Below are 72,089 nucleotides of genomic sequence, written 5' to 3'. Positions count from 1 at the left end.
AACGTTCAACCGTGAATGTAACTTGTTCTTTATGTATAAAATCTTTTAACAATGCTGTAAAAATTCTGTGATTTAACGATTTTGCTCGGATGAAATTTACTATGGGCACAATGACTTCTATTACATTTTTCAGCTGTGGTATTGCTCCTTAAGATTTTGCTACCAAGGTTTACTGATGTAAGATACAATGAAATGAAATAATTTCATAAGAAATATGACTGGAAAATAGTTTGATAAAGCCTTTGTTTTTTGCAATCATAGTAGGTGATCCATCAGTTGCAACGGATACTATACGCTCAATGTTTAGATTTTTTGTTTCCAAACATTTCAAAACTGATTCTACGATATCTTCCCCTCTCGTTTGTCCCTTCATAGACAACAATTCAAGAAGTTCCTCTCGTACACGGAAGCTGTTAAGTATATGACCATTACGCAACATTGAGATGTATCAGTGACATCTACAGATTCATCAATAGCCAGGGACAAAAATTCAGCCGTTTTTATATCTTCTATTTTCATGTTTGAAACTCTTCTGCAATATTCAAAATTCGTTCCTTCACGGTTCTAGCCGAGAGTGGTATATCCTTAATCTTTGATAGTATTAAATCTTTGTTTTTAAAATCATTATATAGAATTTCAGAAACAGTATACATGCAATCCTTCAAAAACTCGCCATCTGTAAATGGTTTATCAGCTTTTGCAATTTGGAATGATAATGCGAAGCTTGCTTCAGTTGTGGTCGATCCGGAATGAATATAATTTGAAAAGCAATTTTGTTGAATTAATTGTTTTCTTTGCAATTCATTAACAGCTTTTTTTCTGCAATCACCTTCAGGATATTTTTGGTCAAATTCTTTAAGTTTTCCTTCAAAATATTGTTTAACATTGCTTGATTTATTATTCTGATGTTTCACAGAACATATTAAACATAGACGACTTTGAAAATTGCAAGTTACATAAATCAGAAAAGCAAGATGAAGGGAGAGAATTCCAAAGAACTGACGTTCGAGGAAAAAAATTAGAAAAATTAGAGTTTTTGGAGCACTTAGAAACACTAACAGAAAAAGGATGAGACTTAATTGAATGACGAGTAACACGAAAATTAATTTTAGCAGATGGCACAAGAGACACTAGCTCTTTAGAGCAGTGCCCATTATAGTATTTGTAGAAAAGAGAAAGAGAGGCAACATTACGACGATGTGATAATGGTTGGAGGTTGGCTGCAAGAGCAGGTCCAACTATGTTTACAATGCGTTTTTGCACCTTGTCTAAAAGAGAAAGGGCATCATTGGAAGAACCGCCCCAGATATGGCAACAGTATTCCATACAAGGCTGGATTTGAGAATAGAATCCGAAGTAAGAAAGTGACGAGATCGATAAAGAGATGCAACCATAGCAGATGCTAATTTTGCAACTGATTTGATATATGGTTTCCAAAAAAGATCGGATGTAAGAGTTAATCCTAGAAGATGAAGAGTAGATGACTCATCCAGTACATCACCGTTCATAATTATAGGAAGATCTAAATTATTGTGATAACAATTGGCTGAAAAAAATTGAGTTTTATCTGAATTAAAGTTCACCAGCCACTGTGAGCCCCATGCTGTAGCAGAAGTGAGATTCTTTTCAAGCTCAAATGCCCCCACCAAGCAATCAGAGGGTTTTGGTTTCTTATCACGACAAGAATAAATGGTAGTATCATCAGCAAACAATGCCAGCTTAGATGTGAGAATATCTGGAAGATCATTAATATAAATTAAAAAGAGTATAGGACCAAGGATAGAACCTTGAGGAACTCCTGAAGTTACAGAATAAGAAGAAGAGTGCTGTCCATTAAGGACAACTTTTATACTACAATTGGAAAGGAAGGATTCAATGATCTTAAAGATGTTGCCAGATACATCATAAGAAGAAAGCTTATGGAGAAGTCCAGCATGCCAAACTTTATCAAAAGCTTTTGAAATGTCAAAAGCAATGGCCTTAACCTTTCCACCTTCATCTAATGCACAATATAATCTGTCAGTTATTACTGTTAGCAAGTCAGCTGTAGAACAAGAAGATCAAAATCCATATTGATGATCAGAAAGTAAGTTGTTAGATTCAAGATGAGAAATTAAGTGTTTGTTAATTAAAGATTCAAAAACCTTGCTTAAGATAGCAAGAAGACTTATGGGACGGTAGTTAAACAAATCAGATCGCTCTCCAGAATTTTTGAAGATAGGGATAACAGATGCCGCTTTCCAGCAGGCTGGAAAACAAGACTCTGATAAGCACTTGTTAAATAGTTTTGAAAGTATAGACGAGAGCTCCGGAGAACACTTCTGCAAGACAATAACAGATATGTTGTCTGGGCAACAAGCTGTAGAAGAGTTTAGGCAGGAAATCACTTTAGATACAGAAGCTGGAGTGATACGAATGTCAATAAATGGATCAATCTGTTTGTTTGCAATATCAAGTAGAACGCAACTTGTGGAATCAAGAGATGATATTGATGAAAAGTTTTTAGCAAACAATTCAGATTTGTCTTTAGGTGAGGTGACAAAGTCTGAACCATACGAAAGAGGTGGAATTAAGATTTGCCCTTAATATTGATACTATTAAAGATTCTCCAGAAGTCACGAAAGCCTAAGTTTTGAGATAAGATACGAGATTTTATGACCCGAGAATAGCGGGTTTTGGCGTTAGACAAAACCTTTTTACAATGGTTTTTAGCAGTAATAAACAGACGTCTGTTTTCTGGAGAATTGTTTTGCTGATAAATATGGAAGTAACGGTTTCGATTGGCAATCGTACAGTGTGGGGAAAACCATGGAGGAGAGTGAGGCTTGACCTGGAATTGTCGAGAGGGAACAAAAGGTTCCATTCTAGCCTGAATCCACGAAGTGATGTAAGAAGCACATTTGTCGACAGGAAGACTAAAGATTTCTACCCAAGGGCCATCACGAAGAATATTACGGAAAGAATCCCAGTCAGCTTTACTGTAGTTGTAAGAGGTTCGATAATAGGGGGATTCAGGTGATGAAGAAGAATGAGATATTAGTTTTAGAGAAATCAAACTGTGATCAGAAGAACCTAAGGGTGAATGTGGAGAAACTGAGCACTGGCTAGGATCAGAAACAAGACATAGGTCGAGTAGAGAAGGTAAATGATTCGGGTTGTCAGGAAAGCGAGTTGGAAAGTTGACTATTTGAGTTAGGAATTGAGAAAGACAAAAGTTGTGGGCTTTAATGTCTGCAGAATCACTGACACTAGAGCCAAGCCATTCAGAGTGGTGAGCATTAACCGACAACAACTATATTAGCTGATGGATAAAGATAGAGGGCTGGTTAATATGATCAGAAATAACATCAAAAAGAGTGCAGTCTTAAGATGAAGGAGAGCGATATAGTGCAAAGAGAAAGTCGATAGAGTGAAGTGGTGCTAAACGAAAGCACATGAAAGAATAGTATGTGGATTCAAACCTAGTTTCACGACAAATGGGTGAATTCTTGCGAATGTAAATGCCCAGGCCAAGCATTTGACTATTGGAGTCGTTACGAATTAAAGGAAGATAACCATCAACACTAAGATCGCAAGATGAGGCAGCTAAACTTAAATTAGTCTCACAAAGAGCAATTAGGTCTCGTGAACTTTGCAAGAGATAAGACTCAACAGAAAAAAAGTTACTTTGAAGACCACGAATATTAGTTAATGATAGGTTTAGGGAACTTGGTAATGATGATGGTTTTTTGTGTTTTATAGTTTTTTGTACTTTATTCATTTTTAAATTTGTTGAAGAGCTTAACTCAAAGCATAGATAGTACTCAGAACACCTTTTAATAGCCCAAGCAATTGCCTCACTACTAGTAATAAATCCTAATCCGTATCAAAGGGCTCCAAATGTGGCCTCCGCAATGCACACCAAAGGTACAAACAGGGACGCCATCCATGCGCAACATGGCACTGTTAATACTTTGATATTTTTCAGCTGTTGATGGAATCAGCCTCTCTGAGAGCTACCACAGAATTTGGGAGACCTGACTACCAGCCGGCCTAAGAACCATAAAACTGAGTTATAGAGCTGTACCCTCATTAGGAGATAATGGAATGAGTTGCCTAGTCATAAAAACAAGCAAAACCCATGCATTGAGTCAAGAAGATCCAGCATTCAACATCCTAAACTGGAATCAATGTATTAAATATACATCTGCGCCAGCCTAATTGATGAAGAAGGGGTGCGAAGCTGGTCAACAGATAGAATCTGTTTACCCCTTAAGTCTTTGCCTAGGAGGCCTTCTACAAGACAGTAGCCGGGTGCATTTAACATCTGCTCAAGATGAGTATTTTTATCGAGACACCATATCTAGCCTTTACTCAACCAAGAGCCCCAAGGCAGGGGGTGCTTTAAGTCGGAGTTGGGATCTCCTAGCCTTTGCCTAAAAAGACGTATCCTACAAGGCAGCAGGACATGAAGCAGATTGTACTGAGTTACATGTTGCCAGTAGCAGGATAACCTGATCTGATATTTAAATATATATATATATATATATATATATATATATTATATATATATATATATATATATATATATATATATATATATTCAAATAATATATGCATAAATATATATTTTTATATACATATATATGGAGTTAGTGGAGCAGAAACATCTACCACCGGAAATGTTTGCAGAAAAGCGTTTTCTGACCCAAAAGAACTAAGCGAAGTATTAGGTATTGATAAAACAATTATTAAAATGTTCAAAAATATCTTAATTGCAATAAGTTGTCAGCAAACATTGAATCTAGAGTTACTTGAGCTATACTGTAAAACAGTATACCGTCGATATTTAGATCTGTATGATTGGTATAAATACCGTCAACAGTTCACAAGTTTCTTGCACATGGAGCAGAAATAATGATAAACTCGCCAGCTCCCTTGGGAGTTTTAGCCGAGGAAGCATCTGAATGCCGAAACAAATATTACAGACGACATCGTGAACTACATGCTCGTAAATGTTCAAGACAAGCAAATTTTAAAGTTGTCTTTAACCGTGCAATGAGATCATCCGATTCTCTTATTAGTTCTATCTCCTTGGAATCTAGACTGACGAAGAAAGTTGGGCTTAAACTTCCAACAAAAGTAAAAAGTTTTTTAATTTTAGAAGTGGTCAATAAGTAATCAATAAAACTGACAGAACTAGAATCCTCAGACTTACAATTATTGGAGTCAACAGAAACTATTAACTTAGAAGATGAAATAATGAACTATTTAGAAGCTACTAATGAGGATTATTTGGAAGATGAAAACATTGACGAATGAAATAAATATACCAATATTAAAAGTAAAAATTATGAAAAATTATTACTTTAAAGAAAGTTTTTAAATATTCTCTTTTTAAAAATTAAAACAAGTTTTTACCCTTTCGTAGAAATACTAGTGTCCTCTTAGGTATTTATGGCCTACACAGTTTACTAATTAGGTATGTGTGGGTAATGTTTACAAGATGCCTGCTCCAACGAAACAATATAATTAATAATAAATAATATAATCAGTGGTGCGGCTAGTTGTTTGGAGTTGTCTCAAAAAAAACAGTCATTAGGGCCCAACAAATCTTAAAAATTTTTCCTTTATTAAATTTAACTAGAAAAAAAAAAAAAACTCTTAAAATTGGGTCAAAATGCAGCGCCGTCCAGGTGCTTGAACTAAATAAGTTAATAAATTAGTTTAAATGACATAAAGATAAAAAAAAAATTAAATAAAAGTTATTACGTTCTTCAAAACTATTTTTGGCCACCCATTTGTATAAAATTACGACATAGTGCAGTAGGTCCTACTGATGGTGAAACAAGTTGTTGAAGAAAATTGAATAAGCGTTTTTACTAATTTTTTATTGCTCTGTTTTTTAAGAACATTGAGGTCTCTATTTGTAGAATACACTAACATAGTTTATATATATATATATATATATATATATATATATATATATATATATATATATATATATATATATATATATATATATATATATATATATATATATATATATATATATATATATATATATATATATATATATATATATATATATATATATACAAAAGAAGAAATAGTTGAAGAAAAAAAAATTGACAAGTATTTTTAAAAATTTATCATTGCTCTGTTCTTAAAAAACAAGCATATATATATATATATATATATATATATATATATATATATATATATATATATATATATATATATATATATATATATATATATAAATGCTTAGATATATATATATTATATATATATATATATATATATGCTTGTTTTTTAAGAACAGAGCAATGATAAATTTTTAAAAATACTTGTCAATTTTTTTTTCTTCAACTATTTATTCTTTTGTATATATATATATATATATATATATATATATATATATATATACCCAGCCAGCCAACACATAAGGGTACCTTAAGGGACCCATACGGGCTTCGATACGGGACCCGTATGGGCAACCCGTTGCTACCCCAGCGGGAGATGCAAACGGGTTCCACACGGGTCCCATACGGGCTTCCCGCTGGGAAAACCATACGGTTCCCGTATCCAGCCCATTTAATTAGTCCATATGGTTACGACTAGGAAATTTTGTATACAGCCCAAAAGGAGCCTGCAAGTATCATAAGCGTGATACTTTTTCATTTAACCTCTGCCATAAAGTCAATCAGGAAGAAGTCATAAAAAACAAGAAACGTAGAAAAAAACTACAAAATATAACTTAAACCAATTATTTTTTTAAAAAAATCACTAATAATATTAAACAAATTTGTCCAAATTTTCTGAAGGTGTTACATAAACAGCATCGAGTTCAGTCGAGTTAACGTTAATAGCAAATTTAGTAGATCTACGACTGTTGCTTCCACGATCCCGTGAGTTGGCAAACCATGTTGAAAGTTCAGCTTCGATTTCCTTTTGAGTGCAACTTTTTGTGCTAGGATTTAATTTAACGGCACCTATTTATGAAACAGAAAAGTATTATTAAAATACACACACACAAATATATATATATATATATATATATATATATATATATATATATATATATATATATATATATATATATATATATCAGCTCTACAAATATTATTATATTAACTAAATTTATACTCACTACAAAGGACTAAATGAAGTGCATTTGTTTTAAAAGCTTGTTTTCCTTTTTGCCCTGTCAAATTGAAGCTGCGAGCAAGAAGGCTGTCTAGCAGCATGGGCATTGATCTCATTATAAAATTCCTTAGATTTTCTCCACCAATATCAGCAATATGTTTAGCCTAAAAAAAGTTTGATGCAAGTTATGGTGCAGAGATATAAAAAAATAAAATAAAAATATGAAAGTTTGTTCAGAACTGCAATTAATTATTAAAATAAACTGTATTTAAATAAAAAATTAAAAAAGAAATTTTAAAAGTAATAATTTTTACAACTATTTTCTTTACTCCTGGATTTTCCAGCTTCTGTGTTAAAATTTCTATTTCTTCCATTGACTTAGCTGGCAGTGGAATACCTTCTGGAAGATCTGAAGATATATGATCATTCAAATCAAGTTTGCGGCGGATAGATTGAATTTGTGCTGTATGCATTGCTTGAGTCTTTTTCATATCTTCCTGATTGCTAATTACAGTTGCTAATAAATTAGCAATCATCTGTAGACTTACAGACTCACCTAAATAGAAAAAGTCTGTATTAAACATAAAAACATTTAAAAAGAAAATTTCGGATTTAAAACACTGGTAATTTAATTTAAGACTATTATCGAATTGTTATTAAAAACTACATCATATACTTTTTATTTTTTTTTAATTTTACATAATCATTGTTTTACATATATATTTATATACACTTACTTCTGCCGATTATAGTAAGCAATATGCGATAAAAAATGTAACATTTCTTTAAGTGTGTTTTAATAGAAAAAGAAAAGGGAAAAGGAGAAAAAAAAATTAAAATAAATTGATTCCTGCCCTAACCCAATCCCTTCTCCCTAATCAGTCGATGTATGCAGTGAAGCCCACGCCTATTCCTAAATCAGTGTGACATCATAGCGCTAACCAAAGTACGCAGTACAACTTATATATATATATATATATATATATATATATAGTATATATATATATATATATATATATATATATATATATATATATACACAAATATATATTTGTATATATACATATATATATATATATACAATATATATATATATATAATATATATATATATATATATAATATATATATATATATATATATATATTCATATATATATATATATATTATATATATATATATATATATATATATATATATATATATATATATATATATATATATATATATATATATATATATATTATATATACATATAAATTTATTTTTAATTATATAACTTACATAATTTTGAATAATTATATATAATTATTATTTATAGCAAAATATGGAGTCATTTATTTAAGTTTACATTATATCATACGACTTGCCTAATACCTGCTAATAATTTATTATTATTTGTTGGACAGGTGGTGATTTGTTGAAAAGGTGATGATTTGTTTTGAACAGGGGCAGAGTCCATCAATATGCTTTTCAATTGGGAATATTTTGATGCTGAATTGTTAGATCTAAAAGAAAAAATTTTGAGCTCAATAACAAACCAATGGTATAAATTTAAACAAGTTAACAATAAATAAAAACATACATATTAATATGTACCAAATATATTATAAGTGGTATAACACTCACATATGTACTGGTAATAAACCGAAAATAACAGATTTTATAACTGGATATTTTTTATTTTTAAAAATTATTTTCTGCTCATTATCAGCAAATATTCCAGTGTTATAACAGCTTTTTGCAGATTTTTGAAAACCAGTTTTTGAATACTGTTTGTAGTAGACTTGCTTGTTTTTACTTTATAAACACTTATACTTAAAGAACTTGAGAAAAAAAAACTGATTATCTGGTATATCTGGCAAAAATATATGGTACACCTCATTACATTGAATACAGTCATTTATTAGATAATTGTATCACTACTTCTCTATTTCGAAGTCTAGTCTTGCTGCTGGTAAACCATCAGAATCACATTTGCTCAACTCAATATCACTTCCATAACTGTAAAAGAAGTATAATTACGTTGTAGTATAATGGGGTTAATATATATACATGATTTGGTATTGGTTAATAGTAAATAAATAGAAAATGAAAAAAAAAAAAAAGAATATAACGTATAGTACTAAGAATAAGTAAAACCTTTTACATAACCAGTAGACTAAAACAAAATCCCCAAAAAAGTTATTACTTAGTGATACAAACAGGATGTTACTTACAGATTCAGTAAATTCTGAGGCTTTTTGTGAATGAAAGGCGGAGCAGGTTTGTCTACTTGAGTAACACATATTGCATCGTTTTTTCTTTTTTTGTGCCAAGTTTTCTTTTTGCTTTATAAAATCAACAAACTATTAGAATAGTTAACACTATCATTTTTATTTTACACTGCCATTTTAATAGTTACACTGCCATTTTTATGCCTTGCCAAGAATACAGTAACAATAATAGATAAAAAATAAGTAAATAACCAATTCTTTATAAAACTAGATAACACCTTGGTAAAATCTGATCATAATCTTCTTCTTCATTCTCAGAGGAACTAATCATTTTACATCTAAACAGTTTTGTAAATTATAAATATATAAATGCATACGTGGATATTTCAAAATTTATTAAATTATTAAATTCCATAATTAAAGTTACCTTTTAACACGTTTCAATGCATTTTCTTCTGACGTATCAAGGTTGGAGGTGTCCTCAGCTCTTTTTGCTTTTGAACGTGCTTCAGTAAGACTGTCTATAAATAAATTAAAAAGGAATACATAAAAAATGTTATTGTATTAAACAGAGGTATTTTTTGCACTAAAACATAAATAGAATACGATTATAAAAGCATAACACTAATTTTACCAGCAATTCCAAGAATTCTAGCAGTAAATAAAGGCCAATGCACATCTGGATCCATTAAATTATTTTTAGCCTTCGCAATACCTGTCAAATTAAAATTTTTTCCATTTGGCCAATAGACTTCAACAGATATTTTATTTTTAATACTGGATGAAAGTGAACTGATTTCAACTCCACTTATCCAAGTTAGTGGCACATAATCTGTTGTATTAGTTTCATTGAATAAAACTATTGCATACATAATTACACTGTAATTGTAATACAAATACTGTATCACAAAAATAAAATTTTAAATATATATATATATATATATATATATATATATATATATATATATATATATATATATATATATATATATATATATATATATATGTATTTATGTATGTATGTATGTATGTGTATATATATATATATATATATATATATATATATATATATATATACATATATATATATATACATATATATATATATATATATATATATATATATATATATATATATATATATATATATATATATATATATATATATATATATATTCAGCCTTTGAAATTTAGGTCGGCGTTTGGAAGTGCTGACCCAAAAGTCAACCTATCTTTGTTTTATGACCACATACAACAGCGAACCTGAATCCTTTAAAGTGTCTGCATGCAAAAATAAATATACGTAAAAGATATATAATATTAGTTCAATAATATTATATTATAATGATGTAATAAAATATATATAATATTAGTTCCTAATTAATTTATTGTAATTCATAGATAATATGCATATTTATTAGTAAATTCACAAATTTGCTATATTCTTAAAATTCTTAGTTGCTACATTCTTAAAAATTTTATATTCATAATAAATATTGTCAATAAGTTTTTTTAATCAAATAACCATTACCCCTTTCGCAACAATAAGAAAAAAATCCAAATAAATTTTTTATTATAGATCCCTTCTTATATGCAGCTGTATGCTTTTGGGTAACCCTTCACCACTGTGAATAGCCTCTTATGTTTTATCTGATTTGAGTATTTTTTTCATTACACAAAATAAGTACTTATTAAATATGGATATTAGTATATTATGTTTCTCATTAACTATTTATAATAAATCATAATCAAAAAGTATCAATTAACATAATAATCATAAAATTAGTTAATTGCAAAACTAATAATGAAAAAGTTATAACTTCAAAAAGTAAATATTTTATAATGCATAATACAAAATAGTAAAGTAATTGTATTTTTTGCAGCAAGTTATTTGATAAACTAGAAAAAATGTATTTGTGGAATAACTATAAAGCCGTTTTTAAATGGTAGTTTAAAATACTTAATATTTAGTTCCTTTATAAAAAATGTTGTATTAAATGACACATTTTCCACATAATATATGGACAAGCTTGTTGAATCAAGAGGATCCGTAAAAAATGCTTGCTTATGCTGAAACTCTTGGCAGACAACAAAAGCATTAGCCTCTGAGCAGATTATATCAGTTAATATGTTTTTGACTAAAATAACTTTATCATTAACACCAAAGCAATTGTCAACAGTTGCAAGAGAAGCTAGAAACTGTGGTCCAAAATATTGCTTGTATTGAATGTAGTGACGAAATGGCAATGGTAGTGGACCTAGCAAGTGTTTTTGTCGAAATTTAGACGGTATACTGGTGCACAATTTTGATTGTTGCAAATGACCTTCCAAAATCCGTCGCACAATTTGCGAGCAAGGTGATTTAGGTCGACGGACTAACTTTTTTAGTCTTCCCAAATAGCTTTCAAAAGGAAAACAAGAAACATTATGTAACACGCCAAATTGCCTAGCATCATCTGGTAAGTGTATCAACGAATGAATATTGTAAACACACTGATCTTTTCCAAACAATAAGCAAAAATTATATACAAAATACTTTAATAAGTTTTCTACATAAACAAAGTAGTGGTTGTTACACAATGATGGAGTCATAAGAATGCGAATAGCTACAGAGAGACACAAAAAATTGGAATATACAGAATCAGAAAGAACACCTTTTAAAACAACAGGGCCAGTATATAACAAAAACTGTCTAAATTCTGTAGCTTTCCATTGCTTGAACTTTAAAAGAGATCGAGGTCTTCGTGAAAACTCTCTAGGAATGTAAGCTCCTAGAATAGCAAGTTTTTCAGATATAGCATCAATTGTTGATCTTGATAACTTATGTTCAGATCTTCCATAGACTAATTGATTAATATACCTACGAACTGTTCCTAAAAATACTGAGTGCATGCTATCAATTGGAAAGCCACTAACTAAACTAATATTTAATTCCTCAAGAGGTGATATATGTGTACCATCATGATGATTTTTATCTGTTTTGTTTTTAAAACTGATGTCTGATCTCAGAGGTGCAGCTAGATTGGGCATAATAACTTTGCTATACCATTCACCTGTTTGAAAGCAGCGTTCACAAGAATTATATGCATTATGTGGTTTAATGCACTTTACAAATGCTCTTGCAGGTGCATCACAAACAAAAGCCTCCAACTTTAATAAATAGTGCTTCCCAGTTGCCACACAAACAAAACCTGTTTGTTCTAACATTTTTATTTCAGCAACAAAGTCTTTTAAATAATCCTGTAATGAGTTAGGCTTGGTTTTACCAAAATATAGTGCAAGTGGGAAAGGATACCAATCTGCATCTCGAACAGAGCAAAGAATTGGCCACAAACTGGCAGTTGAGCTATTAAATATTGGCACTCCATCTATATTTATATGCAGATGTAATTTATTAATTTCAGATTTAATAGGATACCTTTCCATTAAAACAGAAAGCCAGTGTTTCACCCCAAAATAGAAATATTCTCCACCTGCAATATTTTTTATTCTGATGTTTCTTTCAGTTTGCAACAAACTTCTAGCATCCTTGGGCAAATTAGGATGTGATGGGCTTAATAATAAAAGCAAATCTGTACATACATTATGTGAAATGTTAACTTTTAAAGCCCATATTCGCAAGTGATCTTGAAGACAATCAGTATTGACATTGTAATCTACAATATCATCTTCATCATGACTTACTAAGCTAGGTGTTCTATCTTGGTAATCACTAAATTCACCATTATGACTAAAATCAATTAATTTACTATCTGCATCATATAAGCATATTTCAGTGTGTGCTGAAACTTCATTGCAGCTTATAAGCTTATTGTCAAGAGGCATAACTTTATTATTATTTAGATAACTGTGTTCATTTTTATCAATACCATTATCACTCCAGCTACAAATTTCAGAATAATCATCAACTTCGTCACCAATTTCATTAATACAGACAGAATTGTTCTTAGAACTAGCATTAAAAAATATTCTATTAACAACAGCATTTATTTTTCGCCTTTTTGTAGAATATGAATATAAATTATTACTCATTCTGAAAATAAAGAAAAGCAGAAATATAATAAACTAAAATAATTCAAATTAATAAACAGAATTTAAATTTAAAGTAAATTAGTAAAATAATACTGTAATAGTTATGTAGACTATATATAAGACTATAAATTGTAACGCAGTAGTGCTGTAGCGGTAGAGCGCTTGCCTTGTAAGTGTGAAGTTTGGAGTTTGACTCTCACAACATCCCTGGAAATACCGCACTCACTAAATTTCCATGCGCAGCTGCCTTGTTTGTCAAGGTTTTTGTTTCAGATTCAAGATGGGGTACACCACAATTATTAAAAAAAAAAGTAGCCTCCTCAATTGCAGTGGGCCTTGGGCAGGTGAGTAGTAGAAAAAATATACATAGTTAATAAAAATTTAATAAAAAAATAATAATAATTACCAATAATTACTAAGAGCCTATAGTTCTTATATTATATTAAGTTCTTATATATTTCAAGGGTTACGAAGCAACCTTTAATCTGCCAAAAATATAACTGTTTTAAACGGTTGTATTTTTAGCACTTTAAAAATTTGACTGTTTTAAACAGTTATATTTTTGACAGATTAAAGGTTGCTTCTTAACCCTCCTTAACCCCTTAAACTTTATAAAACCTTGTGTCTAATGTGTTTAAAGTGTTTAATATTTGAAACTAAAATTAAACAAGCAAATACAAATTTGTTGGGTGAAAAATGCAAATTGTTAGGTGAAATGCTAAAAATGTAATGCATCACTCAAGGTAACGAGGTGAGTTTTCAGCTTGGGGCATATCACAGCAGTCATCTTTGTCAGCAACTGTTTAAATAGGTAGTTAAAAGTGCTGTGATATATATTTATATATATATATATATTTATATATATATATATATATAAATATATATATATATATATATATATATATATATATATATATATATATATATATATATATATATATATATATATATATATATATATATATATATATATATATATATATATATATATATATATATATATATATATATATATAAGATTCTTTTAGAGCAAATGCAATCAACTTGCTTGATCTTTTTTTGGAATTTCAGGCCTATCACAACACTTATCTTTGACAGCGACAAAAATTAGAAAATAAATTTAAAACTAACATTTGGTTAAACCAATTGTTATTTATAATCTGTGAAAATCCTTAACAAACATCTAACATTAATTAAGACAATTATTATAAGCATGAATAATTTCACGAATAACTTATATCATATTAGTTAAAATCAATCATTTTAATTAAAACCATGATTAAATCATACATTATCCGATTTAACCATTTTTATTTAAAATATAACCTTTTTAAATTCCGCCTCGATATCGTTAATTATAACTCCGTTTTTATTGCTTTCCCATGTGGGTCCCAGACTGTTCCCATACAAAAAGCCCTTGGGTATCCCATACCAGATACCCGGACGATTCCCATACGGTACCCACATGTGTTGGTTGACTGGGTATATATATATATATATATATATATATATATATATATATTTTGCTGGGGAACTATTTCTTAAGGAGAATCACTCATTTGCCTGTTACGCACAAGTCTAAATAGCAATAAGTTTGTCTGGACTGACTCAATGTTTGTTTATAGTTTAGGCTTATAGTGGAATTATTATTGTAAACGTTAATTTTGATAAATGTTATTTTTTGTTGTTGATAAGTTGGAGTATTTTTTATAAAAAATGTATTTTATCTCAATAATAAATAGTAAATTTCATCTTTACAGTTTTATAAAGGGATCTATAAAGTAAATATTGCACATTCTACATGAATTTGTAAAGCTGCTATTGTTTAACTTTTTATAACCTCTTTGTGTAATAGTTGATTTCTTCAATTTAAAAAAGCTGGAATATTAGGTGTTATACCGAAAGGCTCAAAAAATCAGATATTAAAAAATCTTTATAAGCCATTACAGAATGTCTACTCTCGTATAGCTCTTTCTTCAAAAGTGCTTATTACTTAATTATTTCAATATCAGAAATAGAACCAACAAGTAGTTCACTAACAAAATGTTATTGCACCAAAAAAAGCAATTCCAACTAATCCTTCAAAGATAAAATGGTGTATTTAGTGGGAAAACAAACTACTTTGAACTGTAAGGCTGGAATTTCTTTGACAAACCAATTCAAAACAGTCAATAATAACTTTTGTTTTAGGATAAGTCTATTTGAAACATTACAACATGTTAAGTTTTTGGTGATTTAAATTAGACCAAGATAGTAATGCACGAAGTTTAAGGCATATCAAATTTAACCATATAATAAGATCTTGACACACTAAATTTTGGTGTAATAAATATCCAGAAAATAAATTTTAAATAAAAAAAGTTTAAGCCATGTTAATAACATGAATAGTTAGTCAATCAATTTCATGTTTCACCTATAATCGATTTCATGTTTCACCTATAATAGATATGTAAAATATGAAGGATAAGTAAACAATTCTTCGGGTAACTTTTCCTCAAAATTATGTTCAGGATAATAATACTTCATACTTTCACGTTCATATCTAGGATTTAAATATTTAAATCAAATGCCAAAAATTTCTTTTCTCATGCTAGTGAACTAGTTAACACATTTATCATCTTTTTTGTGGCTAAAAATATTATTTTACAATTGGTTGATTATTTTTGAACTTTTATATTCTTCAAGCATGCTACATTAGTTTTCATAGACTACTACTAATCTTTTTTAAATGATTGTTTTTTTCGGATGACAACAGATTACAGTTTTCACAATTTTAACTTTTTGTGAAATCCAGTAATGTATAAAGTTTTTTTATCACTTAACTTAGTCGTGAACACTTGATATTTTGACCTTTTACATGGATATTTTCAAGGTAATTTTTCTTGTGTTGTCTTGAATGAACACCTTTAAACTTTATTTCTTTTTTTTTTAAAGATTTTTTGCTGCAACTAATTTTTATTTTCTAAGGCCTAAAGTAAAACTCACGCACTTTAGTGTGTTTCATTATTTAAAAATTATCAGAACCTACTTTACGTCTATTTTTTTTCAATATTGGTCTGATAATGCTATAGGTAAAATAAGACATTATTTCAGTACTAATATAGTTTCTTTACATTTTTGTCCTTTTTGGCCTCTTTTTGAAGCTGTGAAATCAGCTGCGCGATCGAATAAGAGAAATGACTACTGGCGATTTAAATATGGATTGCTTACGATTTAGCGATAACAAAAAAATGAAAATAATTTATGATGAAATATTTGTATCAGGAGCAATCCCGCTTATCAACCGGCCTGCTCGAATAACAGAAACTCAAACACCCTAATAGACAATATTTTAACAACAGATGTACATGACAATATATGCAGAAATCAAATATATCAAACCATTTTTCCATTTTTCTAACATTTAACACAATTTCAACTAATAACACATATAACACTAATAAAAGTCAAACTATAAGGAAATGTATTTACAACAAAAAAAATTTAAAAACGTTATAAATATCAATTATCATCGTTAAACTGGAAGCATATAAATTTCAATGAATGACATAAATGTAATCTATAATCACTTCTTTAATACATTCTTCTTGGTGAACGGTGCAAATATCCCGTTTCCGAAATAATCTTAAAATCAAAACCCTTGAATAGCCCTTGGATTACCAAGGGTTTTAAAAAATCTTCAAAAATTGATCAAAAATTGTATATAAAAAATTTAAAAACAAAATCTCATGCTAATTTACACATTTTAACTCTATTTGAAAAAATTTAAAAAAAAAAGTTACTCTAATCTAATTACTTGACATAAAAATGACTCAAAGCAAATATGGAAAATATTGAAAGAAATAACGGGGAAACAGAAAACTGCTTTAATTTCCTTCCGAAAATGATTAAAATAAACTATGCATGTGTATGTGAACCAAATAAAATAGCGAAAGAACTTAATAAATACTTTACTGATTTCGGAAGTAGGCTGGCTGATAGGATTCTTTCTACAAATATTTCCTTCAATGATTTTTTGACAACTTCAAATAATTTACTTTCTCCTCATGACTTATTTCTAGATTTATCAGTTGAAAAGTATGAAAAAGTCTTCAAATCTCTTAAAAGAAACAAAGCAATCAGTGCGGATGAAATAAACAGAAATATAATTACAGATTGCTATGAAAGTTTGAAAGATATTCTATTTAAAGTCTATATAACAAGGGATTTTTTCCTGATCTATTAAAAATTGCCAAAGTTATCCCGATTTCTAAAAACGGAGAAAAATCTAACGTCAATAATTATTCCCCTATTTCTATCCATCATACGTTTTTAAAAATATTTAAAAAAATCATCTTCAAAAAGACATACAATTACCTGATTTCAAATAATTTAATATATAAAAATGAAGTTGACTTTAAAAAAATTAGTTCAACTGAACAAGCCATTATTCAGTTTACACGCGAAGTCTCAAATTCTTTTGCTAAATCACCATATACACTTAGTGTTTTTGTCGATTCATCAATTGCTTTTGATAAGTCAATCCTTACATCTTACTTAAAAAAACTTGAGTTCTACGGAATAACTGGTAAATTGATCAAATGGTATAAAAGCTACTTGTCAAATAGAGAGCAATTCGTCTATCACGGAGAAGAATTGCTTCCTATTGATCTTCAAAATAAAACATTAATTGAAATAAAATATGTCTTCCACAGGGTTTTATCCTAGGTCCACTTCTCTTTTTATTAAACATCAACGATCTAAATAAGCCCTCGAAACTTATGAGCATCATGTTTGCAGACCCATTGTTAAATGTTTTCAAAGATCTATTTACATTTAAAGGAAAGAATAAATATAGTTTGCGAAATAATAACTATTTAAAAGAACGCTTTTGTCAAACAAAGTTTAATCAATATTGTATAGATTATCGAGCACCTTATCTCTGGAATAAAATTGTCCAGCCTAATTTAAATTCATTTCTTTTTCTATTTTTAAAAACAAGTTAAAGAATATTATTTTTTCAACGGATAATATATTGAAATATTTTTGAGATACTTTTTTAACTATTTATTATTTCAAATATTTTGGATTGTTGCTTTGTTATAAACTACCTGTATTATTTTATATTATATCTATATTGTAATTTTTATGTGATTCTCGTGACAAGATTGATATGATCTTCTTTCAGAATCCAAGTTCATCCGGTATATTACACGACATGTAAATAGCGTAAACTTTAAAAAATATATGTATATATTTTTCTCCTAATTAAAATGCCATCGAAACAGTTAAAAAAAAGAAAAAAAATTCAGCACAACTATCTACAAAATTTTTCTGCATCGTTTCTTTCAATCGCTAAAGCATCTAAATCAAACAAAACTACTGTTTATATGATCATAAAATGATAAAAGAGCTCTCTATCTATAAAACGAGCAAAAGGATCTGGAAGAAAGAGTGGTTTCAAGGATAAGAAAGCATCAATTAGTATTCGACGATCATTCTGGCATAATCCCGGCTTTTCGTACAGAGAACAAGCCAAAAGGTATAAAATTTCAGAGTTTTTTGTCAGGAAAGTTGTGATATTTTATAATTTCTAGTCTTATCGAGCCTTTAAATATCCAAACCGATCAGATAAGCAAATACTGACTACTAAAACTTGAGCTCGAAAAGATTATGACGAAGTGCTTACAAAATTTAATGGCTGCATAATTATGGATGACGAAACGTACATCAAATGTGACTTCAAACAGCTCCCAGGTACACTTCAATTGTTTGTGGACGTGTTAGGAACAAGTATAAAATGTTGGATAATTTTGGTAAAAAAAACTTTTTTTGTGGCAAGCAGTATGCAGCTGCGGTGTAAGATCTCTAGCTTTCGTCACATCGCCTTCTTTAAACTCGGGTGTTTACATCAAGAAATGGTTGCAAGCTAGACTTTTGCCATTTTATCTGTCACAATGTCCCCCCCCTCCTTATTGGTTCTGGTCTGATCTTGCTTTTTGTCATTATTCTAAGAAGACGGTGGAGTGATACAATTAGAGAGATATCAAATGCATACCAAAAACCTTGAATCCACCAAGCTGCCTACAGTTCCGTCCCATTGAGAAATTTTGGGAAATTGGCAAAGAATATTTGCGTAAGAATTGCAAAATATTAATTCCAGCTAAAGATTTGATTAGAGATTGGACATTAGTAAGTAAAAAAATGCCAAAAACGCTGTGCAGCAGTTAATGTTGCCGATTAGCGTAAATGTTCGCTTATTTATACGAAATAATGAAAAATATTAAATTAAAAAGACCTTTTTATAATCTTCAAGTTCCTAATTTTGAAATAAATATTGAAGTTGTTGCATCAGTTTAATTATTTTATATATTTTTTGAATTTTTCATCGTTCCAAATTTAACGATCGCATGCTTTATTTTTGAACACCTTTTAATTCATTTTTGAAGTCTAACTTGACAAAGTCAGCGTGGAATGTAAGAAGCGAACTTGAGTGAAGTTTGCTCGAATTTTTTTTTGAAGTCTAACTTAATAAAGTCAAGGTGGAATGCAAGAAGCGAACTTGAGTGAAGTTCGACTTGAACTTTGAAGTCTTACCTTGTCAAGTTAGAGTTATAATGCGTAAACGAAACTTGAAAATTTCAAGATCGCGCTTGAGAAAGTCAAAAACTTAAAAGGCGCTGATTTGAAGGTGTTATCAAAAGAAAAACTTTGCATCCAATAGCGTCAGAGTATTCGAAAATGGAAAACCTTTTAAATTAAGCAAATTAATTTTATACTTTAAATAATACTTCTCAGTTTTATATCTTAAAATATTAACCTACAAAAATAAATTAAAAGATGTTACAAAAATAATAATTTTAACTTTTGTATTTATTTTTATGAAAACTTTGTAATTTAATAAAAAACACTGTATTTAAATGAACATGCTCGTTTTACCTTCTATTTAGTCCAAGGCTCTAACTACGACGTTGCCCCTTAGTTTGAGCCGACTTGTATCGTTGAAGTGACAGGAAGAGTAAGGCCATTTGGTTCAATATATGAATTAGAGAAAAAGTTTTTTGCATTTATTAAGTTTATAAGATAAACAATTAATTTCGGCTAAACAAATCTATTTATTTTTCGAATTTAAGTAAAGGAGAGGAAAAGAAGACTGGTGAGACTGACTAAATCAAGCTCTAATATCCTAACCAGAGACAACATTTTAAAAATATACTTATTTTTGAAAAATCATCTAGTCGTTCTAGCCCCTTGAATTTTTTTGCTTCTCTGCACGTGATTGGGGTCATCAGGAAGTGACACTGAGGGGTGACACCAATATGAATGAAAAGCAAATAAGACAATATGAGTTTTTTTCAAATTCAAATATGAATTTTTTTCAATAAGAGTTTTTCTCAGAAATTTCTAGATATAGAGGACTTTTTTAGTTTCACCCTTCATCTGCTAGTCTAGAGGGATAACAACAAAATTTTACCTCTCCTGGGTAATACCAACCTTAACGACGCCACTGATTGGTGTGAACGTAGATATTATTGGTCTTACACGGTGCATAGGAACATACTCTAAGACCTTGCAACACATCCCCAGAGATTTTATTTTTAATTATCATTAGAAAACATTTCCTCATTCAAAAAATGTAAACGACAACTTTTTTTAGTGGGGGCTTGGGGAGAAAACACACATTTTAGGGCAGTGCCCAGGAATTTTGTTGTTTAAGATAGGTAGCTAATAGCATGGGGCATACTCAAATTTTTAGTATGTTGATACTGGTAGCAAATGAGGATGACTTGCAAAAAATTAAGGTAATTGAAGCTAAACCAACCCCACCCCGATCCCTAATTGCCCCCTTCCTAGAACTACGTCTCCTTTAATCGTAAATTTTTTTTTGTTCTATCATAAAGTAGATCAAAATTCATCGACAGATTTCAAATTTTATCAAAAAATCTCTTTTCGTTTAAGATTTATAACAATGCAAAGCCTAAAATTACCCCCTGAAATAACCTTAAATGGCCTCAACTTTTAAAGGAAAAATTTTTTTTTGATGTAATTTGAAATCTGTCGATGAACTTTGATCTAGTTTAATATAAAACAAGCAAAAAGTTGAAAAGTGTTTTTTGGAACCATACCCTAGGGGGGATTTGGGGAATCTTCTCGAACACCACAAAATCATGCCTATGCATTTAGATTTTCAGAAATATTTGTGATAGATTTATCAATTTTATTTTTTAAAGTTTTTAAAAATTTTTGTTTAACATTAAAATTTACAGACGGATAAGTAATTTTTATTACTTTCTATTTACATTTTTATTGAAATAAAAACAAACCAAAGCAACCTTTAATTATTAACAATTAGTAAAAGTTAGCAGTTGCTAATTGTTAACAGTTGCATAATAACTCTTTGCACGCGTTGATATACGAACTGAAAGCATGTTTTTAGCCATTATATTGACATGTGTTTATAGGCATTATATTGACATTTGATTGATATAACCAATATATCATGCCAATATTATCAATCCATATCAGAAGTTTTTATTTGAAGCATTCATTTAAAATGCCTAAACATGCAAAAGAACATAGTGATTTTGTAAAAAAATTTTGCATTTGCTGCTTCAGGAAAGGCACGGATTTAAGACCAATAAAAAACCCTGAAACAACTTATTTAAATCTAAATAAAAAGAAAAATGACTACTCAAACCTTATCAAAACTATATTCTGGAAAGATTATTCAGCGGGTAATCCTGACCTTCCTACCATGCTTTGCTCAAAATGTATAAAAAAGCTTGCAGGGACTGATCCTTACTTCATTATGCGGCCGTGTTATGAAGGTAATTATAACTATATTGATGTTTAATTTACTTCTTTTAAAATTTAGTTTCGCTATTTTAGTTATTATAGTTGTCATACAAGTGCTATAAAATTTAGACCTGAATACCAGAGTTATTAGAGGGAAAAAATGTGAATGTTTTATTTGTGAAAATGGGCGCAAATCAAAAATGGAAAAAATATTGGCCCCAATGGTTCATTGTGTTTCGGGAAAGCTTGTTTATCAAGGCGCTGAAGATGTTTCAAATAAACCTGCAGAAAGACTAGTTTGTCAACATTGTTATGAAATATTTTTATGTGGTGCTTCTTTTTAGAAATGTATATAAACTTAGATCATTTATGAAAAATAAAAAGGTGGAGTTTGATTTTTATGTGGTAATTATGTATACTTGACACATATTGATTTGACTATTGATAATGAAAATTTGGTTGTTCTTGTATTAAAATAATGTTGAAACAATGTTTTTTTTTTTCAAACTTTTAAAGTATCTCTTTATACACATTATCTAAGCACCTGCCAAATTTCAGAAAAAAATATTTTGATGCAGGAGGTGCTGCACTTTTTGCGCCTAAAATCACTTTTTCCGAATTCTGTAATAGGGAAGGGGGAGAATTAGATTGGAAATCTCATTAGTCTAAATTAGTCAATAAAATAAGTGCTATAAAATTTAGACCTGAATACCAGAGTTATTAGAGGGAAAAAATTCGAATGTTTTATTTGTGAAAATGGGCGCAAATCAAAAATGGAAAAAATATTGGCCCCAATGGTTCATTGTGTTTCGGGAAAGCTTGTTTATCAAGGCGCTGAAGATGTTTCAAATAAACCTGCAGAAAGACTAGTTTGTCAACATTCCTGTACGAAATTAGAAAGGCAAAAGAATTTGACTGCCATTGTAAAATCAACATCCCCAACAACGCAAGGAAAAGTTCTGTCCAGCTCTATCAAAGATTTCAACACAAATGACTTAGAAAACACCTTAGTTTTGAAAACCTTTGGTCCGAAGCAACTCACTGTCTCTTTCGGAAAGACTGAGGTTAAGAAACCTTTCTTTTCTTTAGATAAATTGAACAAACTTCAATTAAAACTACATTCCAGGTAAATTTTTGTTGCTTAAAAATACTTTTAAAAATAAATTTGTTATGAGTTTAAAGCCAATTTTTGTAATAACTTTATTATGATTTATAAGTAATCGCAACATGATTGAAGTTGCACGATTTCTGAGAAGTGAGGCAGGACGAAAAAGTGTGGAATCCGGTTTCAATATTAAACTGATTGAGAACAACGATATAATTGGAAATTTATTCAATTGTGATAAACTCCCATTGCTATTAAAATTAAAAGAAAGCGAAGAGGTAAGTAAAATATTTCCAAAAAAATTATTTTATAGCTAGATTGCAATTTGTATTATTCATTTTGATTTTTTATGAATGTATAGTTGGTAGAAAAAGATACTCCTATTGTGTATTGCAATGACATTGTAGAACTCGTAGCAATGGTACTTCATCACAGAAGTCAAGAAACAAATGATGTTGATATCAAATTAGGTGTAGATGGAGGGCAGGGATTTTCTAAAAGTTACACTGACAATAACCCTAAAACCAGAGTTAAAAAATAATAAAATTCCAGAGAAACTGAGCAAGAGTGACGGATATGCGTGCAAAGATTTTAAAGATTCAAGCGTCCACAAAACTATTATATTGGCCATTTTGCCTTCATTGAACGAAAAATACCATAACTTGCGGTTAATATTGGATAAGCTAAACATTTCATCCTTAGATTACACAGTATCTGAAGATCTAAAGATTTTGCTTCAAATGGTTGGAAAACAAACTGCAACATCAAAACACCCTTGTCCGTTTTGCATGACGTCATCTCCTGACTTTCAAAAAGCTGATCATTATACTCTAGAGTCTTTGTGTACATTGTACGACCAATGGATGGCTGATGGTGCAAATTTAAAAAAAGCTAAAAAATACACTAATGTTGTTAACTCCCCTTTATTAACAGGCAACAAAAACAAAAAAATACTAGAACTTGTAAATATTCCTGGACTACATATACTGCTAGGTGTTGTAGACAAAATTTTAAAAGAGATTGAAAAAAATTTATTTGAAAACAAGGAGTGTGGGTTACAGTTTGTTAAATAATATCTGTCTAAAATAAACATCTGCAGAGTGTCCTACCAAGGGCAGCATCGTTTGGAAGGCAATGCTTGTCATAAATTGCTTAAAAACATAGACAGCTTTGAACTATTTTTTCAAGAGTTTAGTCTTGGAGTTTCCGCTGCCAAATATATTAAGGAACTTAGAGATTTTGAAAAAATAGTCCATGGTTGTTTTGGAAAATCATTAAGCTCTACGTATGTTAAAGATCTAGAGGAGTTCTCTACGAGCTATAGAAATCTAAGGGCTACAATTCCTTTGAAGGTACACATAATTGAGCAACATGTTATTGAATTTATCAACATGAAAGGTGGAGTCTTTGGTATGATAAATAACTTTTAAATTTGATTAAAAATAATTTATAATCTTAGTAATTAAATACTCTATTTCAACAGTTGAATCGTAAAATTTGCATAATTTACGACGAATATCTATTAAATAAACTTGCATTTCTTTTGTACTTCTACTGTTCTATAGGCTTAGGTTACTGGACTGAACAAGCTCTCGAATCCATTCATCAGGATTTCAATCAGTTTTGGCGAATGAGAAAAGTTGGAGAGCACAGCCCAAACTATATAGAGGTGCTGAAAAACGCGGTTGTTGCTTACAACTACAAGCACTTTTAAAGTACCTTTCTATTTGCAGGAATGTAGTTTGTAAAAAGTAAAGTGTTAAATCTCCTATGAACAAACATTTAGTATGACTTTGAAATGTAAAATATCAATCATAATGTAACCATAAAAATCAGAGTTTTTTTTTTTACTGTAATAAATAATTGTAGCAAACCCTTCTCGACCCCTTATAGCCCTCCCCGGGCTATGGTTCCAAAAAACACTTTTCAACTTTTTTATATTAAACTAGATCAAAGTTCATCGACAGATTTCAAATTACATCAAAAAAAAATTTTTCCTTTAAAAGTTGAGGCCATTTAAGGTTATTTCAGGGGGTAATTTTAGGCTTTGCATTGTTATAAATCTTAAACGAAAAGAGATTTTTTGATGAAATTTGAAATCTGTCGATGAATTTTGATCTACTTTATGATAGAACAAAAAAAAAAATTTACGATTAAAGGAGACGTAGTTCTAGGAAGGGGGCAGTTAGGGATCGGGGCGGGGTTGGTTTAGCTTCAATTACCTTAATTTTTTGCAAGTCATCCTCATTTGCTACCAGTATCAACATACTAAAAATTTGAGTATGCCCCATGCTATTAGCTACCTATCTTGAACAACAAAATTCCTGGGCACTGCCCTAAAATGTGTGTTTTCTCCCCAGGCCCCCACTAAAAAAAGTTGTCGTTTACATTTTTTGAATGAGGAAATGTTTTCTAATGGGGATCTGCTGCAAGGTCTTAGAGTATGTTCCTATGCATCGTGCTTAGTAATTTATTACCCCTCAACACGCCTCCAGTTAATCTTTTTTTAGTAAAATTTAAAAATCAATGTTTTTGAAATAAAAGTTTGCAATGAAGAACTCGAACATGTGAGTATAATATTGCTTTTTTTATATTGTAGTTACTCTTTCAATTTTATTGAAGTTACTCTTAAAACATGAAATTAAATTGGCATTAGATTAATTAAAAGAAAAGCATTCAAATAAAGTTGTTTCATCAATAGATGAAACGCAGCCGAAGCGTAGTGGTTAGTGGTTCGGGGTTTGACGCCGGCTCTAGTCCAATAAGCGACTTTGGAAATGAAGGAGGTGTGAACTTCCTGGCTCTTCGCTGTGCTCTTTGATAAGACCGTAAGGAAATCTAAGAGTATCTTGATAAACAAACAAACAAACAAAAAAAAAATTATAAGCATTAAAAGCTTAATTTTGCACGCTAATATTAAAAAAAAACTAACTCATTCACTTTGTTAAAATAAGTTAAATACATCTGCAAACCCCCACCACATGGAAGAGGATTCTCTTTCCAAATCTTTCCCTTAGTATACTTCCTAATATTACTCCCAACAATGAATCCTTAATACTTATGAACCATGCTTTGCACGACCCACCTATTGTATTACTAATTCAAAGGGTGGGTCATACAAAGCATAGTTAATACCACAAATACTATTAGCGTTGGAAATCAATGATAAGAAAAAACAATTTGAAAATCTGCGCATGCGCAGTTTTTAAAAAATAAAATCAACAGTACAGATGACGGCTTGCTTAATGTAAACAACCGTTTTTTGTGATAATATAAATAGATGCAATGCTTAATAAATTTAATAAAGTTTAATTATGGCTCAAAAGTATTTATACGAGAAACCTTTTAAAGATCGAAGATGTTTCAGTTAGTAAATCCAAAGCATTTTTATATATATTATATATTTGTCATAAACTGAAATTTTTTTTTAATTTTTGAAAATTAAGCTAGATTATTTTATTTGGTAATTTAGTCCCATTTATACCTATAAATTAGTTTAATAAATCGCACCTAATGAATGGATAAATTTAAAAAATATGCACTGACGCTTTTGCATTTGTAAAAAAATCTTATTTTATTCTTTATCCATTTATTCTACATAGCCACACACAAAGTCAGTAGCTATGTGGTCTACATTAGCTATGTAGTTTACTGTCTACAGTAGCTATATAGTTCTACATTGTAGAATAATAACTAAAAGTTATTTGTTGTAACCATCTTAAATTTGGAATTTGTGATAATTACATTTCTTTATTATGATAAAATATTTGTATAGTTGTTTATGAAATAGTTATGAAGAATACACCAAAATGTTAAATCAAATAAGCTTCCTGAAAAAGTTTTCAGTAGAATCTGTATAGCCAAGAACAGAAAACAAACTAGTTAAAGTTAATTTTTTTATTTGGATATCTATTAAAAATATCTATTGAAATGATAAAACTTGAAAATAGATCTATAGGTCTTGAAGCTTAAATAAAATTCTTTATTTTGATATTAAAATTAGGCATGCAAACATCACACTTTACGCAGTCGAAAGTAGTGCAAGAGAAATATTTTTATGTGGTGCTTCTTTTTAGAAATGTATATAAACTTAGATCATTTATGAAAAATAAAAAGGTGGAGTTTGATTTTTATGTGGTAATTATGTATACTTGACACATATTGATTTGACTATTGATAATGAAAATTTGGTTGTTCTTGTATTAAAATAATGTTGAAACAATGTTTTTTTTTTCAAACTTTTAAAGTATCTCTTTATACACATTATCTAAGCACCTGCCAAATTTCAGAAAAAAATATTTTGATGCAGGAGGTGCTGCACTTTTTGCGCCTAAAATCACTTTTTCCGAATTCTGTAATAGGGAAGGGGGAGAATTAGATTGGAAATCTCATTAGTCTAAATTAGTCAATCATAGACTAGTTTGGATTAAAGACATTGCCTTTGACTCAACTCAAAATTATCATATTAATAAAACTATAAATTTTAACATGATTAATATTGTATTTAATTTTTGTAGTACTATAAAAATTTTAATTTTTGTAGTACTATAAAAATTAAATACAATATATAGTATATACTATATAGTATACAATATATAGTACTTACTATGTAGCTCACTTATTAAATTTAAGAACCATTAGTTACACGTTATCATTATTTAACAACAGTATTTTATAGCATTAAATATCATAGTTATAATTCATAACTATAATGTTGTTTATAATAATAGTAACTAATTATTAAGTTTTATTAGATTTTATGATTATAATAGTATTGTTTTATTAATAATAGTATTAATAATACTGTTATTAAATTATTATTATTATTATTATTATTATTATTATTATTATTATTATTATTATTATTATTATTATAAGTATTATTAGCAACATTATTATAATGTGTTAAATAGTTAAAATGTATTATAATATATGTATATATGAAAGAAAAAATTGCTGCCCATCCTAAACCAAAGTCAAAGACAAGCCTCATTCTACTTCATAGTTTTCACCTTTTTGTGCAGCTGCTATATCGTAATCATTTTTTAAAAATCTTTTTAAAAGAACTCTCTTTAGAACAAACACCTATTTATTATTGCAAAAAATCTATGTTAAAAAGTGTTGTCTGATGCTAAGCTCCATTATTCTCAGTTCACTAAATCTTGTATCTTATCTTAGAAATCAAGCTCTAGAGACTTTCAGAAAATCTTCAACAGCGTCATTAACAAGAGTAGGCCTAACATTCCATATTTCATTCATGGGACCAATCTTATTACCTCTCCCAAGGATAAGGTAAAATAATTTGCAAAGAACTTTCCTCCTAATTCGACTCTTGAATCTTATGGCCATTCTCTTCCTTCCATTTCAATTAAACAGATTAATCCACTGTTAGACATTCTAATCACTCCAGCTTTTAGTCCAGACAACATTTCTGTCATAGTCTTACATAAGTGTTCTCCAGAACTCTTTTCAATTTTCTCTAAACTATTTAATAAGTGCTTGACTGGATTTTATTTTCTTACCTGCTGGAAATTTGGATCTGTGGTTCCAATTTTTAAAAAATCTTGAGGACATTCTGATCCCTACAACTATCGTCTGATGAGTCTTCTATCTGTTATTAGCAAGGTCTTTAAGTCTTTGATCAATAAATTTCTAACATCCCATCCTGAGTCAAATAACTTACTGTCACACAATCAATACAGTTTTCAATGCTCTTGCTCTACGGCTGACTTGCTAACTGCTGTGACTGAAAGATTTTATTGTGCATTAGATGAAGGCAGAGATGCTAGGGCTATTGCTCTTGACATATTTAAAGCTTTTGACAAAGTTTGGCATGCTTGTCTTCTCTATACGTTTGCTTCATATGGTGTGTCTAGGAAAGTTCTTTAGAATATTGAATCATTTCTTTCTAACTGCTTTATTAAAGTCATCCTTGAAGGCCAACACTTTTCTTTATTTCCAGTAACTTTTGGTAACTCAAGGTTTTATCCTTGGTCCTGTTTTGTTTCTTATCTACATTAATGATCTTTCTGATAAGCTTGCATCTAAATTAGATCTATTTGCTGATAACCCAACTTTATATTCATGTCTTGCCAAAAAGTCTTCTTTTTTTGATCGCTTAGAACAGGCAGCCAATCTTGAATCTGATTTCATTTCTGTTATAGATTAGGGTTTGCTTTGGCTTGTGAGTTAAACTCCAACAAAACTCAGTTGTTTACTGAAAACAATAATTTCAATACTGTCAACTCAGTTGTTTACTGCAAATGGCTATTGCAATACTGTTGCTTCTCTTTATCTAATTCCATTCTCTACCATTCCTACCAAATAATGGTGGGCTAGTTCTTTTAATTATGCTCTTTCTATTTTAATCAAAGTCCAAAAATGCATTGTAAATTTTGTTGGGCCTGCTTTAACTGCCAAGCTTGAGCCTCTCTCCCATCATCGTAAAATTGCATCTCTTTCTCTTTTTTTTAAATACCATCGTAGTTGATGCTCAAAGCAGTTATCATCTCTAGTTCCATCAACCATAACTCATTCTCGTTTAACTAGTCATTCAGTGATGTTATATTCTTTTACTGTATCCACTCTTGCATGCTCTAAAATCTTTTAGTTTTTTTCCCTGCACTTCGATGTGAGGGTATAACACATCCTAGAATCAAAAAACTTTCTTTCAAATAAATACTTTTACATTAATTAAAACAAGTGATACTCGTATAAAAAGTAAAAATTAAACTTTACTAACATTCAAATAAATACTTTTACATTACAACATATATTAGAGAATGGTGCATGCACTAACTTAGCGAGTGGAGTGTTTATACTCCTCCCACTAACCACCCAACCCTCTCCCACACAAAAAAAAAAATGCCCGAAAATAAATATTTTTTTACCCTAACATATAGAATATTTCAACAACATAAATATTTGTATCGCAATCTAAAATGAGAGAAATTCCTGTCACCCTATCCATTTTCTTGAGGAAAAGGATGTTTTTCCTCTCCCCCAAACCTGAAAAAATAATGATTTAAAAATGGAAATATATATAATTTGAAATGAAATTTGTAAAATTTGAATTTGCTAGTTGTTAACCTACTTAAATCATTTGGCTATTAAAATTAATGATTAATTAAAATTATATTAAAATGGAAATAATAATTCAATTTCTGTTTGATGAGTGTATAAGTATTGAATTTGGTAACTTTTCTTTGGCATTACCCAATAACTATCAACAATCGCAAAGTTGCCGTCACTTTTTTAAGTACCTCTATAATAGTAAAGGAAAAATAAGTATTATAGTGTGAATTCGAAATTTCTTCCACTGCAATAAGACAAACAGAAATCATATTTTCAAGCTGCTTATCAATGAAGCATAAATTTATTACTGATTGTAAAATATTTCGGATAAAAAGATTTCCAAAAAATTTGCCAATCTACAAAACAATGCATTTGGATTAGATTTGCAATTTTTATTTGTTTGCATAACAACCTTTGCAAAAGTGTATAAAATTTGATATTTTACTTCTCTAATGGTGAGAAAATGCTTAAACTCCTTAAAGTGTTGCATAAAAATAAAAGAAACATGAGAAATAACACTAAGGCAATTACCACAATACCTTAAAAAAAATGAATGAAAAGCTGCCAAAACAAAACTTCAATTTTGCTTTTTACCCTGTCATAATTTAAATTTTCTTACACATATATGATGTTCTTTCTTGTTTTCCACTAATGGTATAATATGGAGTTGGAAAACTCCATATTATACCATTAGTGGTAGAATTTTTGCAGGAGGGGTGACATTAGTAAAAAATAAGGCCTTCCGTTTGTCGGCGTGCGAGTCTCAATTATCGACCGAAGGCCTTCGGTTGCGGGTATGCAGGTCATTATTCCATTTTAGAAGGCCTACAATGGAAGGACTCGCATAATGTATTTAGGGCATTAGAATTTTAAGACCGGCGTTTTATTTAAATAATTCAAAGCAAAATAAAATATGGCTTTTAAAAGGAAAGCTGAATAGTCTGATAAAGCAGTACAATTAGAATCAAAGAAATACGTTAAGCTGGATCAATATGGTAACAATATACAATGCTTGCTATGCAATGTTGGAATCAAAGTCAGAAAGGGGAGATCTTTTACTACACATGAGTACAATCAACATTGTAAATCCATTTCACACGAGCTATGTGTTCGTAAAGAAAATGAAACCGGGCATTCCCAAACGAATATACATCAGTTCTTTCCAGTTGTTTTTCCCAAAGATTCGAAATTAGAAATTGCGGCTAATTCTGAAATTGATTTTAGTATTATTTCTGAAGCTAAAATAAAATTAACTAAACCATGCGACGGTGTATTTAATAAGAGAAGAGAACTTGTAATCCTTTTTAACTCATATGGCATTATGGATAGTATGATAACTGATAATTCAAAATTTGTTAAAATAGATGATAAAATTTATATTCATAGTATTCGATGTACTAGAAATCACATCAAAAAATGTGATCACTGCATTAATTTATGTAGAAATCGATCATTCACTAGCCGATTAGAAGCAATGCAGATAATAAGAGATGTTTTAGAAATTATAGAATCGTCTGAAATTCGTGATGCAGACTTAGAAGCTCTTAAAAAATTTGTAAAAAGCTGTAAACTTAATCATGCACGGTGTAATGAAAAACGAAAATTGTTAGCTGCAAAGGTCAGTTTAAAAATTGAAGGTATTACTTCATTATTAAATCTGAAAAAAGAACTTTTGGCAATTGGAATTACTGTTTCAGAAACCAATCAAATTTCAGGATATGATTCTCTACTACATGCAATGCAGTCTTGTCTAATTTCAAAAGCAAGTGGTAAAACGAATAAAAAATTTCAAATTGTGATGTTAGATTTTTTTTTAATGCTTCGAACATTTGGTAAATGTGTTTATAGATTTGTTGCTGCAAATCTCCCTAGCGTTTCCTTGAGACATATACAACGCGTCACTACAAAAACATCAAATAGTTTTATTCTTGATGTTTCTGTAGATGGCCTTAACAAAAGATTAGATAACATTTATGACATAATGCCTGGAACCAATAAACTAATTGTGTCTGTATCTATGGATGCTACCAAAGTAATACCAGCCCTTCTAACTTGTGTAAAGTTTAATTGTATTGTCGGAAAGGTTGCACCAAATCATATACTGACAATAAATGATGAAACACTTAGTGGTATTGACAGTGCAATAGATCTAGCAACAGAAGTTAAAGCAGTTGTTATAATGATTCACAACTGTCCTGAAGGAATGACACCAATGAAGCTTCTATGTATTCATCCCCAAAGTACAAGTGAAAGTAATCATAAATTCAATAATCACATTTATGATGTTTTAATAAGACATCCAAATTTTGATGTTGTTTCATATTGCACAGATGGTGTATCATATGAAAGTAAATGGATAACAAAGACTTTATTATCATTTCTGGATGAAAAAACAAATGAAGTTGCTTTTATAGATGATAATCATGTTGCAAAAGCCATAAGAAACCAAATTTTGTCTGGGACTGAATTAAAAATAATTGGATTGTATCTGATTCAACCTGGAATATTTGCACATGCAAGTTTAAATATATCTAAAGATTTATATGAAGTTAAAGACTTTGCATCTGATGCTTTAGTGTTGGGAATTTGTGACCCTAAATTAATAAAAAAGATTATAGAAGCAGATTTTAACAGTCATGCAATTTCAAAGCAATCACAGTACATACTTTCTTTAACATTAGTATTTCTCAGACTTTTTCTTATTTCAACAAATGCTGACGATATTGATTTCCAATTAAGAATTGCCTTTAAATGGTGCACAATGATTTGGTTTTTATCAATTCAAGGTATTCACTTTACAACTTTAAAGAACATTGTTACAAATATAATAGGTTCAATCTTTTTGTACCCACAGGAGCGAATTAAACGCCCTAGATATTGTACTGAAGAACCTTGTGAGCATTATTTTGGCTGTACTAGGCAATTTGAAAGAGAGTTCACAATTCGTGGTTTTATTCAGTATGATGATCGAATAAATCAATTTTTTTCATCTGCTTTTAGATCAGCATTAAACACTGGAGGAAATTCATCAAAAGGTTATGCCAGTACTTTAACTGGCTTTGTTGCATCTGTAACTGCAATGCAAGAAAAACAAAAAACAAAGAAAAAAGAAGTTATCCCTGCATTGAATTTATCACCTAATCAAGAAAAGGTTTCACTTGACCTTTTTTTCACCAATCATTTGCTAGTAAACTATCAAAAATAGTTTTTCCAACAATAAATGAGTTTTCAGATAAAATGAGGGTTTTGCTTAATACATGCAGAATTGAAAAAACTTTGACTAAAAAATTTAGTTCTCTTTCAGATTTAAAGAACTTCTATATTTCCTTTATAGAGAATAAAAGTAGTCTGATAAAAGTAAACAGTAATCCCAACTTGGATAAAGAAATAATTGCTGATAATGGCTATGACACTGATTTTCAAGAAAAATTAATAGAAATAATTAATAATAGTTTACAGGAAGCAATTTTAGAAGTTGAAGTGATTTATAGTGAGCCAGAGATAAACCATGTTGATGAGGTGTTGGTTGAGAGTAACCAAAGCAACATTTATTTTCAGAAAATGTTCACTCAAATATCACTTAAGGACATTTGTGAAGAAGGGTTGGCATCTATTTCTGAGCAAGTTCATGTGTCGTTGAATAATCACCAAAAATCTAAATCATTATTACAACGTTGGTATAAACCAAATTTAAAAGATAAGTCTAGCATAGAAAAATTTAATGTAAAAATAGGGAGTCTTTTTCAAGCTGAATTGACAACATGGGTTGTCATGAGTATTTTTCGGAAAGCATACAACAAATGGAGACTAACAGAAAATTGTAAAGTTCCTGTTGATAAAAAGGGCTTAGTTTTGATACATTGTACTTTAGCTGAACATGGAACCTTAAACGGTAGCTATATACTCCCATATCAAAATGCCGAACAAGAAGAGATAAATAAAAATAAAAAAATGTATTTTATGAAAGTTGATTGCCATGATATAACTAAATGGCTTGCTGCTGATTAAATTGTTTAAAGCCTTTTGAAGTTTCTTTTTGATTTATTTTTAAACTCGTTTTGGTACTCCATTAATAATTTTGCATTACTTTTTGTATATATTTATTTCATAACTATATAGCAAAGATATATATATATATATATTTTTTAGAATGATAAGTAAAAAGATGAAGTTCTTAACTTCACTTATATATATCACACACTCACACACACACACACACACACACACACACACACACACACACACACACACACACACACACACAAATATATATATATATATATATATATATATATATATATATATATATATATATATATATATATATATATATATATATATATATATATATATATATATATATATATATATATATGTATATATATATATATATGTATATATATATATATATATATATATATATATATATATATATATATATATATATATATATATATATATATATATATATATATATATATATATATATAAATATATACATATATAGTAATATACAATAGGGTGACTCTTATAATAAGATTTTTGAAAAATATCTAAATATGTAGAATATAATAATGGAATACTGATTTTAATTTTTTTTAAATAAAAAATATTTTTAGCTCAAGACCCTTAAAATATATAGATAGACCCTTAAAATATATAGATAGACGCTTAAAAATATGACGGGCCCCTAAAACTTTGAATAAAAAAGAAGTTCTTCTAAAGTAGGTCAACCTGGTACTCAAAAGAAGCGAAATTATATAAAAACTATATAAAAATAATTATATTTTTAATACATATAATATATAATTACTTCCCTTTATTCTAAGTGCAAAATCAGTTTGAAGCTGATATTAGTTTTGGGTTTTATTTATACTACAATTTTCACAATGAAAAAAAACTCAAGAGCTAATAAGGTTTGTTTTGCAGTCCTTAAGAGTTTTACTATACCGTTAGCAAGCTCATTATTGGTGACAAAAAAGGTCAAGTGAAACCTTTTCTTGATTAGGTGATAAATTCAATGCAGGGATAACTTCTTTTTTCTTTGTTTTTTGTTTTTCTTGCATTGCAATTACAGATGCAACAAAGCCAGTTAAAGTACTGGCATAACCTTTTGATGAATTTCCTCCAGTGTTTAATTCATTGGCCACCAACTCATTTAAGGCATTATTATAGAACAATACAACTCCTAATTCAATTTAAGTCAACAAATTTAACACGAATCTATAAAAAAGGTGACAAATGTGGAGCCTAATAATGGGGAACCTAATTGAGTATGAGCTCAATTTCAAATTGTATTTTGTGACAACAAAGTTGTTTTCTGAGAATATTGTAGGGTATTTATGACTGACTTTACTAAAATAAGATTCAAATTTTTTGGCGACATTCCTAGCTTAGTGTAAATTGAGTTTATAAATGTACTAATACTAGTAATAATAAATAAATAAAAATATAAACTAAGGGGTCGGCACCGCTGCTGCTCCTAAATTGCGTGGCTCTTCGGGCTGCCCAAATTATATATTTCATTTCAAGACTTTAAATCATTAAAACATTACAACTCTATACTTACGTCTTATTATAAGATTTTGTAAAATATTTAAAAAATGGCTCTCTACTTAAATTAGGTTGCCGACCCCTGGTTTGACTTATCGTTACGTCAGTTACAAAAGTTTGAAGTTTCAAAACCTATAACAGAATATTTAGTATTCTTCTAGCATTATCTCCCAGAACGAAAGTTATCACAAAATATCTCCAACAACAAAAACTCACCAAAATAAAAACAACAATAAAACCTATAGTCCTATAACTTTAAAGTTATTGTATGCAACATAATATAACAATATAATTGTTAACACTAAAAAAGCCTTTAATTTATTTCAACTTTAAAAAACCTTATAACTTTAAACTATAATAACTTATATGATAAAAATAAAAACAATGCCCTCAAGTATACTTGCAAATCCAATTTTAGTTATGGCAGGTTAACAAAAAGGTTATTAAGAATGAAACTTTTTTTATAATTTTGGTCTCTTATAAAATTATTTAAAATTTAATATTAATTTCCAGAATAACAAGCTTCTTATTAAAGATTTCGCATTATTTAATTTAGTAAATACACGGAGAATTGCCGCACGCCCAAATATTTTCATTGCGCCTCTAGACCTACTTTGCGGTCGTGCGGGTCTTTCAAAAAACTGCGAAGGTCTTCCGTTTTTGCTATGCCGTCGTGCGGGTCTAAGTGTAAGCTCAGAAGGCCTTCAGAGACCTTCACGCATATAGATGTCACCCCTCCTATTTTTGCCCAACAATTCTATTGATTAGTGGTAGAATTTTTGTCCAACAATTCTAATTGATATTATGTCATCTTAATCATCTAGTTGCTTGATAGACAATTTAAATTGATTTTAAGTTTTGTTGAAAACACTCTTGCTGAAACTTTTCTTTTTCGCTTTTATTAATTTTTTGGCATTTGCATAATTTTACAGGGGTAAATAAGAGATTTGTTGAGGTAGAGAATGGAATCAGGAGAAAAAGAATTGAGAGCACAATAAAGAAAAGCAACCTTAGCAGGTACTAACTTTGCAATTGATTGTATATAATGTTTCGATGAGAGGCCAGTAGTGAATGATAAACCAAGAAGACAAATAGAAAAGGAATCAGTGAGACGGTTGCCATTCATTAATATAGAAATGTTGGCATTATTGCAATAGTTATTTGCAGTAAATAACTGCGTTTTGTTGAAGCTAAAATTCAATATATTTTTACAAATACTTGTGGTCTTTAAAGTAACTTCCCATCAGTTGTGGTCTTTAAAGTAACTTCTCATCAACTTACCTCTTGTAAAAATCATCTGACTTGCTTGCTTTTTGTGAGACAAATTTGAATTAGTCTCGCAACAGCTTCTTGGGTGTAAACTTACACATTAATTCATCTATTTGTCAAGAAATTAGGGTTGAATACTCTTACCATTCTTTTATGTACTTCTGTTTTTTATCATTCTTTTTCTCAAGACTGTTTTTTTTAGATGTAATTTCCAATCAAATGCCCTTTCTCTTTTTCTTTAATGCTCATCATACTGAATAGCTTGTCTCTAACATCACTAAACCTAGTGGCACTAAAGGTTATAACTTTTGTTTTTCAATGTTTTACTCAGTTAGTTAACTTTGTGACTCATTTTCCAGACAACCCTAATCACTTACCTTGATTAGTGACTTGGAAAACTAAGTCTTATCATTTCATGCTATAATCATTATTTTATAGAAAAATCATATGTATGATCTTTTGCAAATTGAAAATAGGGATGAGATCCCAATGACATTTGATTTACCAGGAAACTATACTGAGTTTTATAAACACAAGTGCTTCCTTCACTCTTGTGTGATTACCTTTCTTGTAGGCGTATCATTTATTGTGGTATATGTTGTGTATAATGATGCTGTTTGTGATAACTCTCCATTGAATGGCATTGTGTGCTTTATTGATTGATCTTAGTAGTGGTTTTATAGGTCTTGTTATGAGATTTTGTTGTGAAACGGAAAAGCTTAATGCAAGTAAATGTAACTTTACTCAATAATCGTATTTACATCTGTAAAAAAAAAAATGTCAGTTGTACATTTTAAAGTACCTCATTGTAATTTAATTTGAAGCCACGTTAAAGTTCATTGAAAGTTTTTATCTTTATAAAATATCTTTAAATCAAAAAATATTGTTATAAAAAAAATTATCACTGAAATTTAAATGTTTGAAAAAAATAAAATTTCCCTTTTTAAAAAAACTTATATTTACACTATTTATTTCTTAAAACATTTATAACATTATTGTCTTATGTTTGCTTTCTCACAATATAATTGTGTGTTTTTTTTATATGGGGGCAATTATTTAAGGGTGAATTTCGTTCAATAATAATGGTGAATTAACGGTAAAAAAAAAACAAAAAAACTATCAACAATTCTTTTAAATATTTTGTGTTTAACAAAATCTTCGCATACTACTCATAAACTAGTTAGTTTAATCGACATTAATTCTAAGATCAATCTAAAAACTTATTGGCAATGAAAAAACTTTTGTTAAAAAGCAATTTTTAAACTAAAATAATCTTTCATAAGTTTGTTACATAAAGTTTCTAGCTATGCATTACAGTTATAAGCATTAAACACTTTTGTATATTAGCATGTGCACTTTCATAAAGATGTAAACAATTTATTGACTTGAAACTATAAATAATAGATAATATTAAATGAATAAATAAATTTATTAATTAATAAACAAAAATTTAACTAAATAAACAAAATAGTTGAATGTAAAATTAAAATAGTTGAATGTTAAGTAACTAAAATTAAATTTTTAAACATAATTCGAAATTTTAAAAAGTTGAAAAGAAAATTGTAACCTCGGAACATTTTGATTTTTCAATAAAGTTTAAATTAAAGTTAATAAAATAAATTTAATAAATTTAATTTAAATATAATAAAATAAATTTAAATTTAAAATTTTTAAAATGGAAATTGGAAAAAATAATCATTTCGCTATTTGTCTTTTTTTATCTTAAAAAAATATTATTTTACAATTGCGGTGAAAATATTTTTTGCTACAATTAATAATTCTAATGTTTAATAACCCTTTAATAATTGTAATAAACCTAATGATTTTTGTATAAATTTATTTAAAGACTGTTTAAATAATCTAGTTGAAAAAAGTTTTGGCGAAAGTAAATGACTTAAGGCATAGTTGAAATCACCATTTCTTATGTAAAATTCAAATAGTGTAACTAGTCTTAACAAGGCCTGTCTTAATAATTCTATATCTATTGCTCTTTCACCGTCGCCCATTATTACACAATCTAGTACATTTGTTTGTTTTCCATCCTTAATTTGAAACGTCAGTTGGGACACACACTGGTGGAGGTTTTTGTTTATTTGTTTAGTGCTGTTTATTTGTTTATTTGTTAAGTGATGACCTGTAAAAACACTCCAAAAGTATGTGTTTCCTCAGAAGTATCCTTAGTCTCAGTTTGGTACTATTCCATACCTGTTCAATAAACAACTGTCAACAAATTTAAACAATTGTCAATGAGTGAAGGGTAAAAATGTTTAATCTAACATATTTCAGTGTTACCCACTTGTCAAAGTAACTCAGCATTATCTTATGCTTGAATACTAGACATGATGTCAGTAACTGGATTGGGTCATACTGTGGTTGTTATGCATTTGTGATTTCTTGACTTGCTCCAGCTGTTGCAGATGTAGCATTTACATTTGATTGCGATCGATTGGCTGCCTATTTAAGCCAATGTCAATGCTGTTCTTACAGCTGATACTTTAATCATACCTACTGCTTTATTTCAGATGATGTGTAAAGTTAAAAATGTCAGTACTATTTTTATTATTAAGTTGACATGTCACTCTTATTTTGCTTTATTAGATGTAATGATGATTTAACAGCAAGTGATTAAAAGCTGACTTTGCCATAATTCCAAGAGAACTCACCTATGCTCCAGCCACTGGATGTCTTTATTAACAAACCCTTTAAAGATGGGCTTCAGAAGTAGTGGACTGAGTAGATGAGTTCAGGTTCAGCAACTCAAACCAATGGTGGCAATTTACAGAAACGTTACATTACATTTGTTGCTGCTTGGGTTAATCAATCCCAGAATCTATGATAAAAAAAATTTATTTCTGAAATGTGGCAGTAATGCTATTGATGAATTTGAAGATGATTCTTTGTTGCTAGGTAATGCAGGTTATCTTGACAATGAAGACAGAGAGCAATGAACTCTTTGAATAATACTCAGATATATTGTTTTTGTTGTTGATATTTTTTACAATATTTTGAAAATTTTTTTTATTTTTTTACTTTGACATTAAACATGGGTTTTTACCCTATATCATTTCTTTCTAATTGCAGTATCAAATTTATCCTCAAGTGTCAACACTCTTATTTATTTCCAGTTACTTATAGGGTACACAAGGTTCTATTCTTGGTCCCTTGTCTCATTAATGATCTTCCTGACAATCTTACATCTAAAGTTGCTCTATTCGCTGACAACTCAACCTCATACTCCTGTCTTGTTACTTTTCATTCAATCAAGTCTCATTCTTTTACTGTAAGTGCTCTAAAAATTCTTATTTATCTAGTTTTTATCCTTGAACATCAGTTCTTTGAAATTCGCTCCCTTCTTCTTGTTTTCCTGATTCATTTAGTTCCTAATCTTTCAAGGTGTCTGTTAATCCTTATCTTGCTTTATAAACTTCATCTTTTCTCTTCCAGTAACTTTCAACTCTATTAGTGGTTGGTTGTAGGGGTGTATTAGAATTCTGTTCTGGTCAAAAATCCGGCCGGAATTTTTGATTTTTAGTTCATTCCGGTTCTGGCCGGAATTACAATAAATCAGGCCAGAATGCTAGAATTTATTTTTTACCTTTACTTTTAATGATATCTGACACAGGCTGTGTAAATTAAATCAAAAAAATATTTTCCTTCAGGGCAATGAAGAGCTGTAGGTAATCCTCAGTAAAAAAATACCAAATTAAATCTATCTATAAAAAAATCCAAATAAACAAAATGTAATTTTATTTGCAATGGTGTAAGTGTTTCTGGAAATTTAGGATAATTGTGGTGCAAAAATCAGAGTTCCTCTTCAGTTTTTCTTTCATTAAAAGCAATAACTGCCTTTGAAAATAGTCTCTCTGAATAGACAGAAGAAGCAAAAAAAGACATTACAATAGACAGAAGGGCAACTAAAGGTTTTCTTGCTATTCAGCATATATGAGGATAGTAATCCTTATTGTTTCTCTAGAATTTTAATACTGCTTCTTTATTTTCTAATTTACCTATTCTTTTCCCACATCTTTTTTTTTTTTTAATATCTTTTTCTTTGCTTTTTTCAATTAGGTTTACTTTCTATTTCTTCTTCTGGTTCAGCAAATTAGAAAACTTTTTGTGATTTTTAAATTTGATGCATATAAAGCTGATGTAAATGGCTGAAAATGTTGGCAAGAAATTAGCACTATCGGAGGATGATCCATTTCATATTAATCTCTTTTTGTGATTTCATAGAATTCTTTATCTTGGAAAAAAGCTAACTTTTAGCCAAATGTTTTGCTCATCAGGTAAAAGATACAGATTATATCTTAGATCAACAGCTGTAGGCAAATCATGTACTTTACTATTTAGTACATTAAATTGACTTTTTAATGGAACATTACTCATGAGACTTTTTCCAGTAGACTTTTTAGAATCTTCTTTATTGATTGGGTTTTAGAGTCATATTCATGGCTTGCAGGAAAAATATGTAATGCACACATATGGCTAATTACTGATGACAACATTGATTTTGATTTACTGACTATCAGTAATCATAAAAAATGGTTGTAAAAGTCCCAATACATTTTCAATTCCCATTCACTTGAACTTGATATTAAATTTAATAAATAAGGGTGGTCCCCATCCAAGATGGAAGCACCCATCCAAGATGGAAGCACATTTTGTGACACTACTTTGACCTCAAGAAAAGCCACGGTGCTGAGGTGCAAGCTTTCACTTTAATCTTGAAGATCAAAAGTAACATAAATATAATTCTTGATCTGGCTGGAATTTTATTGACAATTCCGGCAAATCCGGTTCCAGCTGGAATTCAAAATTTCCATTGCAGTACACCCCTAGTTGCTTCCAGCCTTGTTGAAAGTGAAGATGTTTAAAAAAAAAAAAGAAAGTCTTTTCTTTGATTGCTTAGAACAAGCAGCTGATCTTAAATCTGATATCTCTTCTGTAACTGCTTAGGGTTTGCAGTGCCTTATGAATTTTAGCTTTAACAAAACTCAGTTATTTACTGCAAACAACTACCACAATATTGTTGCGGACACAGAAAAATCTGGTCAATTTTAAATTGGGATATCTCTAAAACCATAAACTCTTTTTATTTCAATATTTTTTATATTAAATTTATTTACATCAATTAGGGTTTCAACTTTAATTTTAAGGGGTTTGCAGATTTTTTCTTTTTTCACCTTATTGGTGGCATTAATCCACTTTTTTTGGAAGTCCTTTTTAGTTTTTGTTACTCCATCTGTCATACAAAGAACTCCTTTAACTATTGGCAAAAATCTTCAATCTTGCGCTCTTCAGGACAATTTAGTGGATTCACATCTTTAGAAACAATTTTCGCATTATTATCTTTGCACCACTGTAGAACTTTTTTTGTAACATTTAAAAGCAGCAAGATCTGGCCAAAAGAGACATCGGTATTTGTGTTTTCTCATAAATGGCAAAAGTCTTTTTTGGGGGCATTCTTTGCTGTATAGATCGGCAGTCAAGGTCTTTTTAATGACAAAACAAGAGGAGTGCATACCACAGCTACAAATTGCTTACCACACAAGAAACTTGAATGCAAATTTTTCTCGTCAAATATATTTAAATTGATCATCAACAGGTTTTTCTGTGTTCTCATAGTAAAAGTTGATAGGAAAATTCGCCTTGCAATATGTTTCGTCGTCTTCTATTACACACAAACTTTTATCTGCATTATTTTAACTTTTTTGCATGTCGAATCCCTTTAATTTCACCATTTAAGCTTCTCTAAGGTGTATTTTTCATATAAAATGCCTTAATTCCAGCATTTTTAAGTACTTTTTTGATATAAGAATGTGAAGACTTGAAATTTTATTGCTAGATCTCACTGTGACTGGTTCGGATTTTTTGCTATTGAACTAATAATCGACTTTACCTTTTTGGATTTATAGAAAGTTTTCTTTCTTCCACTTCCAAGTTTTTCTTCCAAGTTTTTCTTTGAGTAGTCTTAAACTTATTTATAATATCTATGACTGTAGATTTTGGGACTTTGGTACGTTTAGCAATTATGCAATTTGAAGTCAATGTATTTTTGGAAAAAAAAATTAATGATTTTTTTACACACCTCAATTTGTTTCCAAAACATTTTACAAATCATTGATTTGTAAACAAAAGTTTATCCACACAAATAAAGATAAGAAAGTTTAATTAAAAAAATAAAAGAAATAAAAAGCATTTGTGGTTTTAGAGGTCTCAATTTAAAGTTGACCGGATTTTTCCGTGTCCACCAGATAATTTACCACAATATTTCTATATTATTAAATGGCAACCCACTAACAAAATCCTCTTTCTTACATCTTCTAAGAATATACTTACCTCTCATGGAAATCATAGATACAATAGATTGCAAAATTCTGCTAAGGTTGCTTCTTTTTATTGTACTTGCCGTTATCTTACTCCTGAATCCATTCTCTACCTCTACAAATCTTTTATTTGTTCCTGTATGGAATATTGTTGTCATATTTTGTTCTTCTAATGATGCTTTTTATACTCTTACATACTCATATACACTCTTTATGCTCTTTCTCATCTAGTCAAAGTCCAAAAATGCATTGTAAACTTAACTCCAATGATCGTAAAGTTGCATCTCTTTCTCTTTTTTTCAAATACCATCATAGTTGCTGCTCAAAGGATTTATCATCTCTAGTTCCATCAACCAAAACACATTCTTATTTAATTAGTCATTCAGCAAAGTTACATTCTTTTACTGTATCTGTTCTTGCATACTCTTTTATTTGTTTAGTTTTTATTCCCCAAACTTTAATGTTTTGAACTCTCTCCTATATTCATATTTTCCTGACTTATGCAACCTTCAACTTTTGAAGTCTTTTGAAAACTTTTTTCTTGCTCTTTAACTCTGTTCTTTATTTTCTAGTGACTCCCAACTTAAAAATCCTTGCTTGCAGCCATATTGAAAGTGAGTCAGCACAAAAACAACAACAACAAAATTTATATGCATACTTAAAAACATATACTTAGACACCAAAACAAGCAATCATATTTTTGTTTCCAAATAAAATGAATTAATTCAAAATTAAAGCAAATGCTTATATAAATACACTAAAGTATATATATCTCTATATATCTCTATATATATGTATATATATATACATATATATGTGAATATATATATATATACATATATAAATATATATTTATCTTTATACTTATATATATATATATATATATATATATATATATATATATATATATATATATATATATATATATATATATATATATACACAGCGGTGGCCAAAAATTAAAGACCACCCATTTTTTAGTTGGTTTCTTAATCTTTAAATTAAAATTAAGAAGATTCTAATTGACATATTAAATTTTTTTTTTTAATATCTTGTTAATTAAAACATACGGATTAAAGTGGTATAATTTTTTTAATGTAATTCTAATTAAATAGCGTTTAACTTATTAAAAAACTGATGAGTACTTATAAATCTTCTTTAAATAAATTGGACAAAATTTAAAGACCACTTTCAAATCTTTAATTTGCACTTATTAAAAATAATAATCCATTAATTTTTTTAACTGTCTTAATTGCTTATTACATTGGCTATAAAATAAAATGTCGAAACCTGAGTTTCGATATCAAATAAACATTTATTTTTTGAATTGCAATAAGGATATAAAAATATTGCAAAAATGCGTGCAAAGATCAAAGAAAAAGACAGGTACGCGGCTCTTGTATTAAAAGAAGAAGGCTATAGCATCAGAAAAATAGCAGAAAAGCTCGGAAGGTCTCACTCTTGCATTATTAACATAATTCAACGATACAAAGAGACCCGGTCAATTAATGATCGTCATAGGACTGGACGTAATAAAATTTCAAATGACTGTGATGTTCGCTCATTAGTGAGATTAATGAAAGAAAACAGACAAGCATCATCTACAGACTTGTCTACGAAATGGAAACTGTCAAATGGTCTGAAAGCAAGCCCTAGAACTGTGCGAAGGGTCCTCCACAATTTAAATTATTTATGGCGTGCTGCTGCAAAAAAACCATGCTTAAATAAAAAACAAAAATTTGCCAGGAAAGAGTGGTGCAAACTACATAAAAATTGGTCAACAGATCAGTGGAACCGTGTGGTCTTTAGTGATGAAATGAACGTTGAGGTAGACAACAGAAAAGGTTGCGTAATGTTGCGTAGACTTCCAAGCGAACGGTTCGATGAATTATGCATTTTGAAACAAACAAAACAAGGCAGTGGTTCAATAGGCCTTTGGGCCTGTATGAGTGCCTGTGGAGTTAGCGTTTTTCATTTATTTATGGTAGACTCAACAAAGAAAGGTACATCGAAATTTTGCAAAAATCCCTTATTCCTAGAATTGATTTATGGCAGTTGCAAGATGGATTTATTTTCCAGCAAGATAATGCGTCGTGTCATAAAGCGCATGTTGTTAGCGATTTGTTCAATTCTAATAAAATTCAAGTGCTTCCATGGCCTGCCAATAGTCCAGACTTGAATCCAATAGAGAATTTATGGTCGTGGCTTGATCGCAAGCTTGGTAAAGAACAACTTTACAATTTGGAAGATTTGATCTTCCAAATTGTAAAGTTGTTCTTTACCAAACTTGTAATTCAAAATGATGAGAGATCTTCTATCTCTCATCATTTGAAAAATGTGCCTGATGAAGTAATCAAAACTTTAATGAATTCAATGCCAGAATTAGTACAAGAGTGCTTGAAAACAAATGGAGGAACAACACGTTTCTAAATTATTTTTTTATTGCTTTTTGAAATATTTTTGAAACTGGTCTTAAAACTTTGTCCAATTTTTTTTCCCATTTATATTTTTTACTAGTCAGTTTTTTAATTTTTTAACATTATTTTGTAAAAAAATTATAAATTCTTTTATAATAAATATAAAATACAATAAAAATTCTTTCTAAAAATATTTTTTTTTTTTTGATACCCTTTTCCAAAATAAAATTATACTAAGGTTAAAAATAAATTTTGAAATAAATGAGTGGTCTTTAATTTTTGGCCACCGCTGTATATGTATATATATATATATATATATATATATATATATATATATATATATATATATATATATATATATATATATATATATATATATATATATATATATATATATATATATAGCATGAAACTGTGAGTTATGTTTCAAATTATTTTATTATTATTTTAATAAAATATATTACATATATATATATATATATATATAGAGAGAGAGAGAGAGAGAGAGAGAGAGAGAGAGAGAGAGAGAGAGAGAGAGAGAGAGAGAGAGAGAGAGAGAGAGAGAGAGAGAGAGAGAGAAAGAGAAAGAAAAAGAAAGAGGAAGAAAGAAAGAGAGAGAAAAAAAGATAGAGAGAGAGCGTTAAATGTATAGATGTATAAATGTATTTATTTTTTAATTCTATTTTTACTTTTAGACCAGAGAAAGCGAGAATCCGAATCAATTTCTGCAAAGTATCCTGATAAAGTTCCTGTAATTATATATGTATATATTCACATAAATATATATATATATATATATATATATATATATATATATATATATATATATATATATATATATATATATATATATATATATATATATATAGACACACACACACACACACAATCTTTAAAGCATTAGATACCACATATTTTTTTATTTATTACTTCTTGATTAAAAGTTCTATTATATTAAACCTACTATTAAAATAATAATTTTTCCATTCAAATGGTTTTTAAGTTAATGTTTTCATTTGTTTAATTTTTTTGTTCAAATTGTTTTGAAATAAAAAGTGAGAAAAAAATTTGGTTTAATTAATTGAATTATATTATGTTAACTTTAAGTATATGCCTAAATTATTTTTGTGGTTAAGCGTCTTTTAACAGAAGTAAAATAATTTTTTATTATTTTTTAATTTAATTTTTGGTTTAATATTTGCAATAATCACTGGATAGTTTTTGCAATAGATAGTTTCTACTTTAAAAACTATTTTCAAGAATCAAAAAAACTTCTTTAGCTTAAAAAAAATTAACTATTTAAAATGTTTACTAAAATTTAAATAAAATTTTATTCCTCACTTGCACTATCTTCTAAATCTGATATTGTCACTGTAGCTAGATATACGTTTAACTTTAAGGAATGAGCCTTGCTATGCCATTGGGAATTACAGATGTTGCTGCAATTAAAGTTATAATAATTGAATGTTAAAATTCTTTTTAATACGGTAGTGGTAAAGCACTCGCTTCATAAAGGAAAGGTTCCGAGTTCAATCCCCACCACGTCCCTGGTAGTACCCCGCTCAACTTGTTTCTCCGCGCAGCGGTCTTGTTTGTCAAAGTTCGTGTTTCGGAGTTAAAGAGTTGAGAGAGAGTTATAACCACTATTAAGTAGCCTCCTCATCTGTAGTGGCCTTCTCAGCCTTGAGGAGGAGAAAAACAATAAAATAAAAAAATACAATAAAATTTTTCCTTTTTTTTTTTAATTTCAAATTTCAATCGCAAAATTATTTGAATGAGAGAATTTTAGAAGACTAAAATTCTTTTGTTCAAATAGATTTCTTTTAAAAAAATTCCTAAAAACAACTATTGTGTAATTATAGAAAATGTTTAGTGTTGATATCGCTTTAAATAGAATGAAAACATAAAAAACTGGTATCACATTTTTCATATTCTATTTGAGATTTCTTGTTAAAGTAGTTTTTAGGTAGAAGATTATATTATGTGTTAACAACATATAATATATAAATAGAAATATTTGTATGGTTAGCTTTTACGAGCCTTTGAGTATATTAAAGTAAATTTAATAGTTGAGTTACTCAACTATTAAATTTACTGGTTGTTTTGAACTATTAAACTTAAATGGTTGTTTTGATTTAGTTTATAGGTAAATTTACTGTGATGTACTTCATCCATTTAGTAAGTCAAACTAAATATAGCTTTAAAATAATATTGGCTTAATAAGATTTAAAGTAATTTAAATTCAAAAGCACTTTACATTGAATGAAAATCTCTGCGCGACAGTACCAATCATAGTTCTATTCAAAAGATAAGTTAAGCGTGAGATACTTTATGACCCCTAATATATAAACTCAGAAAAAAACATTACATTTGAGAATGGCCATAAAAATATGCTATATTAGAAAAGAAACAAAAATAAACAAACAAACAAATAAAAAACAAATAACGAATATATTTTTTTAAGAAAAAACTAATTGCAAAGGTGTGAGATGCAATCGTAATATGCTTAATTCAAGCTCTGATATATATATATATATATATATATATATATATATATATATATATATATATATATATATATACATATATATATATATATATATATATATATATATATATATATATATATATATATATATATATATATATATATACACACATATATATATATATATATATATATATATATATATATATATATATATATATATATATATATATATATATATATATTAGGGGTATTCAAAAAAAGTGAATTTTCAAATCTAAAAAACCATACTCCCTTAATTTGGGGCAAATGTATAAAAAATGAGCCTCGCAAAGTTTGAGCGCTGTCCGATCACTTTTTTCCCCCACTCAAGTTAAAAATTTAGGGGAAAATTGACCGAAAAGTGGTAATTTTCGGTCAATTTTCCCCTAAGGCTTTCCCACAAGGCTTATAAATATATATATATATATTTATAAGCCTTGTGTGTATTAACATATACACACAAGGCCTCTCTAACTATTCCCAAGACATACCAGAGGGAGCAACCAACTTCATTTTGCCAGAAAGAATGAACAGTTGTTGGTTGTGACCTCAGCAATGTTGTTTATCTATATTGAAAAAAACACTATTTATCTATATTGAAAAATCAAAATGAGCAAGAATAAATAAAATTATAAATTTATATTCAAGTTTTATAACAGAAAAAAAATTTACAAATCTAATAATAATCAAGTTTAACTCTTTATCTTTTTTTGCATCACACCAAGTCCATCATTAAACTTAATCTTTGAAATTGTACCGGATTTTTGTTCTTGTGATCTGAATATAGATCGAACTTTGTCCACAGTTAGCAATCTGTTGTGTTTTTCAGTTTCATCAGAATATCTATGAATATACTGCCCCATCATACCTATTGACCGTTCTGAATGGTCATTTACAAAAATCAAAGTTTCAGCATTTTTTTGAAAACTTTTGAAGCATGACTGAGTATGCCAATAGTTTGGTGGAAGTGAGAGCCAGTCTTGAACTCGTTGCTTATCAAACCCAATCATGTCAAAAATCAGGTAAGAAAAGACATCAACCAAGGCAGACAAGGATGGTGGTTTTTTCCCAATTTTTGTATTCATTTTATAAATTTCCTTGATATCTTGCTTTACTTTATTCTCAGGCTTATAATAGTCAGAGCTAGGCATATCAAATGACAGAATTGCTGATGCAGTTTTTGCCTTCTCCTCTGATGCTAACTCATCATCTAGCAAAGCTAAAGGTATCATTGTTGAATCCAAATACCAACAGTGTTTATACTGAGACTCTAATACAGCATCGACAGCTATTGGGTTTGTACATACCTTCTTGTACAGATGCATTTGATGTATGGCTGTAATGTCAAGAAAAGGAGCTTTGATGACATCCTCAGATTGTAGATACCATTTTGCATAAAAGCAAACAATAAATTCTGTAATAAGCTTAATTTCAATTTTCAGTTTATCATTTTCCTGAACAAACGTAAGTTGATTGGATAAAAGCCGAAGCTTTAGATAATAAATTGCTTTTCCTAAAAATCTTGCATGATGAATAGCACCAGTTTTTCTTACTTTATATGTTATAGGGGATAAGTACGTGATAACTAATTCTGCAAGCTCACTTCTATCATCTCTTATAATACCTGGTTTACTAACGTATGCTTTGCAAAATGTTAATGACTTCATAGTTGCCTTTTCTAAAAAACTGCTTTTAACCTTATTCCAATCAAACCGTAACAGTAGAACTGAATTATAGTTAAAATTAGGTTCTTCAAAAATATTTTTAAGCTTTTTGAAAAGAGGATTATCAGGTCCACTAGTTTCTTCATTGGTCACTAATTTCCAAAAGTGAAGCATTCTTAATTCAGTCACATGATGCCTACATGCTATTTGGAGGAGATACTTATCCAGTTCTTGAGATATTTTGGAAACTGATCCTTTATTCGTCCCAGTGTTGGATGATGTTGTATCAAAGCATATTCCTCTAGTTTTTGATGTAAGTTGATACTCCTTAATTAAGTTCATTACACCTAAGAACTGATCTTCACCAGTGGATGACGCTAGTGGAGGTACTCCAAGTAGGTAAGTCTGTCCATTAATGTTAACTAAAACAGCCATTCTATCCCTCTTTAACATTTTTCCTTTGTTTAGGTCAAACAAAGGTCTTCTTATCAAAATGAATTATACATGGATATGGAGATGCGTCTATGGCTGCTTTAACATCTTCTTTTTTCATTTTTGCCATATTTTCATTTTCTTTTTTCATTTTTCTATATGCGGTAGACTGACTGCTTTTAACTTCTTTAAGATCAACACCTGATTGATATAGAATTGCATTTGTTACCTTCTGTAAAACATTTGGTGATATATCACAGGCTGTAGCAGTAAGTGAAATATTACTAGCAAAAACATCTTTTGGAATTTTTGCAATTACTGTGTCTGTGTTTTCAGAGACTTCTATATGATACCAATCACCTGGCTCGAAATCAGATTCAATTGAAGAATCATCGCTTAGAATTATGTCTATAAGTTCAACATTGGGTACATCATCTCTCAAAATCTTAGGCTGTAAACGATTTTTCTTCCTGATGCTTTCTTTTGCCTAATTAACAGAAAAAATGTAGTTTTAGTTTTTAATTTTAAAATTAGTGGAAAAAAGAATTAACAGAGCTTGAGAAAGAGCTAAAGTAATTAATTAAAAGTATTGAATACCTTTTTTCTATATTTAATATCCTCTGAACCAATAGCAAACTTTCTTTCATTTTCCTGATCTTCAAGAAATTTTAGATCTTCAATCTTGTCTTTTAGTGATCTTTTTTTATCTTTACTGATTGTGTCTTTGAGATTAGAATTACCAGCCCAAAAAAGTTTTTTTATTTCAATCTCAAACTCGTGACTTATGCAGTTTTGATGTGTTAACTGATTTAAGTTTAGTTTTTTAACTAAACTTAAATCAGTTAACACATCAAATCCAGCTTTAATCCAGGGTCTCTTGATTTTAGACAAAATACATTCACAACAACTCTCCGAACATCTAGAAAAATTTTTTTTAGGGACACAAGCAATAATACTTGATATTGATACAGATCGACATTGTTGGTTATATATTAAATGTTGAAGTATATCCAAGCCTGTTGGAAGTTGTATATCTAAATAGAAAAATTTATATTTTATAAATAAAATAAATTTTTTAGCAACTAATGACTCATTATAATTCCAATACTAATAAAAATGTTTATACCTGATATAGCTGGTTTTGCCTCTTTTATAATAAAAAGTTCCTTTTTCATTGACCTAAGTTGTGCTTCACTCATTTTTAATGTTTATTGTATGTACTAATCTGTATTTAATTGAAAAACTCAAAGTTTTAAACTATCAGAATTTACACGAAAATATATGTATATAACATTAGGCATAACAGAAAATATATTTTAAAAAATACCAATTTTCATGATTTTCAATATCACCAAACATAGATTTTTGAGAAGGAAAAAACCATATATTTTTAAACAAAAATATAGGCCTATATATATATAGCAGAAAAAAAAAATTTGAAAAAAAAAAAAATTGCCCCTCCCTCAAGACGCCCGAAAACAACCACTTTTCGGTCAATTTCCCCCTAAATTATTAGCTTGAAGGGGGGTCAAAAGTGAACGGACAGCGCTCAAACTTTGTGAGGCTCATTTTTTATATATTTGCCCCAAATTTAGGGGGTATGGTTTTTTAGATTTGAAGATTCACTTTTTTTGAATACCTCTAAAATATATATATATATATATACAGTGGTGGCCAAAAGTATGGAAACTTTTCAAAAATGTTTTTTATTTATTTATAAAAAATGCAACACTTACTACATATTATGCATATGTTTATTGAAGACGTAATACAACTTTTTAATAAAATAAAACATTTTTTTTTATTAACATATACAAAAAAAAATTAAATTTTTAAATTAGGCCTGGTCATAAGTATGGAAACTTATGACCAGGACCAAAAAATGTTAAAAATAACAAAAAAAAAACAGAAAAATTTAATATCTAGTTGCATATCCTTTTGAGTCTATTACCATAGAACATCTTTATGGCATAGATTTCACCAGGTTGGCACAAGTGTCAGTAGGTATTTTTTCCCATTCTGCTTGTAAAAATTCAAAAAGTTTATCGTAATTTGAAATATTATGCTTCCGAATTCTGCGGTCTAACACATCCCAAAGATGTTCAATAGGGTTTAAGTCGGGACTTTGAGATTGCCATTCCATACAAGGTACCCTGTGAGTATTTAACCACTCTTTAATTAATTTTGATGAGTGCTTCGGGTCGTTATCTTGTTGGAATAACGACCCCAGAGCCATTTTTTCTGAAGCATATGGTAACATTATATTATTTAATGTCTTTATACTTAAATCGGTCCATAATACCATCAATTTTCACTAATGGACCAGTGCCAGATAAAGAAAAATATCCCCATACCATAACACTGCCACCTCCATGCTTGACTGTAGGTTTTTGGTATTTGGGATCAAATCTTTTACCTTTGGGGTGCCTCGCATATTTTCTTCCATCACTTCCAAACAACTGAAATTGAGCACTCTTTTACAACTATGAGTTTTGTTTTATTATTATGATACAAAACAGCCTTTAATATCAATATATATATATATATATATAATATATATATATATATATATATATATATATATATATATATATATATATATATATATATATGTATATATATATATATATATATATATATATATATAATTATTTTATTTTTACCAAAAAATGAAAACTTAGTGTTTTTATTTAAAATTCATGAAAAAAGTTTTAAAACTTTATAATTTTTTTTTAATAATAGATGCCTGCCTAAATCAAACCCTCAGTCAATGTAGTAGCACTCCTACTTATTTTTCGGTTGATGTAGTAGCACTCTGTACATGTTCTAGCTATTTGTTAGTCAATGTAACTGCACTCCTCACATGTTCTACCTATTTATCAGTTTATTTGTATATAAAGGTTTCTTTAGGAAATTGTAGCACAATTAAACATTCAACAGAAATGAAAGCAATTAAATATATTTTTTTAGTTGATCATTGAAAGATATAAATCAGAGAAAGCGTTACCAGTTCTTGAAAAAATGAAATATCTTGTTCCTTCTGATATGACAGTTGGTATGCTCTCCAATGTGATTCGGTATTTTGTCATGCTTTTTTTTTTTAATTGAACATAAACATTAAATATTAACTCAACACAGGTATACCATTACAGGGTATTAACCAGCCTGATGGCACCGCGTATAACGCGGAATTCCCAATTTTTTTAAATCTCCCAAAAGTTCAAAAAATCATTGAAAAAAACTACCTTTAATCTTGTTATTAACAGACTTAAATTTTAAGTGTTACACAAGAAACGTAGAAATACTTAGTACACAAAATGAAGAAAATAATTTAGTTGATCGAAAACAATTCTTTACAAAAGATAAAGTGTAGCAAGTCATTCAATTCAAAGTCATTCAAAAAGCGTGGCAAGTCATTCATTCAAAAATAAAATAAAAACTTTATTTTTTAATTGACGTCAATTGTTCTTTAGTTTTTATATTTCTCTTGTTACATAATTTTTTTATACAAGTTTTTTATTTTAGACTTTTTATTTGCAATAAAAAAAGGTTTAAAAAACAGTTTTCGCTATTAAAAAGGATACTAGAGGAAGGTTAAAATTGTTAAAAGTTCTGTTTTAAAAATTTAAATTTTACACTTATAATTAAAAAGTAAATGAATAAGAAAGAATTCTATATTTACAGCCATACAGGGTTGTTGTAAATAATCATTTAAGCTTTTTTGAAAAATATAATTCAGTTTCTTTTTTTCATATTAAATATTACTTAAAATAATATTTATTTAAGTTATTATTATTTTAAAGCGAGTTACAAAATTAAAGTAGATCAAAGTATCACATTGTTAATCATTTATTTGCAAATGATAAAATATCATACTTGTTTTCTTGCTACCATAGAAAAGACACGATATAAATATGAAAAAGATTTCGAAGATTGCTTAGAAAGAAACATTTTTTTACTCACCAGCCAACAGCTAATAAATTCCCAATATTATGGTAACACTGTATAAATTTATTCCTGGTTAACACTCTGCATTATATTATACTTTTCTATTAAAGTGTCATTATTTAAATGCAGCTGCAAGAGTGATTAAAATTATTATGTTTAGAATGTGGATAATACTATAAGTTAGATATTATTATTAGTTAGATGCTTTTAGTGTAATTGAGAAAGTTATTGTTTATAAATTTTAGTAAACAATAGTTTGTATTATGCTAAAGCAGATAAATAATGACTTCTTGACTCCACTTATGGGTTTATGGTTTTGGTTATAGGTGTAAATATTTCTAGTAGCTAACTCTGTAGTAGCTCATAGAGAGGATTGTATTATCTGCTGTAAAATATTAAAGTAATAACAGTGTCATTTTGAAAATAGAAAGTGTCTCTGCCAACAATATCTTGAGCATTGTATATATATAGCATAAAATTCAAATAGAACTAAAAGTAAATATACATCTTTTAAAGTATTATATGATTTAGCATATAATTACACTCCTTTTTAAGGCTAAGCTTCAGGTACTATAGTAACTACCTGCAGTTGTTATTTCTAATCATAATCACGTTTTTTTTTATCTTATTCACAAGAACAACTCTCCAAAGAATAAATCTCTTTCTAAAGTGTTTTCCAGGAATCATTACTCTTCAAACTATTTAACAAGTGCTTGACTCAATTTTGTTTCCTTACTTTCTGAAAAAAAAAAAGGCATATATGGTTCCAATTTTTAGAAGCTTTAAAGTTCATTTAGACTCCTTTAAATATCTCCCAATCTTCTTACTGTTAATAATGGCTATCAACAGTAAGATGATTGGGAGATATTTAAAGGGGTCTGAATGAATTTTAAAGCTTCTAAGTGGTAAAGCTTCTAAGTGGTGAAGCTTCTAAGTGGTGAGGCTTCTAAGTGGTGAGGCTTCTAAGTGCTGGTGCAGAGGTTGTTGCTCTTGAGATATAGAAGGCTTTCTATAAAATTTGTACTTTTAGTCTTCTCCATAAGCTTGCTTCATTTGGTATATCTGGGAATGTTTGTAAAATTATTGAATGATTCCTTTCTAGCTGAATTGATGGACAACTTTAATACTTAGTTATTTACTGCAAACAACTAGCGCAGTACCCTGGTAATTAATGGTGAGACTTCTTCTTTACGTCTTCTTGGATTATTGTTTACTACTGATCTTTCATGTAAACCATATATAGAATCAATTGCTAAATTAACATCTGCTAAGGTTGCTTCTCTTTATTGTGCTCGCCATTTTCTCTCTCCTGATTTCATTCTCTACCTCTACAAATCTTTTATTTGTCTCTATGGAATACTGTTGTCATTTTTCGGCTGGTTCTTCTAATGATGTTATTTTTCTTCTAGACAAGTAGTAAGTGACTGTGGTTGATATTTGACCGGGATGTATAAATATCAAAATATATTTGATATTTATACATCCTAAAGTATATTTTTTTAATTCAAAATTCATGCTATATTTGTATATATATTGCATATATAAACATCATTATGATCAACATGATTATCATAATCATCTTTATTATCATCATCATTATCATATTCATCATCATCAACAGCATAAAAGAGGAAGGCTAAAGCCTGATGGTGATAATGATGATGATGGCAATGACGATGATGATGATTATCATCATCAGGGTTTAGCCTTCCTCTTTTATGCTGTTTCTCTAATATAAACAATCTAGAGCATTTTTTATTCTTAACTAAAGCTCACTCATATAATATGTAAGGCACTCTCTTCAAGTTTTCTTACTTCTACCACTACCATTTTCTACTGAAGATGCTACCTCTCTACATGCTGATACCTAAATTACTTTATTCTTTTCTAACAAACATTGTTTGATACAATGTTTCTAACCTCTCTAAATTATGCCTCCTTTTCTTGTCTTGCTAGAGTCACATCACACATCCATCTGATCATCTTCTCGTTCAGCAAATACTACACCATGTAAATACTAAAATTTATATAATGATGAAAAAATATTGTATGCCAGCATCTAAATAAATAGCAATTGTATGCCAGCATCTAAATATTATAAAATAGCATTGTATGCCAGCATCTAAATAAATAGCAAACATACGGGCAATTCCATTTTTAACTTATGTTACATGCGCAACAACTTTTTGCCCATTTAAACTGTAAATTAAACTTTTAGCTATTTTGTATGAAATCTGTTAGTCTAAAGAACAAAAGAATAAAAATTTTTGAGTCTGGCCAAAAGAGTCTAAAGAACAAAATAAGCTAAAAATTTTTGAGTCTGGCCAAAAGAGATTATTACTGAAAATGTCACTTAACTTACGTTACACGGAAAACAAGGTAAAAAAATTACTTCAACTTTTAGGTCAAAGCGGTTTGTATTAGAAACTTTCACAAGATGTTGAGAATTCTATACCAATTAAAAAATGTATAAAAATTTATCTGGTGACTGGCTAAGGAAATAAACTGGTTTTTTTAATACTATGTATTTAACTTACAATACATCACTTATGTTACCAAGCAATTATTATTGTGGATTTTTTATATCTATTGTTAGGATTTAGAATTCGTAATAAAAAATACGAAAGTATTGAACTCATTCATTAAAAATAATTAACAAAAGAAGTTTAAAAAAACTGGTGCTACTCTTCCTGAGTGATTTTTCATAACATTAATGGAAAGTATCAAATCGAATACAGTTTTTCCCAAGACTAAGAGCAACTTTAAAAAATTATTTTAGTATTTCAACTTTATTAATACTTATTCGAGTCATTTAAAATGGAAAATCTTTTGTTTGTCGAAGTTTTAACTTACACTTCTTACATTTATGCGTATTGCTTTATTTTCATTAGGTTGAATTTTTAAAATGCTGTAATGTATTTAAATTTAAAAAAATATTTTTTATATATATAAAAACTGCTATCACAGTTTAGGAGGGAGAGGGGTTCGGGTATATGTGATCGTTTGTGACAGGAGGGAAGGGATTAAGATTTGAAAAATATAGGGTTTATGATTATGTGCTTTAAGGATGACTCCCCTTAATTGCATTTACAAACAATTTGTTTTACTAAAACAAAAGTAAAAAAGGTTCTAACTGATTATTTTTATATTAGAAGAATAGCAAATAAATCTTCCTTTTTTTTTTATGTCTAAATAAAAATATTTTTATAATTCTTATTTTTATTTATTTATGTATATTTTTATGTCAACCAAAATAAGAATACATAAACAAACAAAAAAACAATAATATTGGTAATTTTAATTAACATTAAAAAAAAAAATAGATTTTTTTTCTAAATTCTCCTAATATAAAAAGTTTCAGTTAGAACCTTATCAGACCAGCGCGATGAAATAAGAACTACTTAATGATATAATTCAATTTGATAACGAAAAAGCGCCAGAACTTTAGTAAACGCCTGTAGTTTTAACTTACGTTACACTAATTTAAAAGAAAAATGTACTTTAACTAAGCATCGTTATTCAAAACTTTAAATGTAAAAACATAACATTGAGCATTGTTTTGCATATCTTATTAAAAAAACTTAAGTTTTTAAACTAAATTTTGGAAAAAACAAAACTTTATCATGTTTTTGTTAACTTAAGTTACATGAAAATTGCAGAAGTTGTTTCGTTATTTTGTTGAAATATACATATTTTATAAAATATAAAATCTGACCAACAACAATTTGAACATTTTAGCTCCATTTTCACACTAAATTAATTCCAATTATGCAAATAAATTCATGGTTAAAATAACATTTTACAATGATATTTTTTTAATTATGAAACAATGAGAAAAACTGTAACTTTTGGAAGCATAAGAATGACTTAAGTATTTTAACTTTAGTACTAAAGGTATATTTTAAATAAACTTCATGTGTCTATATCAATATTCATTTGCTAAAAGGTGACGAAAAATAGAATAAAATTTGACTACTTTTTTATTTTCTGCCGTGGAATTGCCTATGTATGTGTATATCCATAATATGTAAGCATAAAGTGAATCTTGGAAGCTTTTATTCCTTATGGAATAAAAGTTTGGAAGCTTTTATTAATTCTCTTAAATTTTAAGTCAAGCCTCATTCTACTCCACATTTTTTCATCATCTTGAGCAGTTGCTTTATTAAACATTTATCATTTTTTTCATCTTTTTTACAAAAATATCTCTCTTAAGAACAAATATCCTTTTATTATTGCAAGAAGTCAATGTAAAAAAGTTCTACCTGATGTTAAGCTGTTATTCTCAGTTTACTAAATCTTGTATCTTATCTCAGATGTTAGGCTCTAGAGACTTTTGGTTAGTCTTCAACAGCATCATTAAATAAAGTCAGTCTAACTTTTAATCTCTAATTCATGGGTCTGATCTTTTTATTTATTATAAGCTTTTTAATTATTATAAGATTATTATAAGGCAGATTATAGCAGAGTTATTTGCAAAGAAATCTTGCTTTCATTTGACTCTTGAACATAATGGCCATATTCTTCCTGACAGTTAAACAGATTAACCCATTGCAAAACGTCCAAATTACTCTGGCTTCCAATCCTAAAGTTAATTCTCAATTAAACACTTCTACAGTTTATGCTCAAGGCAAAATCTCCATCATAGTCTTAAAAAATTGTTCTCCAGAATTTTCTTCAATTTTTGCTAAACTTTTAAAAAGTGCTAAATAAGTGGTTTCAATTTTTCAAAACTCTAGAAAACACTTTGACCTTTCCAACTACCCTACAATTAGTCTTCACTCTGTTATTAGTTTCTTTATTCTTGAAGGCCTACCCTTTTCTTTTTTCAAATAGCTTTAAGAGTTCTACCACAAGGTTCTATCTTTGCTCCTGCATTCTTATCTATGATAACGATATATACTCATAAGGATTATACTCATGTCTTGACAAAAAATCTTCACTTTTTTATATCTTAGAACAAGCAGCTGATTTTAAATCTCATCTCTCTTCTGAACAGCCTAAGGCTTGCAGTGGCTTATTGATTTAAATTCTGGACTTAAAATCCACAACTTTTGTGAGACAACAAAACTCATTTATTTACTGCAAAAAAATGTTACAGTATTGTTTGCATTCTTATATTGACGAATAAGCCTCTTACTCTCAGACAAAGACTAGTCTAGAAGACAAAGTCTAGAAACACATTGTAAATGTAATTAGAACTGCTTTATCTGCCAAGCTTGAGCCACTCTCCCATTGTTGTAAGGTTGGATTTCCTTTTCTTTTTCTACAAATACAATCATGGTCAATGCTCAAACGAGCTATCATCTCTATAACAATAAACCAAATCTCATTCTTGCTTGACTTTTTATTCAACAAGTTGCATCCTTTCACTGTATCTGTCCCTTCATGATATAAAAACTTTAGTTAATTCAGTTTTTTTCCATGCACATCAAAAAAACCTTATAACTCTTACCCATCTTCATTTTTTCTTTTTTATGCAACTTACAACTTTTTAAGTTATACGTTTCCTTGTATTTTAACTTGTTCTCTGTTTTAAAGTAACTTATAACTTAATAGTGGTTGCTGGTAAATCCTATTATTTTGCGGAGGCCGGGGCCAGATTTGCAAAAAGTCTCATTTTTAGCTGGAGCCCCGGTCACCAAAAATGCATTGCAAACATAGTTGGACCTGCTCTATCTGTCAAGCTTGAGTCTCTTTCTGATTGTCATAAAGTTGTATCTCTTTATCTTTTCTACGAGTAATATCATAATTGCTGCTCAAAGGAGCTACCATCTATAGTTCCATCAACTAGAAGTCATTCTCGCTTGACTTGTTATTCAGCAAAGTCTCATTCTTTTACTGTATCTGTCCCTGCATACTCTAAAAACACTTATTTGTCTAGTTTTTTTCCTTGCACCTTAACTCTTTGGAACTCTCTCCCATCTTCATCTTCATGGCTGCCATCAATATTAATATCACTATTTTTAACAGAGCTAAAAATTTTTAGAACATGCCCTACAATCAGATAATACATATGCTAGATATTATTTTCACTTTTTTTAGCAGAGCTAAAAATTTTTAGAACATGCCCTGCAATCAGATAATACATATGCTAGATAATTCACAATATATATATATATATATATATATATATATATATATATATATATATATATATATATATATATATATATATATATATATATATATATATATATATATATATATATATATATATATGTATATATTACAATTTTATATAAAACCACAGTTTTAAAGCAAAAGCTAGTTAGCCAGAACAGTATTTTTCAAAGTTGATAAAGTTAATTTTAATTTTAAAGCTCTTGATATTTTTGGCATTAACGACATCAGAGAGCAAGTTATTCCAAATATTGACAACCCTGAGTGAGAAAAAGTATTTACGGACATCGAGTTTACACTTTAGTTTGCATAATTTGAACTTGTGACCTCCAGTGTGAGTATAGTTGTTTATTAAAAAAACAAAATTTATTTAGGCAAACTAAATTGTTCATCATTTTGTAACATGGAATTATGTCTTGCTTAAGGCAACAAATTTCTAGTAGTTCCAAACCAAGAACTCTAAGTCTATTAAAATATGAAAAGTTATTTAGTTTAGCAATTCTCTTGGTAAAATGTTTTTGCACTCTTTCCACTGCTTTGTTCATTTCAGTGCGAAATAGAGAGTAGTATTCTAAAATCGGGCTTATGTAGGTAGTGTAGGCTTTTACGATATTATGTGGATCGTGACTTTCAATTTAAAGTTAAAGTTTCTTTGACTTTCTTACTTTAAGCTGATGAAGCTTTTCTTTTTTTTTAGTATTCAAATAAAATTGTTACTGGGTTATTCCATATGAAACCACCTAGTTTTTAAAAAGTGTCCCACAGTATCATCTCAGATTTTCTTCAAATTTTACCAACCACAGTAGATTTTTTTTGATTTTTTAACTTCTTAATTAAAATAGGTGATTACCTGAAAATTGGTACATTATTAGTTTTTACCCAAATATTCTATTTTTGAAGGTGTTTTCAATTGATTTCAAACAGTTTTTTAGTTATTGTACCTCAAAGTTGCTACAGTGTGCTACAGTTCAATATCTACAGATAGGCAGTGTGAATATTTTATTACTTTTGTGTACTTAGGGTAACCACCTGTGGTAAAAAGCAAAGTAATGCATTAAAAGTTAGTTAAACACTTGCAACAGCCTGTTAAAATATCACTTTTTTTTAAAACATGATAAATTACATTCACTTTTCAGGCATTGAAAATAGCGTAGACAGTAGACAATAAATTATGAAACTTTTTACTGGCAAGCTTCTATATATAGACAATCACCAAAAAAAATTAAAGACCTATACTCTATCATATTATATGAATGTAGGCCTATGACCTATGTGTATATTTTTAACTTTTCCTTGAATGAATATACTCAGTTTTCCCTTAAATGATATAATCAGTGTCTTAATTCAATTTATTTTATATGAATTTTGAATATGTATTTGTTTTACTTTATGCATATAATATAATCATAGTGATATAATTTACACTTAGGTATAATTTGAGTATAAAACACTTCAATTGCATTAAGAGTTGGTTGTAAAATCTAAATCTAAAGTTTTAAGAATTATATTGGATATATATATGATAATATTTATATATTATAATATTTATATATAGAAAATATAAAAAATGTATATATTGGAAATACTCAAAAATGTAAGTAAATGTGATAAAGTAGGATGTGGAAATCAAAAAGTTAAAAAATTGGCTACAAGTATGACAGACCGAGTAGCATCAGCATTGGATATAGACCCAAAAAATAAAGCATCGGAAATAGAGCAAAACTATAATAATTTAGAAAAACTTTTTAGATGCAAAAAAAAAAAAAAAAAGTAAAAATAAGTTTGAAGGAAAAAAAAGTTCAGTTACTTTAGTTAACTCTTGTCAGTTGAAAAAACATTTCAATTTAATATTATATTACATATTATATATATACATATTATATATGTATGTATATATACATATATATTATATATCTATATATTATATATAAATATATACAGTATGCAAAAAAAATAATAGTGCACTGGAAAAATAATCATAATTTTAAAGATCACATCAAAAAAACTGAGTTGTCCGTTAAAATATTCAAGTTTTTTTTAGATATCTTCTCAAGTATTGTTTTAAGAATTTATTTGTGTATTAGTGAATTAATTGCTTTTAATTGATCTAATGATGCATAAAATTGACTGCAAAAAAAATAATTGTACAGTTCAAAAATAATGTCAAATTGATCAAACTCCATGGAAATTAGTATCGAGTGGGCCTCCTTTAGCCTTGATGGCCTCATCTAGATGATTTGGCATTGAGTTGATCAAATTTTGGGTCTCTTCTGTTGTTATATTATCCCATGCCCTCATTATAGCTTCTTTCAAGTTGTCTTTGCGTCTAGATGCTCGGTCGCGAATTTTTCTATCCAAAATATACCACAAATTTTCTATTGGATTCAAGTACAGACTTTGAGATGGCTATTCTAAAACATTGATGTTATTTATGTCAAAGTATACCTTTGTTTTCTTAGCAGTATGTTTTGGATTGTTATCCTGCTGGAGTATGAAGTTGCTTTCTATTCTCAATTTTTAAGTATATGGTTGCAAGTTAGCTTTTAGAATTTTACAATACATTGAAGCATCTATTTTGTCATCAATAAATGTAAATTTCCCCACTTCTTTTTAACTCATACTACTTCAAACCATCACATTTCCTCCTCCATGCATTACACAAAAACTCGCAAACAACTCAATTTATAAACTTCTCCTTTTTTTCGCCACCTTATTTGTACTCCATCTGATGAGACAAGATTGTATTTTGAATCATCTGACCACAAAATTTATTTCCAATATGATATCAGCATTTTTAAGTACTTCATTGCAAATTCCAATCAATGTTTCATTCGTTTAGAAGTTAAAAAAGGTTTATTTCGAACCACTCTACCTCTATATCCTTGTTCTCTTATAAAATTTCTGATTGTTTGAGGAGTCACTGTAATGTTATGATCTTCTTGGATTTTTAAAGCTAATTTAGCTGCCAAAACAAATCTATTTTTCTCCACATCAATGACGACATTAATGATATTTCTATCAATTGCACTAGTGGTCTTGTGTTTTCAACCTCTACCAGCCACACTAGTAACGGTTCTAATCAGATTATGCTTCTTAACAATTGAGAAAATGAAGTTATGCTTTGACACAAATAACATCAGTGTTTTAAAATGGCCATCTTAAAGTCCAGACTTGAATCCAATAGAAAGTTGGTGGTATTTTTTGGACAGAAAAATTGGCAAAATAGCATCTAGACGCAAAGACAACTTGAAAGAAGCTATAATGAGGGCATGGGATAATATAACAACAGAAGAGACCCAAAATTTGATCAACTTAATGCCAAATCATCTAGATGAAACCATCAAGGCTAAAGGAAGCCCACTTGATACTAATTTCCATGGAGTTTGATCAATTTGACAATATTTTTAAACTCTACGATTATTTTTTTTGCAGTCTATTTTATGCATCATTAGATCAATTGCGTAAAATTCAATAGGTTTGAAAAGCAATTAATTCACTAATGCACAAATAAATTCTTAAAACAATACTTAAGAAGATATCTAAAAAAAACTTTTAAATATTTTAACGGATAACTCATTTTTTTGATACAATCTTAAAAATTATGATTTCTTTTCAAGTGTACAATTATTTTTTTTGCATATTGTGTATATTATATATATATATATATATAAATATATATATATATATATAAATATATATATATATATATATATATATATATATATATATATATATATATATATATATATATATATATATATATACAGTACTGGCCAAAAAGATCCGACCATGCATTGTTTATCTATGTATACAGTATGTACATTGTAGAGTAGGCGCTTTCCTTGGAATTTCACCATCACGCTTTGCATGTGTGATTGGCTAGTTATCAGCCAATCAAAATAGTTGTACCATTGTTATATATACCATTGCATGCGCGACTGTGAATTACTATTTGCATTTGACTATGGCGACAACATCACCTGGAAAACGTGCTAAAATGCAACTTTTGATGGAAGGCGAGAAGTCTGAATGTGCAATTGACGCACATTTACAAATGCCTAAGACAACTAACTGTTCATGACGTCATTCAGCACATCAAGTCAACAGGCACCAGCGCTGCAGGAAGATTCAGTGGCAGACCAAGATGTACCACATCAAAAACTGACGCTATGATCCGCAGTGCAGCCACGAAGGACCCACTGGCATCATCTTCACAAATTCTCTATGAACTGCCTCCTGATGTGAATGTGAGCTCTCGCACCATTCAGTGACGTCTTGTGGATGATTTCAGTCTTCGATCCTATCGTGCTGCATTAAAACCACGACTATCTCAGAAAAATATTCGTGACCGCCTCAAATTTTGTAAAGCACATAAAAATTGGACCGTGTTCTCAGACGAATCGCAGGTGAAACAATTTGCTACGCATAAAGTAAATGTTTGATGGCCACCAAACACACGCTATAACGCCCGTTATATTGCTCCAGCGGTAAAACATTGCCCTGCATTTATGATTTTGGGCGCAATTACTGCCAGAGGTTAAGCAAGAATCCATCTCATGCCGCCGGGTGAAACTATCAAAGCTGTTAATTATTTGCAAATAATAAAGGAAAATGTTCCTATTTGGCTCAGAACTCGCAACTGTGACATCTTTATGCATGACAGCGCGCCATGTCATCAGGCAAAGATTGTCAAGACATGGTTTTAAGAGAATTCCATCAATGTTCTTGCTCCGTGGCCTGGCTCGTCACCGGATTTAAACCCTATTGAAAATTGCTGGGTAAAATTGAAAGCAAAAGTGGCAAAAGCAAACTCGACGTCAGCGACATTTTTGAAGGAGACTATACTGGAGTTGTGGTCCCAAAAAATAATGCCTGATTACTGTGACTCTCTTGTTGCCTCTATTCCTCGAAGAATAGAAGCTGTCCTCAAAGCCGGAGGAAAACATTCGAGGTACTAGAAACTATTTTATGATGTGAACTACTTGTTGGTTTCTTTGAAAGTGTGTAATTGACTTATGTGAATGTTGTTTGTTGCATTTAATTCAATCATATTATCATTAAATTGAAGTGGTATTACGTTTCTGTCTAAAAACCTTAGTGGTCGGATCTTTTTGGCCAGCACTGTATATATATATATATATATATATATATATATATATATATATATATATATATATATATATATATATATATATATATATAGTTCTATAGTTTGTTGGCTTTAGGAAGAGCGGAAGGAAAAAAGTGATTCTTACGCCAACACATACGTCACTTTTAATTACTTTTGACTTTCGTCCAACATTTCCGTGTTGGACGAAAGTAAAAACCATTAATTTAATTACAAATTAATCGTTTTTTAAAAAAACCACAAAAACGCAAATTTAATTGACCAGAATGTTTTTAAAAACATTCTGAATGTTTTTATAACATTTTGAATGTTTTTAACAATATAAACAATGTTTTGATTTTTATTTTTTTAATAAAATGTTTTTCTTTTTATTTTTTTTAATAAAATGTTTTTATTTTTATTTTTTTTACTGTAAATCATGCGCGGAGTGTTGCTACATCGACTATCTTATAGCCTGACTCGCAAGGGAGTGCTGCTACATCGACTGACAAATAGCCTGACTCGCAAGGGAGTGCTGCTACATCGACTGACAAATAGCCTGACCCGCAAGGGAGTGCTGCTACATCGACTGAGGGTTTGGTTGGGGCAGGCAGTCTATCATTATTAAAAAAAAATAATTCCGGTCTTGCATTTTAATTTTTACTTTTTGTCAACAAAATATCGAAAAAACTTTCGGACAACATCTAAGGGTTCTATATATATATATATATATATATATATATATATATATATATATATATATATATATATATATATATATATATATATATATATATATATATATATATATATATATATATATATATATATATATATATATATATATATATATATATATATAGAACCCTTAGATGTTGTCCGAAAGTTTTTTCCATATTTTGTTGACAAAAAGTAAAAATTAAAATGCAAGACCGGAATTTTTTTTTTTTATTAATTGATATTGAATTTTTATTAATTGATTGACTGCCTGCCCCAACCAAACCCTCAGTCGATGTAGCAACACTCCCTTGCAGGTCAGGCTAAAAGATAGTAGATGTAGCAGCACTCCCTTGCGGGTCAGGCTATTTGTCAGTCAATGTAGCAGCACTCCCTTGCGAATCAGGCTATAAGATAGTCGATGTAGCAACATTCCGCGCATAATTTACAGTAAAAAAAAATAAAAATAAAAACATTGTTTATATTTTTAAAAACATTCAGAATGTTTTTAAAACATTCTGGTCAATTAAATTTGCATTTTTGTGGTTTTTTTAAAAAACGATTTATTTGTAATTAAATTAAAAGTGACATATGTGTTGGCGTAAGAATCACTTTTTTCCTTCCGCTCTTCCCTAAGACAACAAACTATAGATCTATATATATATATATATTTATAGATATATGTATATATATGTATACATATATATATATATATATATATATATATATATATGTATGTCTATATATATATGTATGTCTATATATATATGTATGTCTATATATATATGTATGTCTATATATATATGTATGTCTATATATATATGTATGTATATATATATAAATGTATATATTGCTGAATATCTCTTTTTTACAGATTCTTGCACTACACAAATCGTTTGCATAGGTGTTAAAAGGTATTAGCATATATTATCAAGGGATGATATTTATAACCATAAAACTTATTTTAACCTCTATTAACAATATATGAAGAAATGAGTACAGCCAAGCATGGCAGTTTTGTACCAGGTAGAGAGAAATAATTAATATATATATAGTTAATATGTGTATTATATCCATAAAATAAAACAAATACATATTCAAAGCTCATATAAAATAAATTCAATTAAGACACTGATTATATCATTTTAGGAAAAACTGAGTATGTTCATTCAGGGAAAAGTTAAAAATATACACCTAGGTCATAGGCTTACAATCATGTGATATGATAGAGTATAGGTCTTTATTATTATTATTTTTTTTTTGGTGATTGTAGAATCACAAATATATAAGAATATATATAGAATATATAGAAGCTTACCAGTAAAAAGTTTATTAGGGTGAAAAACTATTACTGTACCAACTCTCAGGTAATCACCTATTTTATTTAAGAACTTATGGTCTGTCAAAAAAATCTACTATAAGCTCCAGATACTAAAACTTTTCTAATTTCGGTCAGTATTGATTCGTTGTAACTTTTAAAAGATTTAGCCAATCAAGTTGAAATTTTCAGGATTGTGTTTTTTTTATAAAATCTGTGGGTAGTCAAAATTTAAAGCAAATCTGATGTAGTACCTTGGGGACCATTAGGTGATTTGATATGGAATGACCCTACTGTTATTGTCAGCAGTTGAATGGCTTTGTTTTTGCTTGAATTTAAAAAATGATGTTAATGGTGTTGAATTTAAAAAATGGTGTAAAACTTTTGACATAATAGCTGTCATTAAGATTACTCTGATCTGTATTTTGTTTTTGTTTTTGATATCGATGAACAAAATTTTTTGTTATTCATCATGTTTATTTTTAATGAACATATTATCTAAAACGTTTATTTTATTTTGTAAATGAGATTTACTAAAAATTAGCATGTGTCGATTTTTTTGCCTTTTTTTATAAAAAAAAATTAAATTAAATTTGGCCTAAAAATTGTTAAATTTTATGGAGAATTCAAATCGAGTTTACTTTTTTAAATCAAAAAAATCTTTTCTTAGGTAAAAGTCCTAACTACCTCTCTAATAACTTCTAAAACCAAGCAGTTGACATTATAACCTATGAAAGTCCCTAATTAGTTATGTCATTGGTAATCTGTTAAATGTTGTGTAAAGCAAGTTACAGAAGCTTTAAGTAGAATGTACACTCATAAATGTTGTGTAAAGCAAGTTACAGAAGCTTTAAGTAGAATGTACACTCATAAAAAGAGTGACATATTTGTAAGAGCTCAAAAAGCAAGTAGAAAATTTATGTCTAAAAGTAACAGTTAACAAGATCAGTAAACAAAATTCGTTAAAAAAAATATTTTTGTTTAAAAACATATATCTCTGTCTTTTTTACGTTATTATCTAATCAATAAACTAATGAGATTTTAAAAATAATAATTTGTTAGTTTATTTTACCTCTAATTTACTCTATATTTAGAGAAATAAGTAATGTAAGGTGTTTAAGCTATATTGTATATTTGTAACTGTAATTTAATTTCATGTTTGTTGCGTATTATAAATTTTTTAATGAACTATGAATAAAAAGGTTTTATAAATGAATGATAGAATGTTGTGAATGAGTCATACAAAGTTGTTGTTAATGAATGATAGAATGTTGCAAATGAATGATAAAATATAGTAAATGAATTATAGATTGTTGTAAATGAATGATAGACTGTTGTAATTGAATGATAAAATGTTGTAAATCAATGATAGAATGTTACAAATGAATGATAGAATGTTGTGAATTAATGAAAGAATGTTGCGAGTGAATGTTAGATAATTGTGAATGAATGATAGAATGTTGTGAATGAATAATAGAATATTGTGAATGAATGATAGAATGTTGTAAATCAATGATTCTATGTTGTAAATGAATAACAGAATATTATGAAATAATGATAGAATGTTGTAAATGAATGGTGGAATGTTGTAAACTAATAATAGAATGTTGCAAATTAATGATAGATTGTTGCAAATCAATGATAAAATGTTGTGAATGAATGATAGAATGTTGTAAATGAATGAAAGAATGTTGCGAATGAATGTTAGATAATTGTGAGTGAATGATAGTATGTTGCGAATGAATGTTAAAACGTTGTGAATGAATGATCATGACATCGTTATATATTTTTTTTAGAAAACGCTTACAATTAAACTCGAGCCAGTCATTGTTTTTGTTAATTAACAGTCGAAATATTTGTTCTAACTCCTTAACTTTACTTGATGTTTATCGTGAAGAAAAAGATGAAGATGGTTTTTTATATATTGTATATGCATCTCAAGAAGTATTTGGTTCTTACATTAATTTTTAAAATTTTCTTTTCATACAAACTTTAAAGAGAATAAAGTGATCATAAATATCTTTTTAGAAAATTATTTTTTATTTCCAATACAGCTTTACGTTATTACTCCCATAAACAATCTTAACACCTTTTTACCTGGATTTCACTTTGTTTTATAGTGTATTATGTAACTATATAATTATAAAAAACATCTTTAGAAAATATTATTAAACGGAAATTTATTTCAATATTTTGTACATTTGTAAATTTGTATATACTAGCTTTTAAATTTTCTTATTAAAATCTTTTTTTAATATCTTTTTTGTTATATTTGCTTGTTGTTGTTTTTTTTGTTTTGTTTTTGCTATTAGAAAATATTTTTTAAAGTTTTAAAGCGCCCTAAGGTATCTGTAAATAGTAGGGGAGTTCGTATACATTGGGCCTCCTTGTACCTACGGCCATCCCACTTTATTTAAAACTTTAAAGTTTTAAGTAATGCTTCTCAGTGAGCCAATAAGTTATAAAAATAATTGTTTTTTAATCCTGTTTTGACTCTCAGAGAGCGTTGTTACCGCGTGTTATAATCAGAAAAAGCTTTTTGAAGGTCTAAAGTAAGTTTTCGTCGCTCGTATTTTAAATTGTTTTACAATCCTAGAGGAAATGATTTTCTAATGCCAAAATGAGTTTATAGCAGAATGTTCCGATCTTGCTAAGACGCATGTTTTGGACAAAGACATTCTGCAAAGTACTACTAATAATTGTAGATTATACAAAAGATTTATCTCGTGTGATGAATCTGTTGTATAATCTCCAATTATTGCGAGCAAAGAAACAACCAATACGCTTAGATAATATTTTCCAGCTCTTCGGACTACACCTGAATATATCTAGTAGGGTCATGGCACCCCCTACCGTGAAGAAGCACCTACCGTGGTTATTGAAAAAATCAGTAAATTTTTTATTTTTTTAATTTATTTTTTTAGTATTGTTTTATACAAAACTAACTTATTTCACTAATAAATAATTTTTAAAAAGATGTATTTTTAAAGATTTGAGATGTTTTTTTACCCGCAAATGATTTTTTATTGCTTTCTTAAGAAAATCTTTAACAGTAAAAAAAAGTTTGTCTAGTTTTTTTACGGCTTAAAACTTATATAATTTTTTTGATAAAAGTTTAAAATAATTGTAAAAACATTGAATATTTTAAATTTTATCAATAAATATTGGTATTTTTTGTATAACATTGTTTAATCTTTTACGCGGTAGGTGATTACGAAAATTATAATAGTTAGCACTTACCGTTTATAAAAATATTTTTTCGGACGTGTTTTATTTTGTGAAGTTTTCTCTCTAAAAAAACATTTCAGTTCAACTCAGTTACCAATTAAAGGTAATTTAACCCTAGGGAGTATTTATTTGATATGTTTTTTATACTTTATTTATTATGTGTTTATTGTATTTATTATGTGTTTATTGTATTTACGCACTTTACGCACTGAACGGACGTGTTTCAAGAGCAAGAAAAAAAATGGCGAAAATTACGATTGCACAAATGAAAGAATTTATGGATTTACACGAGAATACTATACTGAAAATTTTTAATGAAAAAATAGAACGACTTGAGGCAAAAATATTTATTATACAGGAAGAAAATAAAACTTTAAAAACTGAAGTATGCGAACTAAAAAAGTCGATGGAATTTATAAACGAAAAGTATGAACGTGTGTTGACTGAAACTAAAAAAAACTTACTGACATCTAACGAACAAAATAAACACATTAAAAAATATGAAAACGAAGATATTATTAAAGATAAAATGGCGGAGCTTGAGGATCGAAGTCGCCGAAATAACCTCAGAATAAATGGTATTGATGAAAACATAAATGAAACTTGGGAACAAAGTGAAAAAAAAGTTCAGGAGATTTTGAAATCTAAACTTGGTTTTGCAACTGACTTTAGCATTGAGAGAGCACATAGAGTTGGAAAGAATCGGAATGATGAAAAAAGCAGAACTATTATCGTTAAGTTTTTGAACTACAAAGACAAAAGCATGATACTGGAAAACTACGTGAAGAGAAAATTATGGAATCAACACCTATACATAAACGAAGATTTTAGCGAGCGAACGAATGAAACAAGAAAGAGACTTTTTATAGAAGCAAAAGAACTACGATCAAAGGGTAAGTTTGCCAAAGTCATTTATAATAAACTAGTTTCACGAGATTTTTAAATTTAAACAGAAATTCTTTTTTTAAATATTTTTATGCTAATAATACTTTTAAAATGGATTCAAACAATTTTGAATCAAAATTTTTTAATTTTTCTCATACAAATAATTTTGAAACTGACGAAAAATTTGATCAAGATCTAAACAATTTTTTTAATACAGGTGCTCAACAAAGCAACCCTTTTTATTTT

The 72,089-nt window shown here is 28.8% G+C and overlaps 2 protein-coding genes across 3 annotated transcripts; one reads left to right on the top strand and one right to left on the bottom strand.

Moving 5' to 3' along the window:
- Window positions 1-6,735: 6,735 nt before the first annotated feature.
- On the bottom strand, window positions 6,736-10,270 carry LOC136080439 (uncharacterized). Its single transcript, XM_065797075.1, has 9 exons — window positions 9,978-10,270; window positions 9,771-9,864; window positions 9,622-9,681; window positions 9,347-9,457; window positions 9,054-9,131; window positions 8,505-8,635; window positions 7,443-7,684; window positions 7,133-7,292; window positions 6,736-6,974 (listed from the first exon to the last, which is right to left on the bottom strand). The coding sequence occupies exons 1-9, from the start codon at window positions 10,213-10,215 to the stop codon at window positions 6,778-6,780; spliced, it is 1,311 nt and encodes a 436-aa protein (XP_065653147.1). The 5' UTR covers window positions 10,216-10,270; the 3' UTR covers window positions 6,736-6,777.
- A 16,195-nt stretch (window positions 10,271-26,465) lies between these two features.
- On the top strand, window positions 26,466-69,999 carry LOC136079940 (microtubule-associated proteins 1A/1B light chain 3A-like). Of its 2 annotated transcripts, none has more exons than XM_065796607.1 (4): window positions 26,466-26,621; window positions 46,590-46,645; window positions 53,491-53,597; window positions 69,527-69,999. In XM_065796607.1, exons 1-4 carry the CDS (start codon window positions 26,570-26,572, stop codon window positions 69,699-69,701), a joined length of 390 nt encoding a protein of 129 aa, XP_065652679.1. In that variant the 5' UTR covers window positions 26,466-26,569; the 3' UTR covers window positions 69,702-69,999. The 2 variants fall into 2 exon arrangements, with proteins under 2 accessions (XP_065652679.1, XP_065652678.1); XM_065796606.1 differs by having other exon boundaries at window positions 46,590-46,657.
- Window positions 70,000-72,089: the final 2,090 nt, after the last annotated feature.

The sequence above is a fragment of the Hydra vulgaris genome, chromosome 05, assembly GCF_038396675.1.
Source record: "Hydra vulgaris chromosome 05, alternate assembly HydraT2T_AEP".
Classification (NCBI taxonomy): Eukaryota; Metazoa; Cnidaria; class Hydrozoa; order Anthoathecata; family Hydridae; genus Hydra; species Hydra vulgaris.
Note: the sequence above shows the minus strand (reverse complement) of the source record. Positions and strands in the feature narration are given on the sequence as shown.

Coding starts and splice junctions, on each gene's coding strand:
- LOC136079940 (XM_065796606.1), top strand. CDS start 26,570: ATGGCTCAAAAGTATTTATACGAGAAACCTTTTAAAGATCGAAGATGT. Junction 26,622..46,589: donor TAAAGATCGAAGATGTTTCA/GTTAGTAAATCC, acceptor TTTTACTTTTAG/ACCAGAGAAAGCGAGAATCC. Junction 53,598..69,526: donor ATGCTCTCCAATGTGATTCG/GTATTTTGTCAT, acceptor TATTTTTTTTAG/AAAACGCTTACAATTAAACT.
- LOC136080439 (XM_065797075.1), bottom strand. CDS start 10,215: ATGTATGCAATAGTTTTATTCAATGAAACTAATACAACAGATTATGTG. Junction 9,682..9,770: donor GCATTGAAACGTGTTAAAAG/GTAACTTTAATT, acceptor AAAACTGTTTAG/ATGTAAAATGATTAGTTCCT. Junction 6,975..7,132: donor ACTTCATTTAGTCCTTTGTA/GTGAGTATAAAT, acceptor TTTCATAAATAG/GTGCCGTTAAATTAAATCCT.